This window comes from Bidens hawaiensis, unplaced genomic scaffold (assembly GCF_021521415.1).
Source record: "Bidens hawaiensis isolate Kalapana, Puna unplaced genomic scaffold, B.hawaiensis_p1.1 tig00028338_1, whole genome shotgun sequence".
Taxonomy (NCBI): Eukaryota; Viridiplantae; Streptophyta; class Magnoliopsida; order Asterales; family Asteraceae; genus Bidens; species Bidens hawaiensis.
The window spans coordinates 29,987-102,075 of record NW_027494630.1 but is presented as its reverse complement, the minus strand read 5'-3'; the positions used below and the strand labels follow the sequence as shown (position 1 = coordinate 102,075).

The 72,089-nt window shown below is 39.7% G+C and overlaps 3 protein-coding genes, 1 non-coding gene and 1 pseudogene across 4 annotated transcripts; 4 read left to right on the top strand and 1 right to left on the bottom strand.

Moving 5' to 3' along the window:
- The first annotated feature begins 27,042 nt into the window (after window positions 1-27,042).
- On the top strand, window positions 27,043-33,942 carry LOC143576902 (actin-related protein 5-like). The gene is made up of 12 exons (XM_077060890.1): window positions 27,043-27,218; window positions 27,301-27,371; window positions 28,530-28,654; window positions 28,811-28,855; window positions 28,952-29,054; window positions 29,156-29,265; window positions 29,357-29,466; window positions 29,559-29,649; window positions 30,535-30,966; window positions 31,673-31,800; window positions 31,880-32,216; window positions 33,272-33,942. Exons 1-12 carry the CDS (start codon window positions 27,118-27,120, stop codon window positions 33,776-33,778), a joined length of 2,160 nt encoding a protein of 719 aa, XP_076917005.1. The 5' UTR covers window positions 27,043-27,117; the 3' UTR covers window positions 33,779-33,942.
- Window positions 33,943-35,346: 1,404 nt separating this feature from the next.
- LOC143576901 (B-type cell cycle switch protein ccs52B-like) lies at window positions 35,347-38,345 on the top strand. Its single transcript, XM_077060889.1, has 7 exons — window positions 35,347-35,898; window positions 36,446-36,568; window positions 36,639-36,743; window positions 36,929-37,108; window positions 37,485-37,844; window positions 37,932-38,063; window positions 38,212-38,345. Exons 1-7 carry the CDS (start codon window positions 35,365-35,367, stop codon window positions 38,263-38,265), a joined length of 1,488 nt encoding a protein of 495 aa, XP_076917004.1. The 5' UTR covers window positions 35,347-35,364; the 3' UTR covers window positions 38,266-38,345.
- A 5,814-nt stretch (window positions 38,346-44,159) lies between these two features.
- LOC143576913 (aspartyl protease family protein At5g10770 pseudogene) lies at window positions 44,160-45,843 on the top strand (annotated as a pseudogene).
- Window positions 45,844-46,915: 1,072 nt separating this feature from the next.
- LOC143576921 (small nucleolar RNA snoR143) lies at window positions 46,916-47,045 on the bottom strand. The gene has a single exon (XR_013143024.1). It is a non-coding gene; the product is annotated as a small nucleolar RNA snoR143 (small nucleolar RNA).
- Window positions 47,046-51,579: 4,534 nt separating this feature from the next.
- On the top strand, window positions 51,580-55,093 carry LOC143576912 (aspartyl protease family protein At5g10770-like). The gene is made up of 2 exons (XM_077060895.1): window positions 51,580-51,813; window positions 53,683-55,093. Exons 1-2 carry the CDS (start codon window positions 51,600-51,602, stop codon window positions 54,930-54,932), a joined length of 1,464 nt encoding a protein of 487 aa, XP_076917010.1. The 5' UTR covers window positions 51,580-51,599; the 3' UTR covers window positions 54,933-55,093.
- Window positions 55,094-72,089: the final 16,996 nt, after the last annotated feature.

Below are 72,089 nucleotides of genomic sequence, written 5' to 3'. Positions count from 1 at the left end.
CGCAGACGTCTCTCTTCAAGGTGAGTCCTGCGGGTCCAACTGGGCTCTGTTGGGACCTACCTCTTCAAGTCCCCCCAGTCCAATGTTCTTCTCATGAATGTTTAATAAAGTGAGGTGAACTTTTGGACTTAAGCAAAGGGTTTTGAAAAGGGTTTAGTTTTAAGGTTATCCATGGGGATTCTTCCCGCGGAAGTCCTTATGTCACTTGCAGAAATTCCCGACTTTCCTGCTTGATCTTTGGGTATGATGCGGGTAGGTCTGTAACCTCCTCGCAAGTCAGGAGCGTTGAGTCCCACTTGTGTGGATTCTCCATGAGGTTTTGGTAGTTTTGAACATAGTGATCAATTATGTTAAAACCACCAATTCCATCCTGGAGCTTCAAACAATGTAGTTCTCGACGTTCCCGCTATGCGGGGATGTTATTCCCGTTTCCGCAAGCATTGCCCAGAAGATCCTTGGTTTCAATTCCCTGCGGAGCGCTAGGTATGTGAAGGGTTTTGCCTTGACACTGTACCCGCACTCGTCTTACGGTTACTTTACTTCCAAGGTATTCCTGGCGTCAATTCCCTACGACTGCTAAGTATGTGAAGGGTTTTGCCTTGACACTGTACCCGCACCCGTCTTATAGTTACTTGGTTGCCAAGGTATTCCTGGCGTCAATTCCCTGCGGGTGCTAAGTATGTGAAGGGTTTTGCCTTAACACTGTACCCGCACCCGTCTTATAGTTACTTGGTCGCCGAGGTATTCTTGGCGTCAATTCCCTGCGGGTGCTAAGTATGTGAAGGGTTTTGCCTTAACACTGTACCCGCACCCGTCTTATAGTTACTTGGTCGCCGAGGTAAGGGGTATTTTCCCGCTTACTTTTGAATCTTTTTGAATTTTTTGAAATTCGAAGCGTTGGTGAAAGGATAAGAACAGTCCAAACTGTTGAAACGTCGTGCGACGGTTTCTTCTGACTGTGTCAGGACGTGCAGGAAGTTATGGTTACGTGACAGCACATGGTCATTCCAGACGCTTTTTCAGGCGTGTGGGCGCGATTTTTCGGGCGCGTGGCCGCGAAATTAATGGCACGCGTCCTTTCAACAGCTGTTGCCAGCTTGCTTTTTGCCACGTGTCATAGTTTCATTGCACCTGCGATTTCTCTCTCTTCCGCATTAAATTCATCGCATTAATTGCGATTAGTATATAAAGGGGGAGAGGGTCCTTTGTAATCCACACTTTCACTTTTCTCTTCATCTTCAAAACGATTTCCGGCGAATACTCACCTTTTCAGTCGAGTATTCTCTTGAAATCGCTCTCTTTTTCATACCTGCAAGATGTCTTCTGCTTACGATCTTGAGGCTACAGCCCCGGAGGCTGGGGTATACGCCGAGAACCCGTCATCCACGTCCGACAAGGATGACAAGAGCACTGCTGGCGAGTGCCAGTGTGCTCTGCCTGTCGATCTGTATCAGTACATCGTCAGGAAGATCATGCTCGAGTCTCTCGAGCCTGAGTTTCCTGAACCTCATCAGACGGTGTATGATGCCCCTAGAGGCAAGATCGGGGTATATGTCGCATTCTTTGTCTATGGGAATCTTAGGTTCCCCTTGACGAAGTTTGTGTACCGTGTTCTGGAGAGGCACGGTGTACACCTGACCGAGGTACACCCGATGGCGATCGCGAAGATTCGCCACTTCGAGTGGGTGTGCCGGATTCTGGGCGTTGAGCCCTTCGTCGACCGCCTGATGACCTTCTACTCTTGGAGGTGCATCCAGGGGTGGTATACTCTGATAACCCGGATCAAGGGTTTGAAGATTTGCGCAACCGAGCGCAGTCTTCGTTCATGGAAGCGGGAGTTCTTTTATATCTCCGCTCGCGCCATCCTCCTTGCCATGAAGTTCAAGAATTGGCAAGCACTCCCCAGCCTTCACGCCTCCAACTACCAGGAGGCGGAATGGTTTTCAAAGATTTCCCGAGTCCAATCTCCGGTTTACCGCTTTGCGGAGTCCGGGATGGTGATGCGAGGATGAGCCGGGTGTGGAAGGATGCGGAGGCGCAAAAGATCCCGATCGTCCTTGAATACGGTTTGAACTCTGTCCCTTACGGTATGCTCTGTCTTCTTTTTGTTGATTTAGAATCTCTTCTAACTTCTTTCTTGTTTATTTCAGAGGGGAGCGACTTGCAGTCGCTCCTGTATCCGCGGGAGGCTGATAGTCCCGCTCGGATGGGGACTCGTGCTCTAGATGAGAACGAGTTGCCCATCCTTGAACAGACGGCGGATCGGTTCGTGGAGGTCTACCCGCCAGGCCACGAGATCCTGAGCGCCAGGCGGCCAGGTAAGGTGTTATTCAACCCTCGACCCCTCAATGCTGAAACCTCTGCTAGAATTCCTCTAATCTTGTGTTCTGATGAGGAATCCGCGATGGTCCTCCGTTGGTGCGGAAGAAGAAGGCTGCCGGCGGGAAGGGAAAGGCGAAGGTGGCCTCCACTGCCGATCCGGTGCCTCGGTCTGATTCAGAGACCGAGAGCGAGGAGGTGGCGGGGAACCCGGGTAGTGATAGGACCACTGATCCGGAGGCTGCGACTGTCACCTCCGGAGAGCCCAGGATGACGACGGTGAGCGGCGTAAAGAGGCCGGCTCCATCGGGTTCGTCCCCGCCTGTCCGCACTTTTAGGCTCAAGAAAACCCGTAAGTACAAACTTCCTTTATTTTTAACTTCGTAGCTTTCCATCATTAATACTTATCTTCTTTGTGCAGGCGTGGATGCTACCGCATTCCAGGGTGGAGCGGGGAGGAGTACCTCCGGACCCATGACGGTAGGCTTGGTCAGCCTACCTGAGGCGACGACCCAGGCGGCTGCGCCTGCTTCAGTTGGTTCAGTTGCTCACCCAGTTGAGCCAACTGTTCCAACTGTGATGACATCACCGCCGGCTGTCAGTGCCATATTTACTGAATCTTTCACTGAGCCGGCGGTTACATTTTCTGCGCATTCCGCAGCGGCGACCACGGTTGTGAGTTCACCTCCGGTGAGTTCACCTCCGTTGGTTTCTACCGCGACGGCCTCCATGCCTCCGACGTCGGCAGCTACAGCCGATCCTTCAGGTATGCTTGGGGCTTCTCGCCAACCTCTGCCTCCTTCCCATCTGCCTGACCTCTTGGATGGATTTCCCTTGGGTTCAGGTGATGGGTTTGGCGGCTATCGGCCTGTTGTCGACCCTACAGGTGCGTAGGGTTCTTTTGGCCTTTTATATATATATATATATATATATATATATATATATATATATATATATATCATCTTTTCCTAACTGCCTTTTTGTTTTTTGCAGTGTCGGATTCCAATGAAGTGTATGTTCCACGATGGAACATCCGCCGAGGAACAACCCTTCGCCCGCCCGTGGAGTGCGTGGAGTGGGCTCGTCACGCAGCTCCCAGCGGTGCGTTGGGGGAAGCAATGGCTAGCTACCAGGAGGGTAGGCTAACCAATGAGCTTCGGATTCTCCTGGCCCGGATGCAGCCGCGCGTCGAGCTGCTTTGTCGTGAAAACGACAAGTTAAAAGCAGCTCGTATTCAAGAAGTAGCTCAGGCACTTGCTGTCCGGGAGGAGAACGTAAGGCTCACCGCAGTGGCTGCGGAAAAGGAGAAGGCCTTCATGGCCCTTGAGGTTGAGGTTCAGGCCCGGCTCGAGGCCCGTTCCAAGGCTGCCCAAGCTGTTAACGAACAGCTTCGGCTGGCTAAGGAAACTGCAAGGAACGCAACTGAGAGGGCCACCAAGGCTGAAGCTGTTGCTGAGCCTTTACGCCTCGAGAATGAGGAACTTAAAGCCAAACTAGAGGCGCTCCAACAGGCTCATGATGCCTTGGCGATGGAAGACGCCAAGAAGCTCCAAGAGATCTTGGACCAGAGGGGGGTGCTTGATCATACTGAGCGGAAGCTAAAGGGCGTTGAAGAGGCTGCGGCTAAAGAAGTGTTGCTTGCCAACCTCAACAAAAGTGAAGCCGAACGCGCCCGTAACCAAGCTCAAGCTGCCCTCCAGGAGGCTCTGGTTGCCAAGGAATGGCTTCTTCGAGAAGCGTTGTCTCAGGTATGTTTAATTTCATTATATCTTCACGCTTTTCTTTGTAAATAGAAAAGGTTTTGATACTTGTATATATATATATTTTTTTTGTAGGTTGTGCATCGAGTCTTCACGGACACATCATACGACGATGCCATGAGCGCAGCCCTCAACGCTTCTCATGAGGATGGGGAAAAGGCCGGCTTCCTGCTTGGTCTAGGGTTCGTTGAGAAAGGCATCCCGCCTTCCAACTTCCCTTTGTATGATGTGGATACTGAAGCTGTTTATGACCAAGCAGTGAATCAGTATGCAGCCTTCCCGCATCCGGTGGTGGAGAAGGTGAACGAATCAAGGGGCTGAAGATCTCCTTCTACTCCTGGAGGTGCATCCAGGGGTGGTACACCTTGGTCAATCGGATCAAGGGGCTGAAGATCTGCGCAACCGAGCGCAGTCTTCGGTCGTGGAAGAGGGGGTTTTTTTATATCTCCGCTCGCGTCGTCCCGATAGCGATGACGTTTAAGAATGGGATAGCACTCCCCGCCCTTCACGCCCCGAACTACCAGGAAGCGGAATGGTTCGCCAAGATCTCCCAGATCCAGACTCCGGTGTACCGCTTTGCGGAGTCTGGGATGGTGATGCTTGGGATGAGCCGGGTGTGGAAGGAGGCGTCCCAGATTCCCATCGTCCTAGAATACGGTTTGAACTCTGTCCCTTACGGTATGCTTTGTCTTCTTTGTTGATTTAGGTTTTTCTTCTAACTGTTTCTTCTTTTATTTCAGAAGGGAATGACTTGCAGTCGCTCCTGCATCCGCGGGAGGCTGATGGTCCCGCTCGGATGGGTACTCTTGCTCTAGATGAGAACGAGTTGCCCATCCTAGAGCAAACGAGGGATCGGTTTGTGGAGGTCTACCCACCAGGCCACCCTATTCTGAGCGCCACGCGGCCAGGTAAGGCGTTATTCAACCCTCGACCTCTCAATGCTGAAACCTCTGCTGGAATTCCTCTAATCTTGTCATCTTCTGATGAGGAATCCGCAGATGGTCCTCCGTTGGTGCGGAAGAAGAAGGCTGCCGGCGGGAAGGGGAAGGCGAAGGTCGCCTCCACTGCCGATCCGGTGCATCGGTCTGATTCAGAGACCGAAAGCGAGGAGGTGGCGGGGAACCCTGGTGGTGCTAAGACCACTGCTCCGGAGGCTGAGACGACCGTCAACTCCGAGCAGCCCAGGACAACGACGGTGAGCGGCGTGAAGAGGCCGGCTCCATCGGGTTCGTCCCCGCCTGTTCGCACTTTTAGGCTCAAGAAAACCCGTAAGTACAAACTTTACTTTTTAACTTCATATCTTTCCGCCATTAAACTTATATCTTCTTTGTGCAGGCGTGGATGCTACTGTATTCCAGGGTGGAGCGGTGAGGAGCACCTCCGGACCCATGACGGTAGGCTTGGTCAACCTACCTGAGGTGATGACCCAGGCAGCTGCGCCTGCTTCAGTTGGTTCAGTTGCTCACCCAGTTGAGCCAACTGTTCCAACTGTGATGACATCTCCGCCGGCTGTCAGTGCCATATTTACTGAATCTTTCACTGAGCCGGCGGTGACTATTTCTGCGGTTACTTCCGCAGCGGCGACCACGGTTGTGAGTTCACCTCCGGTGAGTTCACCTCCGTTGGTTTTTACCGCGGCGGCCTCCATGCCTCCTCCGACGTCGGAAGCTACGGCCGATCCTTCAGGTATGCTTGGGGCTTCTCGCCAACCTCTGCCTCCTTCCCATCTGCCTGACCTCTTGGATGGATTTCCCTTGGGTTCAGGTGATGGGTTTGGCGGCTATCGGCCTGTTGTCGACCCTACAGGTGCGTAAGGTTCTTTTGGCCTTTATATATATATATATATCATCTTTTCCTAACTGCTTTTTTGTTTTTTGCAGTGTCGGATTCCAATGAAGTGTATGTTCCACAATGGAACATCCGCCGAGGAACAACCCTTCGCACGCCCGTGGAGTGCGTGGAGTGGGCTCGTCACGCAGCTCCCAGCGGTGCGTTGGGGGAAGCAATGGCTAGCTACCAGGAGGGTAGGCTAACCAATGAGCTTCGGATTCTCCTGGCCCGGATGCAGCCGCGCGTCGAGCTGCTTTGTCGTGAAAACGACAAGTTAAAAGCAGCTCGTATTCAAGAAGTAGCTCAGGCGCGGGCTGTCCGGGAGGAGAACAAGAGGCTTACCGCAGTGGCTGCGGAATAGGAGAAGGCCTTCAAGGCCCTCGAGGTTGAAGTTCAGGCCCGGCTCGAGGCCCGTTCCAAGGCTGCCCAAGCTGTTAACGAACAGCTTCGGCTGGCTAAGGAAACTGCACGGGACGCAACCGAGAGGGCCACCAAGGCTGAAGCTGTTGCTGAGCCTTTACGCCTCGAGAATGAGGAACTTAAAGCCAAACTAGAGGCGCTCCAACAGGCTCATGATGCCTTAGCGATGGAAGACGCCAAGAAGCTCCAAGAGATCTTGGACCAGAGGGGGGTGCTTGACCACACTGAGCGGAAGCTAAAGGGCGTTGAAGAGGCTGCGGCTAAAGAAGTGTTGCTTGCCAACCTCAACAAAAGTGAAGCCGAACGCGCCCGTAACCAAGCTCAAGCTGCCCTCCAGGAGGCTCTGGTTGCCAAGGAATGGCTTCTTCGAGAAGCGTTGTCTCAGGTATGTTTAATTTCATTATATCTTCACGCTTTTCTTTGTAAATAGAAAAGGTTTTGATACTTGTATATATATATATTTTTTTTTGTAGGTTGTGCATCGAGTCTTCACGGACACATCATACGACGATGCCATGAGCGCAGCCCTCAACGCTTCTCATGAGGATGGGGAAAAGGCCGGCTTCCTGCTTGGTCTAGGGTTCGTTGAGAAAGGCATCCCGCCTTCCAACTTCCCTTTGTATGATGTGGATACTGAAGCTGTTTATGACCAAGCAGTGAATCAGTATGCAGCCTTCCCGCATCCGGTGGTGGAGAAGGTGAACGAAGTTGCTGCTGCTGATGATGGGCTAGCTATCCTTAAAGCTTTCCTTAAACCGCCACGCTCTACTGATGGTGCTGGTCCAAGTGGAAGTGGCCCTGAAGCTTGATCCTGAAGATCCCTTCCCACTGTTAGGATAGGTTTAGCTTGTATAGATTTATATTCTTGTAGGCGGGTAGTTACCCGGCCATTCTTGTAATGAATATTATGAAATATAAATCTTTGTGCGGGTAAGACCGCTACTTTCACTGGATGACTTGCTTTATAAACGTTATATGACTTGCTCATGCATACTTTAGTTTAAATTAGCAATTTTCCAAGTGTTTAGAATAAGTTAACCTTTGAACGTGGTAGATAATAGGTTGAAGTTTTGCTTCCTCTTTCGTGATTGTGCGGGTAGGACCGTCACTTGCACTTAGTAGGATGGCTAAACTTTACCTATATCTGACCTGCGTGGAGGTTTTCCTCATCTTTTTAGAAATTTTCTAAGTGTTTAGAATAAGTTAACCTTTGAACGTGGTAGATAATAGGTTGAAGTTTTGCTTCCTCCTTCGTGATTGTGCGGGTAGGACCGTCACTTGCACTTAGTAGGATGGCTAAACTTTACCTACATCTAACCTGAGTGGAGGTTTTCCTCATCCTTCTTTTAGAAATTTTCTAAAGTATTTTTAATAAGTTAACCGTTCGACGCGCGGTTGTCAATAGGTTCGGTTTCCTCTCATGATTTGTGCGGTTAGGACCGGCACTTTCATTTAGTTGGATGACCAAAGTTTACCTATGACTGACCTGCGTGAAGGTTTGCCGTTTTTTGGGTTTATGCGGGTTTTGCCGCCTTCCCCACGCAACGACTATCCACGTAATTATGCGGTGAAAACTGGCATATCAGTGTTGAGTAAATTAACCGTTCGACGCGCGGTTGTTAATAGGTTAGTGTTCAGTTTCCTCTATAATGATTCGTGCGGATAGACCGGCACTTTCATTTAGTGGGATGACTGAACTTTACCTTTAACTGACCTGCGTGAAGGTTTGCCGTTTTTTGGGTTTATGCGGGTTTTGCCTCCTTCCCCACGCAACGACTTCTTTCACACGTGTATGCGGTGAAGACCGGCATATCCGTGTGGAAAGTTCATAAAGTATAAATGTAAAATCATCAGCGTCAATGTTCTAAGGAGAATCATTTCCATTAGAAGTGGCTCTGGGCCTTTTCTTTACAAATTTGGAATTGATCTACATGCAAACTGTGTAATTGAGCTCCCTTCCATGTTGGGATGGGAGTGCCATCGAGCCGATATGCACCTGGTTCGGGATCTCGTTGTTTACGCAGTATGTAGTCTCTAACATTGAAGCTGTAATTTTATTCGTGTTTTCCCCAACTGGGGTTCTACACGCATCAGCATGCTCAGCGTTCATTGCACCACGAGGTGCGCGAGCGTCCCATCTCTGACAAATGCTTCGACCATGTCCTTTACGTCTGTGCATTCTTCAGTGTTGTGGCCTTTTGTCCTGTGAAAGTCACAGTATTTGCTCTGATCAGCATTGTGACGATGTCTGATTATTGGAGCCTTTGGCCATGGGTGCTCCTCAGTGGCGAATATCTCGGTGACGCTTTTGGTGAGTGGCGTCCATCTGGAGTTTTGGTTCGACTGTACGTTATCCCTTCCGCCTAACCGATGTTGCAAGCCGGATGAGGTGTCAAACTTTACCCTTGACTGCCAAATGCCTAGCTTCCGCTTTTTGTTTAGTCGGGCGGTAAGGACGTTTTCTTCTCTTGTTTTCTGGGTGTAGAGGTTTGTGCTCTGGGGGAGATCTCTACCCAGTTGCTTCTCCGTTTCCGCAAAGCGTTTTGCTGCTGTCATGATGGCATCCCATGTGGATGGCATGCCATCTTTACCCGTTAAGGTGCGGATGAGCTCTGGGTCGTTCGCGCCCTGGATGAAAGCAGCGCGAACAAGATCTTCGCTGATATTACCCAGACTTAGCTTCTTTGAGTTGAAGCGAGTGATGAAGTCTGGCAAAGATTCATCTTTTTCTCAAATGCAATTGAGGATTGTCCATTGCTCCTCGGTATACTTTCTTTGTTGGCTGAAGTGTTGGCTAAACTTCTGCTGAAAGTCTTCCCAATCGTAGATGTGGTGGACCGGTAGACGATCGAACCACGTTCTAGCTGCCCCAACAAGCGTTATTTGGAACATGTAACACCACGTAGGTTCCGTCCAACTACTGACGGTTGCCCCCGCTATGAACTTGTTCAAATGATCGTCTGGATCAGATATACCATCGTAAGTGCCGATGTTGGACATCTGTTTGGCACTTTTCGGGACGATTGCTTCCGCAATGTCCCTTGCAAATTTGGACGTTCCCACCTTTGCAGCAGTTGGTATAAATGTTTTGGAGAAGTCACGTGGGTTTCCACCTGCGTTTTTTGGTTTGGAGGTTTCTCCAAAATGCCTTATCGGTTGGGAGTCCGTTTCCTTACGCTTCCCTTTCGCCCTATGACGAGGGTTTGCGTCACTATCGGATTCCTCCGAATCATCGTCCAAGTATTCTTCGAATTCCTCAGGCTGTTGGAGTGAACGTAAGCGTTCATCCAACTCAGCTTGGAATTCTTTTTGACGTGCTTCCGCCCACGCTTTGACTTCATCGAGTGTTTGGCGGGGGAGCCTCGTTCTTTGTCTCCCTAACTGGGTATCGGTGAATCCCAGTGAGCGATTATTTACTGCACTTGCCCCAGCTTGAGTAACTGGGGTAGTGTTCGTAAAATTTACTGCACTTGCCCCGGCTTGGGTAACCGGGGTAGTGTTCGTAAAAACTGTGTAGTCGCCGGTATTCCCCCCAGTAGCTGGGGTTTTGGTTACCGGAGTTTCTTTAACCATATTTCCAGAAGTTTGAAAAAAAACTGAAATGAAGTTCTAGCTTTTATGCACGGATGGCGCCAATGAAGAAACACTAATCGACCCCGGGCAGATTACGGATAATCTGGGGGTTAAATAGATGTTTCCCACGAGGGGTTAGATCCGGCAAAGATGGTTCTTCTGATAACCTACAAAACAGACACCGTGAGCTCGTCACTGAGAAGGGGGGGTTCCTCCTTGTGACCACCCTCCGGCGTGAGAATCAGTCTAGATTGCTCTTGAATATAAGTATATATTAAGAGATTGCTAGAGCAGATATCAGGTATAATATGTAAGATACAAGATAGTATATGATAAGATGAGATGATCATACCATTTGGGGTATTTATAGCCGAAGGTAGGTTTCCAAGAAGGTATAGCCGGCTGAATAGTATTCCTGTTCTACCAACTGTGGCCTACGCACGTGCCATGCTGGTAGTTGGTGGGTAGGCAACAGCTGACAGTGACCAGGCCTGCTGTGTACTATTCCTTTTCCACCAACTGCCGGCTATGCACGTGGTATGACAGGAGTTGGTGAGTAGGCAGCGGCTAATAGTGACACAGTACAAGAGCATGCTGCTCGCCATACTGTTGTCAATGAGCTGTCGTATCTTTGGTCAGATCTTTTGCCCATACCTCGTCAGGTACAGTACAAAAGATCTTCCCGTATCGTACGGACTGGCTTATTTGGGCGGGAGTATTCCCCCTCCCGCCTTTGTGCGGGATTGTTCCCGGCTTTGCTCATTCCTTCAGGTGACAACTGAATTATTGAGAGCTAAGTGCCTTGTGCGTGTAGCCTTGCTGCGCGGGTGGCCTTCCCTGATGGCTTGTATCCGCAGCTGCGGGAACAGGCGGAGTACTTCACCATTGGGAGGCATTTCCTGCGGGAACAGCTTGCGTACTGCGCGTAAGGACGTCACGTCTCTGAGCATGGTGGGTCCTGCGGATCCAGTTGGTTTCTGCGCAGACGTCTCTCTTCAAGGTGAGTCCTGCGGGTCCAACTGGACTCTGCTGGGACACACTATTATTTTTTATAAAGAAATTCATGTACGTACTAGCATGTTTTGGTTTGATTACTTTATAAACATTTTAAGATTTTTGATGTAACTCTCATATTTCATTTCCATAAGCTATAACTCAAATTTAAAATAAGGGTTATTAATTGGATTTAATATACATAACTTGCACTTTTTTGGCTGAGAACACTCACAACTAAAGAAATGTTACCCGTCATTTGCAACTTTTACCTTATTTCATTTGGCACTTGCAAACTTAATTGACCCTAACTTCGTGAATTTTCTTGCTGACATGGACAATTTTTTACAAACATGACATTGTTATGTGAAATATATACTACCCTCCCCCCCCGCCCTTTTTCAAAATTCATGCTTATGTGGTTCCCACGCAACCACAACTTGTTCTTCCATTTAAAACCCTAACAAACTTCGTTAATATCACCACCCAACCTCCGTTACTAAGGAGTGTAATTTGCAGTGGCGGATTCAGACATTCAACTCAATGGGTGGAAAATTATCAATAAAAATATAAAGCGAACTAAATTAAATATATCAAAACAAAATACATATTGCAGTCGTTCTATACATGATTTCATTGTTTGAAAACGGTCAATTATAGTTTCATTTGAAAACACTTTAAAATGTTTTTTTTTCGATGATACAATTTACATAAGCATTCATAAAGTCTTTGCCATTTCGATTACGCAAATTTGTTAGCATCTTCATCACTGAAAAAAATCTTTCACCTTTGCGATTCAAACGGGTAAAACAAATTCTCCAAACGAACTTGATATTCATGAATCGTCTGCATGTTTGTCTTCTTTGTATAACAATTAACATCTTTTTAAAGCAATCATTTAAAAAGAATGGGATTGTTTAACACTTTATTGGGCTGGAAGAAATACATAATATGAGACTAATTAAAAATACAGAAGGGGTCTTAATTAATATTTTTAATCCAAATTACCACTAAAAAACTTAATTATTACATAGGTTCACTAGATTTGAGTGGGTGACTAACCCCCACTGGGTTGGTCTTCAATCCGCCTATGGTAATTTGTGTTAATGCACCTAGTGAACGTTTACATACACGTTACACTTATGTTCGAAGTCAATTTGGATATTTATTTTTTCACAGATGTAACTTGCGTATACCAATATGAAATATATATAAATTATATACAATATTGTTAAATAAAGTTTTTTCGAATTCTCACAACTCAAATTAGTTCTAAAAGTACTAATCCTATATAATTTCAATAACTGAATTTAAATAATAACTAAATTCAAATAAGTACGTAAATCATATAATTATCCAAATCTCAATTTTAGTTTTCGACTTTCAATCAATCAATGTTAAATACATTATCAGTAAGGGTGGAAAACCCAACCCAAATGGATTGTTTTGGGTGAAGATGGATAAACTTTAAAAGTAAAATGGGTTAGGATGGATCATAAAAATTCTTCAAGTAGGTCGGGATGGGTTAAGAATATACAAATGAGTTTCATTTATAGGTTAAAATAGGTCAAAACAAAATATCCAAGTTATCCAAAATCTATCTAATTCAAAATACCCAAACTATCACGTGCGAAACAAAACTCATCCGAAACCCAAAAAACGATCAAAACGAAACAAAAACCCCGAACCGACTAAAACGAAACTGAACCGAAATAGAAAAACGACCAAAACGAAACACAAAAAACCGGAATGAAACCGAAAAACTGACCAAAACGAAACAAAAAGGCGAATGCAACAGAAAAGCAAACCAAAACTAAACAAAAACACCGAATCGACCAAAACGAAACAAAAAAACCGAAACGAAACTGAACTGGAATAGAAAAACGACCGAAACGAAACAAAAAAAAAAGCGAAATGCAACTGAAAAGCTGACCAAAACAAAACAAAAACACCGAACCGACCAAAATGAAAAAAAAAAACGAAACGAAATTGAACTGAAATATAAAAACTGTGACATCTGCCCGATCCGACCCGACCCAGGTACCCGTTTCTCTGACCCGATCCCTTTCTTTTATGATTTAATATTTATTTATACTTATATTTTACTTTTAATAATAATATATATATATTTTCCTTCCCGCCTCTCTCTCTCTTTCTTTCCGCCGTCCCATCCCTCTTCTCTCTTTCCGCCTTCTGTTCCCTCTTGTCGCTGTCCCGCCCTTAAGCCTTGTTTCCTCTTTTTCTTCTAACTCTTTGCTTGTCCTTTGGTTCCTCCCGCTTAAGGATGTCTGCAGCTCCACGCGCCAGACTCCTTACATGGAAGCCTGCGTGAAGACATCTTGTTCCTGCGATGCGTGGAGAGAACTCTTCTCGCAGCGCGCTAAGAATGTATGTTCTTCCCGCAATGCGCTAAGAATGTATGTTCTTCCCGCGATGCGCTTAGAATTCTTGTTCTTCACGCAGCACGCGAAGGATTTGTGATTCTTCCCGCAGTGCGCTAAGGATTGTTGTGCCAGCCTTCGCGCTCGCGCACTCAGCCTTCCCGCGCTTAACCCTTGTATCTTCTGTTTATTCCAGCCTGTATGCTTTGTGTTGTCTTATCTTCTGTGCTGTTGACCTAACCTATCTAATGTCTGAATAGTTACTTTCGGCGCAGCATGCGTACCAACCCCATTGGTTGGTAGAAAAAGTGACTGACATTATCTTTTGAGATCTGCTTTTGCCATGCTTGACCAGTACCTTTATCTGATCCGCCCATGCTTTTTACTGTTCGCTGACAGCTTTATCTTGCCCCCTGCAGCTGCCATATCTTTTGATATCTTTACTTTTCAGAACTTTTTACCGTTGATATCTTTTCTTTTACTTTTTGAGATCTTTTCCCCTTTTTCTAGGGTTTATGTCTCCTAGGGTTTTCCTATAAATAATAATAATATTTTCATAACACACCAACACTTAATCTCTCCTGTTCTCTTCCCCCCTTTTTGCTCTCTGCCGTTGTCCTCCTGCCATCTCCTCTCTGCCTCCGTCGTCCTCCCTGTTCTGCCCTGTTTTCCGGTAATATATTATATATAATAACTTACTTATTAATTATGCTAACTTATAATCAAGACTTAAATCAAATCATTAAAACAATAATCTTTAATTATAGGTTAACTTGTGCTTGTTTAAAGTTGGTTCTTGCTTTATCTTACACCGCATCGTTTATCAAGTGAGTTATCTCGTATCTAATCCCTTTTTTTTTATTTTAAATGCTTTGGGATGTTCATGTGTTCATACAAAACTTGAGTCTTAAACTGTTTATGAACTTTAGTCGCGCAGTATCCCATGTGTTGAGGACGTAGACTTGGCTGTTTATTTGTATGTGTGGATCATTAACCGTATTGACGGTCTATTCCGCAGTTTTCATGGTACCATTAGATGAACACGGGAGAACTATCGTTTATGATTTTCTCTTTTGTTACACTTGCACAGTTAGTCTTGTTTGTGAGCTCAATTGTGAGCACTGGCAGTCTTGTCTCTTAGAGTTGGTCCCGATCAGATTACACCCTTGTTGAAAACCAGACATACACATGTTGCGCGCAGATTTATTGTTATCTATGTATTGTACTAAACTTGATTTCTCACCAACACGAAAGTGTTTGACGTTTATTTTAACACATGTTCAGGTTTGCAGTAGCCGTTTTGGGAGCTTAAGGACACGTAGGAAGTTCTTTATTTTGGACCTAGATTAAAATGTATCAAGACAAGTTTTTGCTGTTCGAATATTTTGATTTATAATATATTGATTTAAGTTGGTTTATTTATATCTTATGTATACGTTGCGCTTGCGTGAATGAATATATTTGTTAAATATTGACACCCAATAGTGTCACGAGTAATGAAACAATATGTGGCGCCCCGATGTATAATCCGCCTTTGGTCGGGGTGTTACAGATTGGTATCAGAGCTCGTTGACTTAGGATAGGTGGTTAGACGTAACGGCCTAGAATACCTAAGAGTCCCTTCTCGCGCATAAGAGAAATCTCATGTTTGCGCGCTTATTGTTAATTACTCGTTATTTATGAATATGCTCGCGCTTGCGCAGTATATGATTTTATGTTTTATTTCGCGATATTTCGATTTTTGTTGAATTTCGATTTTTATTGATTTTACTTACATATTCGTTTGTGGGATTTGAAAATCCGAAAAGTCATGGTGATACATGAATAGTTGATTTTCAATTTCCATTTACGATTATGTTCTGAGGTTGGAGACTTGAAAAGTCATGGTGATACATGAATTGTCAACCTCCAATACTCATTTTCTTGTATATTTTATATTGAGGATTGAAAAGTCATGGTGATACATGAATCGTCAATCTCCAATACTCGTTTACTCATCATTTTAAATTGGGAATTCGGAAAGTCATGGTGATACATGAATTGTCGATTTCTGATTCGAATTTGTTACCTTTATTAAGTCTGCATTTAGGGTCATTTATTTTACTTTAACTTTTGATAGTATCTAACTCCGTGAAACCAAGCTTTTCGAGGTTAAACTTTGCGCTAAAACCAAGATATTAACTAAAATTAAAATTTTTATAGAATGCCTCCGCTATCTCGCCGATTTCAGAGAAGAGAAGCCTCGCGCATGCGTAGACAGCAACGTTCCCAGGAAATGGCCGCCGCAATAGCCCAAGCCTTGAGCCAAAACAATACCAATACCTCCAGTTATAACATTAAATCCTTCAACGCGGGTAACCCTCCAAAGTTCACAGGTCTTGAAGGAGCCACCGTGATGCTCCAGTGGCTTGAGAAAATAGAAAACACTTTCCTCCACACCCAATGCCCCTCAGACAGACGAACCCTGTATGCTTCCAGTGTCCTGGAATCTAGAGCGCTTACATGGTGGAATGGAGTAGCTCATGCGCGTGGCGCAGAGGCTGCTTCTAGCATGACATGGGAGGAATTCAAGGAAATTCTTACGCGAGAATTCTGCCCTCCCAACGAAGTTAAGCGCCTGGAGGAGGAATTCTGGAACTTGAAGCAATACAGCGGTGAAGCGCGCGAGTACGCGACGCGCTTCCACGAGCTAAGCTTACTGGTCCCTCACCTTGTTACCCCTTCCCGCCGAGCCATAGAGAAATTTCTTGGGGGTCTTCCCATGGAAATTCAAGATTCTGTATGGGCCAGAAACCCAGTAACCCTCTCTGACGCCATCGAGTTGGCCGCTGTGCTCAGCGACAACCATGTCAGAGCAGGAACCCTGTTCCTGCGGGGAACTGAGAAGACCAAACCCACCAAAACTGCCCCTGAACCCGCAGAAACCAAACCTGAACCCTCAAACCATAACCAGAAACGTAGGCGCAGACAAGCTTACGCGCTTACCAACCCGCCCATAGTCCAGCAACCCGCTTACCAGCCTCTAGCATACGCCCCTCAACCTCTGTCGGCCTACCCAACACCTCCTATAGGCCACAACTATGCCTTAACCAATCCCGCACTCCCTGCCCCGCCTCCTAAGAAACCTTACACAGGGAACCATCCCTTTTGCCCAACCTGTAGATTTCACCACCCAACCCAGACCCCGTGTCGACTTTGTACCCGATGTGGCCGTACTGGTCACATTGTAGAAAACTGTAGAGTCCCTCTCGCCAATCCAATTGCGCCAACACCACCAGTCTACCCGCAGAACCCACAACCAACCTACCAAAACCCACGACCCAGGTCGTGCTATAACTGCGGTGATCCCAGTCATTTCCGGAACGCGTGCCCGAGACTACAAGTTCATATTACACAAGCGAATCCGGTGAACCAGATTTCGAACCAAGTGACGCGTGGACGAGCTTTTAACATAACCGCGCACCAAGCGCAAGCGAATAATGACGTAGTTAATGGTACATTTTTGCTTAACGGATTTTATGCTTCTATACTTTTTGATACTGGCGCCGATCGAAGTTTTATCTCTCGCGCCTTCGAGCAGAAGCTTGCGCGACCGCGCAGCGATTTAAAAGAAGATTTTTCAGTTGAATTGGCTAATGGCGAAACTGTTTTAATAAACTCGGTAATTAAAGATTGCACGCTTAACCTTAACGAAAACGATTTTCTAATCGACCTCATCCCCATGCCTCTTGGAAGCTTTGATGTTATTATTGGTATGGACTGGCTTTCGAAGAATCGCGCCGAAGTTATTTGCGCCAAGAAATTGATTCGCATACCTCGAGAGAATGGTGATCTTCACATCTACGGCGAAAAACCCTCCAGTGGTCTTAAGCTTATGTCTTGCGCCGAAGCCCAAAGACTCATGCGGAAGAAGTGTGTTGCATTTCTAGCCCATGTGGTTAAACCTGCTGAAGAAAAGAAGCTTCGCGATATCCCTGTCGTGCGTGATTTCCCTGAAGTTTTTCCTGATGATCTTCCTGGTATCCCTCCCGCTCGTGAAGTCGAGTTTCGTATTGATCTTGTCCCTGGTGCTTCCCCCGTGGCTAAATCTCCTTATCGTCTTGCACCCGCTGAGATGCAAGAATTGGCCAGCCAACTTCAAGAGTTGACTGCTAAAGGATTTATTCGCCCTAGCTCTTCGCCCTGGGGTGCTCCGGTGTTGTTCGTTAAAAAGAAAGATGGATCGTTTCGCATGTGTATTGATTACCGCGAGTTGAACAAACTCACCATTAAAAACCGGTATCCCTTACCGCGTATTGACGACCTCTTTGATCAACTCCAAGGTGCCTCTTGTTTCTCGAAGATTGATCTCCGCTCTGGCTATCACCAGTTGCGCATCCGCGATGAAGATGTTCCGAAGACTGCTTTTCGAACTCGTTATGGCCATTTTGAATTCTTGGTCATGTCCTTCGGTTTGACCAACGCACCCGCCGTTTTCATGGATCTAATGAATCGGGTGTGTAGGCCTTTCTTGGATAAATTCGTGATTGTGTTTATCGATGATGTTCTGGTGTATTCTAAGACCAAGGCCGAACATGAGCAACATCTCCGGTTGGTGTTGCAAAAGCTTAAAGCTGAGCAACTCTATGCTAAGCTTTCCAAGTGTGAATTCTGGTCTGATGAAGTACAGTTTCTTGGTCATGTTGTAAACAAGATGGGTATTCATGTTGACCCATCCAAGATTGAAGCAATCAAGAACTGGATCACGCCATCCTCTCCTTCTGAGATCCGTTCCTTTCTGGGCTTAGCTGGTTATTACCGGCGCTTCATTTCGAACTTCTCGAAGATCGCTTTGCCTTTAACAGCTCTGACGCACAAAGGTAAGCCGTATATTTGGGGCTCGAAGCAAGAAGAAGCCTTTCTGACGCTCAAGCGTTTGTTGTGTGAAGCTCCTGTTCTTGCGCTACCTGAGGGTAATGATGATTTTGTCGTGTACTGCGATGCCTCCAACCAAGGTCTCGGTTGTGTTCTTATGCAACGAGGCAAGGTTATCGCTTACGCATCAAGGCAACTTAAGATTCATGAAAAGAATTATACAACCCACGATCTCGAACTTGGTGCAGTTGTTTTTGCCTTGAAGATCTGGAGACACTACCTTTATGGTACTAAGTGTATCCTCTACACCGACCATAAAAGCCTTCAGCATATCTTTGATCAGAAGGAACTTAACATGAGGCAACGCCGATGGAACGAACTCATCAGCGATTACGGTTGTGAGATCCGGTATCATCCTGGTAAGGCTAATGTGGTAGCCGATGCGCTCAGCCGTAAACCCAGCCAGCTTAACTGTATCTTGCCGCGCACCCAGCTTCACTTTGCGCCAATTCAAAGCAACCTTGAATCGCGCATTCGTGACGCGCAGCGCGCATCCATCAGTAATGGTAGCCTTCGCGCCGAGTTAGCGTGTGGCGCGGAAGCACACTTTGTCCCTAATCTGAGTGGAATTCTCTGCTATCTCTATCGCATCTGGATTCCCTTTGATGAGAATCTTCGCGCTGATATCCTGAGTGAAGCACACAAATCTCGGTATTCTATTCATCCTGGCACTGATAAGATGTACAAGGATTTGCGCATTACTTATTGGTGGCCCGGTATGAAGAAGGATATTGCTGTGTTCGTAGCTAAATGCCTGACTTGTTCTAAAGTAAAAGCTGAACACCAACGCCCGTCTGGTTTGCTCGAACAACCAGAAATTCCTACATGGAAATGGGAATGTGTAGCGATGGACTTTATTACCAAGTTACCTTTGACAGCAAGCAAACATGATAGCATTTGGGTAATAGTGGATCGATTGACTAAGTCTGCTCACTTTCTGCCCATTCGTGAAAACTACCGTGTTGAGCAGCTCGCGCAGCTTTATGTCAAGGAAATTGTCTGCCGCCATGGTACTCCTTTGAGCATCATATCCGATCGCGATGGCCGTTTTATATCTCGCTTTTGGAAATCTCTCCAATCTGCGCTAGGAACTCGCTTGGACATGAGTACGGCATATCATCCTCAGACTGACGGTCAGTCTGAGCGAACTATTCAAACTCTTGAGGATATGCTTCGATCTTGTGTTCTTGATTTTGGAGGTAATTGGGATTCACACCTGCCTTTGATCGAGTTCTCTTATAATAACAGCTATCATTCCAGTATCGGTATGGCCCCATTTGAAGCACTTTACGGTCGTAAGTGCCGCTCCCCGATCTGTTGGAGCGAAGTGGGTGAAACTCAAATCACAGGACCCGAACTTGTTCAAGAGACAACCGATAAAATCGCCAAGATCCGTGATCATCTGCTGACTGCCCGAAGCCGACAGAAGAGTTACGCAGATCGTAGGCGAAAGCCTCTCGAATTTCAAGTTGGTGATCTTGTTCTCCTCAAAGTGTCGCCTTGGAAAGGTGTTGTCCGCTTTGGGAAGAAGGGTAAGCTTGCTCCTCGATATGTTGGACCATTCAAGATTCTCGCGCGCGTAGGAAAAGTTGCCTACAGACTAGACCTGCCGCCCGCGCTCAGTAATGTGCATCCAACGTTCCATGTATCCAATCTCAAGAAGTGTTTAGCTGACGAGAACCTTCACATTCCACTTGATGAAGTTCAAGTCGATGAAACTATGCATTTTGTTGAGAAGCCTGTTGAGATTATGGATCGCGAGGTAAAGCAAACCAAGCGCAGTCGTATCCCTATCGTGAAAATTCGTTGGGAGTCCAAGCGCGGAGCCGAGTTTACATGGGAAAGGGAAGATCAAATGAAGATCAAGTACCCGCACCTGTTCTCTGCGCAACCTACTTCGAGATAAATTTCGGGACGAAATTTCTTAAAGTAGGGGAGACTGTGACATCTGCCCGATCCGACCCGACCCAGGTACCCGTTTCTCTGACCCGATCCCTTTCTTTTATGATTTAATATTTATTTATACTTATATTTTACTTTTAATAATAATATATATATATTTTCCTTCCCGCCTCTCTCTCTCTTTCTTTCCGCCGTCCCATCCCTCTTCTCTCTTTCCGCCTTCTGTTCCCTCTTGTCGCTGTCCCGCCCTTAAGCCTTGTTTCCTCTTTTTCTTCTAACTCTTTGCTTGTCCTTTGGTTCCTCCCGCTTAAGGATGTCTGCAGCTCCACGCGCCAGACTCCTTACATGGAAGCCTGCGTGAAGACATCTTGTTCCTGCGATGCGTGGAGAGAACTCTTCTCGCAGCGCGCTAAGAATGTATGTTCTTCCCGCAATGCGCTAAGAATGTATGTTCTTCCCGCGATGCGCTTAGAATTCTTGTTCTTCACGCAGCACGCGAAGGATTTGTGATTCTTCCCGCAGTGCGCTAAGGATTGTTGTGCCAGCCTTCGCGCTCGCGCACTCAGCCTTCCCGCGCTTAACCCTTGTATCTTCTGTTTATTCCAGCCTGTATGCTTTGTGTTGTCTTATCTTCTGTGCTGTTGACCTAACCTATCTAATGTCTGAATAGTTACTTTCGGCGCAGCATGCGTACCAACCCCATTGGTTGGTAGAAAAAGTGACTGACATTATCTTTTGAGATCTGCTTTTGCCATGCTTGACCAGTACCTTTATCTGATCCGCCCATGCTTTTTACTGTTCGCTGACAGCTTTATCTTGCCCCCTGCAGCTGCCATATCTTTTGATATCTTTACTTTTCAGAACTTTTTACCGTTGATATCTTTTCTTTTACTTTTTGAGATCTTTTCCCCTTTTTCTAGGGTTTATGTCTCCTAGGGTTTTCCTATAAATAATAATAATATTTTCATAACACACCAACACTTAATCTCTCCTGTTCTCTTCCCCCCTTTTTGCTCTCTGCCGTTGTCCTCCTGCCATCTCCTCTCTGCCTCCGTCGTCCTCCCTGTTCTGCCCTGTTTTCCGGTAATATATTATATATAATAACTTACTTATTAATTATGCTAACTTATAATCAAGACTTAAATCAAATCATTAAAACAATAATCTTTAATTATAGGTTAACTTGTGCTTGTTTAAAGTTGGTTCTTGCTTTATCTTACACCGCATCGTTTATCAAGTGAGTTATCTCGTATCTAATCCCTTTTTTTTTATTTTAAATGCTTTGGGATGTTCATGTGTTCATACAAAACTTGAGTCTTAAACTGTTTATGAACTTTAGTCGCGCAGTATCCCATGTGTTGAGGACGTAGACTTGGCTGTTTATTTGTATGTGTGGATCATTAACCGTATTGACGGTCTATTCCGCAGTTTTCATGGTACCATTAGATGAACACGGGAGAACTATCGTTTATGATTTTCTCTTTTGTTACACTTGCACAGTTAGTCTTGTTTGTGAGCTCAATTGTGAGCACTGGCAGTCTTGTCTCTTAGAGTTGGTCCCGATCAGATTACACCCTTGTTGAAAACCAGACATACACATGTTGCGCGCAGATTTATTGTTATCTATGTATTGTACTAAACTTGATTTCTCACCAACACGAAAGTGTTTGACGTTTATTTTAACACATGTTCAGGTTTGCAGTAGCCGTTTTGGGAGCTTAAGGACACGTAGGAAGTTCTTTATTTTGGACCTAGATTAAAATGTATCAAGACAAGTTTTTGCTGTTCGAATATTTTGATTTATAATATATTGATTTAAGTTGGTTTATTTATATCTTATGTATACGTTGCGCTTGCGTGAATGAATATATTTGTTAAATATTGACACCCAATAGTGTCACGAGTAATGAAACAATATGTGGCGCCCCGATGTATAATCCGCCTTTGGTCGGGGTGTTACAAAAACGACCAAAACAAAACAATAAAACCAAAACGAAACTGAACCGGAATAGAAAAACGACCAAAACGAAACAAAAAAAAACACTGAACCGACCAAAACGAAACAAAAAAACCGAAACGAAACTGAACTGAAATAGAAAAACGACCAAAACGAAACAAAAAAACCAAAACGAAACTGAACCGAAATATAAAAACGACCAAAACGAAACAAAAAAAAACGAAATGCAACTGAAAAGCTGACCAAAACAAAACAAAAACACTGAACAGACCAAAACGAAACAAAAAAACCGAAACGAAACTGAACTGAAATAGAAAAACGACCGAAATGAAACTGAACTGAAATAGAAAAACGACAAAAACGAAACAAAAAAAAACTGAATTGAAACTAAAAAACTGACCAAAAGGAAACATAAAAAAACTAAATGAAATTTAAAACCCGGATCAAAACAAATCAAAAACACCGAACCGACTAAATCGAAACAAAAAAAACTGAAACGAAACCGAGATAGCCAAAACGATACAAAAAACCGATATGACACCGAAAAACTGACCAAAACGAAACAAAGAAAAGCGAAATGCGATCAAAAAGTTTACCAAAACAAAACAAAAAAACTGAAACGTAATCGACTAAAATAAAACAAAATGAATCGGAACGAAACAAAAAAACGAAATGAAACCGGAAAAACTGAATAAAACAAAACAACACTAAAAGCGAAAAAACTGAGAAATCGAAACCGAAATCACTGAAACCGAGCAAATACTGAAAACGACTGAAATGAAAATTAAACAAAACCGAACCGAAAAAAACCCCGAAAAACTCGAACTTAAACCGGTACAAAACTTTTTTTTTAACGAACGAGGATGATGTGGGGAAACATTTTAGTTATTTTACATTTTGTATTTTTTATTTATATTTTGAGTTATTATTTTTTAAATAGTTTTTTTGAATATTTTTTTGAAAGGTTTTTAAAACCCTTTGTATGTCAACCTTAACTTGGGTCAAGATGGGTTAGCTTTACCCATCTTGACCCATATCCATCCTAATCCTCTATTTTAAAAATCCATCTTGACTCATACCCATTCTAACCCATACTCATCCTGAATCATCACCCAAATCCAACCCAACCCACTCACATTACCACCTCTAAATTTATCAGCATCCTACACGTGTTGTAAAACTCGTTTTTCTCATCTAAATTGTTTTTCAAAAACTTAATCCATTCTACCAATTTCCTTTTGACTTTGACACTTCACCTAATTTCCTTTCAACTTCAACCAAATTATTAATCAAGTGATCAACCCTAGAACATGTCCCCGCTTCACTCACTCACTCACTCACTCACTCACTCACTCACTCACATGCACTTCAGTTCATCACATGCATCTTATGAGTCACATTCCCATTATACAATCATACGACTGATATAAAACATAATATCAAATAAACTATGAATTCTAAAATTCAGTCATGAATTGGTTGATAAAGACGATTGAAATATAATTAAATAGTTAACTAAAAAGAATTTAAAAGATAAACTAAAATGAAATAAATAATTTTTAATGATTGAATGAGGGGTGGCGCGCAGCTTGTAGTTCACTTACAAGCTCTTTATTGTAGTATCATTTTGTTCAGTATATTAATGAATTTTCTAAAGCTAAAAAAATAAAAAAATGATTGAACCTTCTACAAAAACTGATTGAACCTGGAATTCAAGTTTTTCTCTTTTATTATGAAGAAAAATGTTACTTTTACTTTACCATGCCATTAAATCTGACACCTATTTTTTAAAAGTAATGATGCAAATGAACTGAGCCAAATAGGATAAATTAAAACCCGAAACATTTACCTATCCTATTTTGGGTATTAGATGGATTTGAGATATTTTTGAAATTTTTGCGAGATTCAAATGGGTTTGCGATTCGTAATACGCTCGATTACCCGATAACATAGCCTCATTTATCCAATTTTATACCCAAATAACCCGACATACAGTATATCTTAAAAATTATTAATTATGTTTTTGTTGAATTGATTTTTTGATCTAAGAATTTTGAGTATATCATATATATGAAACTTGGAGCTCTAGTTATTCATCAAAACTTGTTTATAACAATTACTAGGTTAGAACCCGTGTGATACACGGGTTGATAAAAAACAAAAGAAATAATTAGATATATATTGTACATTTTCATCAAAAATAATAGTTAACATCTCAATCCAAATAGTCTAAAATTAATAAGCGATATCGATTGCTCTAGTTTTGTTCAATAATTTATATTGCATACAGGTAAACAAACATCTCTAGATGTGTTAATTAGTTTCTAATGCTTGCAGCTAAACAATTCATATGCCACTTTATTTAAAACTAAAACTTGCAGCTTCTAATTTCTACAAAACCAAACTATACCTAATGAAAGAAACCAAGTTGAACTTCCTTTCATAACCTGAGAATTTATAAACACAAATGCATAAGATAGAGAATTTATTTTGTTCTTTTTATAAAAAGACGATAATATCTTCAGTGACAAAAAATCACATAGAATATAAACACACCTAAGCCTAAATGTTATCAAATGCATAAACTTCAAATATGTCTCTTTTTACTGTTAGTGTAAAACATCATAAAATGCATAGATTGTTGAAATAAAAGAAAACATAGTCACTAACCAATTTAACAAATGACATCAAATATGATCACCATATGGTAAATAGAGTTTATTTATAATACAAAAGGCTTTGTAAATAAATTTTGTATGCCAAAAATGACTTAACTAGAAATATTGACATTACATTTTTAAATGCAACATATCCATACTTTTTAGTAGAAAAAAACATATGTTAATTTTGTAGCAGGCAACTGTTACGTGTGATATTGAGCTTTGATCAAATTATATTCAAGGGTACATGCACCGATCAGCCGGTGTCCCGATGATTGAGTGCTATGTGCCTTATGTCCAAGGCTTGATGCAAAACTACTATCGAGCCGGGGGTCTTACCGAAAGCAGCCTCTCTATCCTTATAGGGTAGAGGTAAGGCTGTCTACATCTTACCCTCCTCAGACCCTACCATAGCTTTGTTATTGGTGAGATATACTGAGTACGATGATGATGATGATGATGATGATGATGATGATGATCAAATTATATTGCTTTACTACAATAATTTTGAAAAAATTTATATAATATCCATCGAGTCTAGAATCATTTTTTCATATAAGCAAGTGTAGAAGCATGTATCTAAAGGGTATAATGGTTATAGATAAAACCAAAGCTACAAGTAGATCTTGACTACCTAAACACAAACACCGATGTCAAAGTTGGTGTGGGTGATATGAAACTGCATTATAATGTACAGACTGAAAAGTTATCTTTCTGGGGTTCTTCTTTTTGTTATCACGAATAATTTTTCTTATACGTCGGTTTTCCTTACATATATGTAAAGGTAAAAAAGTTTAATAAGTAAGCTTACAATTTTTTGATCAGTTTTCGTTGTGTAGAAGCGAAATTCTCATTGGTGATACCTATATTAAAAAAAAACGAAATATGCTAATTGTATCAAATAAATAAACAATATGATGTAATCAATATCAATAATGAATAGTAAGAATAAGAGTTTAGAGAAATATACCATCACTACTATTAGATATAGGTATTCGCAACACATGCAGTATTGGTAGATGTAGAAGACATCATAGTGTCACCATTGAAGGACATCATCCCCTTAAAAACAATAAAAGTCCGTAAATATTCATTAAAAATTCACTAAGAATAAAATAAATTCAAACCCGATTGACGTATTTGTTTGTTGTTAAGTCAGAGGGTGTTAAGTTCCGAATTTCATCATTGGCATTCCCTGTCCGAAGTCATTTATTGGATAATCTATAAAACATCCAATCCAATATATTATTAACCAAAGAAGTGATGATATAATTATTGTACGTAAGGCTATTTGGAACCGATATTACCCGGATGAAGAAGACGTAATATGATTGGTAATTGCGTTAAATTTGTTAATGAAAACTATAAAACAAAGATGAATAAAAATCTAAAAAAAAACTATTGAGCCTATGATCATATCTCTATGGTATTTTGCTGTTTTAAGAGAGTTTTTTTTATAAAATATGCGTGTATAATATATTGGATTCACAAACATATATTTATTGTTATAAGAAATGGTTAACTTTATTGTTCTTTGATATTTAGTAACTATCAATTTAGGTTTTTTAATTTGAATTAGGGTTTCAGTTGAAATTCAAAAGTTTACAAAGATTGATCGAATACATGTAATTTGAATCAGATTTATGTATCCAATTAAATAGTTAAAAAGACTGAATTAGATTGAAGTTGTTAATAGAATTACAAAGATTGATTGACTGAATCAGATTGCATAATCAGATTCGAAGATTGAGCAATTGAACCGATTAATACAATTAGAAAAATTGATCGATTGAACATGTTAATAGAATTATAAAGATTGATCAGTTGAACCTGATTTAACCTTGATGTGAAGATGAATCGATTGAATCCGATTGAAGCTGCAAATAAGATTGAATTTGTTTAGGTGAGAAGATTGAATATATGAATCCACAAAGGTTTGATACTTACATGTTTATTTGATTGCTAGGGTTAGAAGCTGTTGAGTGCTGATAAACATATCTCTAAATATGAAACTGCGATATTGATTTTGAAATAGTCAGATATAAATGTGAATTATAATATTGAATTAAAATTAAATAAAAATGGTTAGGAATTGCCATGTGACATTTTAAAGGATTCTGGTTAAATAGAAAAAGTTTGTTGATTTGAAATCCACTCATTTATTCATAAGAGAGATATGTCGTAACAACCCCTTTTTGGATCCATAATATTGGGCCTAGCAAGCCCACATGTCAAATGACCAACTTATCACCCCGGTCTAAACTTAAACCAAACCGGCCGGTCCACTGCTAGCATCCCGTCAAAGAAGAAACTGGTGATGTACAGTTTAAACGCTTAAACTCATCAAATTAGGGCACACTTTCTTCGTCATCGTCTCGTTTCAGCACTCAAAATTGCTTGATTCCAAAATGCCGTTCATATCTAAAATACAGAGGCAGACCGATTACAATCTCATACCGCCAAGCTGCCCAATCGTAATTGATAATGGTGCCTCGTATTTCAGAATTGGGTAATAATATTATTATTATTTGGTTTAATTCGAAGCTTAATGTTATGTAATGTGATTGAATTAGTTAATTTGATTGTTGTAGGTGGGCTGGAGAGAGTGAGCCTCGTATTATATTTCGGAATATTGTGCAGAGGCCACGTCACAAAATTACTGGTATTTGTAGCTCTTAATAAGATGAATATGTTTCAAGCTGATGATATTTTAATTCTTCATATGAATGAACACCATAAGTGTATGTGTTTTTATTTCTAGGGTTGATTACAAGTGATGAATAGTTAATTAAACTTAATAGCTAGCTAAGCGGTTAATGTGGAAAAATATCGGATATCGGTCGAGGACTGATATTTGAGATATCGGTGGGATATTGGTAGTTTTAATATCATGCTGAATTTATATATATAGCACTTTAACACTAACGATTCAGTATACTCTCCTACCATTAACGAATTATCCTTTTGAAACTTGCAAAACACTAACAGTTGTAGCAAGTAGGAACTGATTAAGACTCAAAACACTAACATTAAACACTGAAAGCTGAAAATTAAAACTTAAAACACTGATATCGGAAATGTCGGTCAATAATGCCGACATTATCGGTACCGATATTCTGAATGATATTTCACATGAGGACCGATAAACGAGATACCACCGAGATTGACTGCATAGTTTAATAGGTGAAAGGTTTTTAATCGAATCACTTAATTTACCAAAGGAAGACTAGAGAAAATGTGACTGAATGGTAACCAAGTTTCAAAAGTGTTCCAATTAGGTCACTCATGCAATATTTAGCCAAATCGGGTTACTAAATCTTCAAATCGAGCCTCGCCGGATTTTTTGGTGCGTTGAGAAAACAATTGATGAGTAGATGTGGGGGACAGATTTGCAACATATGTACTTATATTAAAAAAAATAAGAAAAAACGTTAATTATATTAAGAATTAAAAATAAAAAATAAAATCCACGTCACCACTCCATATCATCATAAAAAGAAAGCTAAAAAGATTTTCCCATTGAAACAAAAAAAAATGATAAAAGAACATGTTAAAACCTATAATTTAAATAAAATATGAAAGTTGAGCGACTTAGTTGAAACAAATTTTAAACATGAGTGACCTAATTGGAACACTTTTGAAACTTGGTTAAAAACTTATACTGGAATAGAACATGGCATTGTATGTTGAATACATTGCATAATAGGAACACTAGGCTAGGGTATTATAGAATTGTTTTAGCAATGTTGATGACAATTTGGGGAAATTTCATCTGTTAGTACTTAGACCTTAGAGGCTTCTGTTCTGTATTCTTGCGCAGGTGAAACGATAACAATTGTTGGTGACCACGATCCTGCACTGTTGAAATACTTTGACTGCACTCGTTCTGGACCACGTTCAGCCTTTGATAATGACGTTGTCTTCCAGTTTGAGATAATGGAATATGTAAGCTTACAATGCGTGATAGTTTTGATTTCTCACTAGCATTATATTCATCTGTTAACATTAGACAGTATTATTTCATAATCAGACAGTATAATCTCTAATAGTTTAGTTGAGTTTATCTCATGGTAAATAACTTCTACACCCTTCACTTTGTAGATTCTTGACTTTGCATTTGATAGACTGGGTGCAGATGAAGCTCCGGTACATTATCATATCTATTTTTATTCTTGCCATCAAATCTAACATTTTTCATTTGCTGACAAATTATTCTTTTCTCTGTCATTGATGGCAGAACAGATTAATCATCCTATACTCATTACAGAATGCGCATGCAACCCGGTACATTCGCGTAGTAAAATGGCTGAACTTTTATTTGAGACATATGGAGTTCCTTCTATAGGTATAAAGTAATCTATAGATATATTCATATATAAAATATATTTATTCTATTTATTCATTTTTGTTATTATACACTATGCGTTAACCGACATCTTTTCACAGCTTTTGGTGTTGATGCTGCTTTTAGCTATAAGTACAATCAAAAACTTGGAAATTGTGATAGAAACGGTCTTGCAATTTGTTCAGGATTTACCACAAGCCATTTGATTCCAGTATGCAATTTATCCTTATTGTTTATTGTTTATATATGCCCTTTTGATTATTGCCAGTGAACAGATTACTTATTATTCTGTGTAAACTCAGTTTATTAATGGTGAGCCAGTTTATGAAGCATGCTGTCGCACCAATGTCGGTGGTTACCATGTAACCAATTACTTAAAGCAACTTCTGTCACTTAAGTATCCTCACCACATGTAAGACTAGCCTTTCTTTTCCTTATAATAATATTTTGAGCTTCTTAGTCATTCTTTCGTCATTTGACTTGTTTTAAAACTGGTCAAAACAGGCAGAGGCTTACATGGGAGAAAGTAGAGGATTTAAAGATGGAACATTGTTATATCGCTCTTGATTATGCTTCTGAAGTTAGATTATTTCAGGCATTACTCCTGTCTACCATATATTTGTATATTCTTTTACCGAGACCTGTAAATGAACCGAATGAACACGAACGAAGCATGTTCATTTTGTTTAAAAGCATGGTTATCAAATGCTCTAGGCACACTCAAGGTGCATAGGCCTAGCCTGGGGTCTAGGCGCAAGAAGCGAGGGCTTTTAATAACTATGTTTAAAAGGTAAACGAACGTGGGTTTCTTGTTCATGTTTGTTTGTTAATAGTATGAATGAACGGTTCATGAACATAAACAAACGAACATAGATGAAAAAACATAATTGGCTGAACAACAATTTAAAGTAAGCATGTCCATAAATCTGTTGGGCCTAAAATGTATTAAAACTAGACTAAATTGTAATGGGCTTATAAAATTTAACGCAAAATAAACATAAACTAACGAACATAAATGAACGTTAATGAACAGGTGTAATTGTACGTTTTTCAAAATTCGAACATAAATGAACAAACTTGAAATGTGTTCATGCTCGTTCGATTATTTCAGGCATTACTCTTATCTACCTTGTGTGTGTGTGTGTGTATATATATTCTTGTAGGGTTTGGATCTCTACAGATAAAAATTTTTAGAACTTGTAACAACCAATCATTTTATTTATTTATTTTTTATATTCATTATTATTTGTAGGAAGTTTTGTCATTTATAATATGTAATTTTGTGAATACATATATGTAATTGTTATATCACATATAGTAAATTACAAAACTACCCTCAAGGAATATTAAATATATAGAATAAGTAAAAATGATTAGTTGTTAAGAGTTCTCAAAAGTTATTAAATTATTTTGAAGCTATGGAATGATCCTGATCCTGTTTATCTGTTTAACAATTTTTAACGTAAATTTAATATTATAGAAAGGGGCAAAAGAAGCCGAAGAAAAGACGCGATGCTGGCAACTTCCGTGGACCCCACAACCAGTTGAAGAACCGCCTTCGGAAGAGGAAATTGCAAGAAAAGCAGCGTTAAAAGAAAGACAGGGTCAACGGTTGCGGGAAATGGCGGAAGCAAAAAGATCTTCAAAAATTAACGAATTAGAAAATGAATTAAAGGGTTTAGAGTTTCTTATACACCAATTGAGACAAGTTAATGGAAACAATGTTCAATCATTTTTTGCTGAAACTGGTTATGTTTCTAAGCAAGAAATTGAATCTGCGATTGTTAAAGTGACGCAATCGTTAAGGAAAGCTAAAGGGGAACAAGATGAAGTTGAAGAGAACCCCGAGGTCTCTAATTCGGAGAAGTATACGCTCATTGATGTTCCTGATAATATGCTAACGCCTGAGCAGGTGATGTTTACATAAATGTTTCTAAAGAAATTTCAAAACTTTAAAATAAATAACTTGAATATCTTTTCATAAGTTCGGTTACGGGTTTTCGGTTCGGTTTATTAGGTTAAGAGTTTTATTTGGCTATAACTGAAAACTGAATGGATTCAGAGTCGGTATGATTCAAACCGAACAGAATAACCAGGTTCAACCCTAAAATTATAGAATTCATTAACTGAGAAACCAAATCTCCTGATCGGTTTAAACTGTTTATTTGGTTAACTGAATTTAGCCTTTTTGATATTGATAACCGAACAGAGAACTGAGTTGGTTATTTGGTTACGATTACAACTTATTTGGTTCGTTTTTTTTTTCAGTTCGAGTTTTGCGGTTTTCAGTTTAATCGATTTCAAACCAAATAATGAACACCCCAAATAAACAATTCAGTTTATCAGACGCGGCTGGGTTTGAACTGACTTTCTCATGTTTTTCAAAATATGTAGTCTGTATTAAAATTGTTACATGATCAAAATGGTTCATGATTATAACAATATACATAACCACGTATTAAAAAGGTTTAAACAATCAAATTTAAGCGAATGGTTAGCTTTACATGGTTGGTTCATCTTCCAAACCAAACTGAACCATTTGAATCTCAAATCGGGCTGACTTGCTTCGGTTTGGGTGGTGCGATCGGTTTGAACGGTTATTGTTTTTTGCTTAACAGGTCAAGGAAAAGAAGAGACAACTGTTCCTTAAAACAACGTCCGAAGGACGACAAAGAGCAAAACAAAAACGTTTTGAAGAGGAATTAGAACGCGAAAGGCGTAACAAGGAAGACGAACAAAGGCGCTTGTACGTTTTCGTCTTTTCACACATGCACACATTATAATCAAAAACATATTTTAGTAACTCTTTATTTTTATTTTTGTAGAGAGAATCCGGAGCTTTACCTGGAGCAATTACGGGCCAAATACAAAGACTTATCCGAAAAAGTTGACCAACGAAAAAGACAGAAAACAAATGGCAACAATGGAAACGAAAATGTGTCGGGTGGCGTGGGCCGTGGGGAGAGACTAAACGCTGCCCAAAAGGAACGAATGCGTCTTTTAACAACCGCAGCGTTTGACCGAGGCAAAGGCGAGGATACTTTTGGAATTAAAGACGAAGATTGGCAGTTATATAAAAAAATGAGCAAAGATAATGATGACGAGGACGAGGGACCCAATGAGGACGAGGTTGAGCTGGCGCGTGTTGCTTCCAAACTCCGGGTTCGTTTTGTTTACTGCATTTTACTTCAGTTTTTGTTATCTTGGATAAAGTGACTGTTTTACCATTTTAAAGAAAACTTTGGGTTCGTTTTTTTACTCCATTTTACTTCAGCTGTTAATGATGACCGTTTTACCCTCGTCAAGGTTTAAAAAGGCGGAAACGAGCCTCAAGGCATTTTCTGTTAGACTCTCAAGGCGTAAGCCTCGAGGCGGACCGAGGCGTAAGCCTCGAAACATAATTAAAATGAATAAAAATATATATATATATAATCTATAAAAATCACACTTTTAACATTAAAAAATTATAAATTTATATATAATCTATATAAATAATGTTAATTTTTATATTTTATGTAAAAGTTTATAAGTTTACGGATCGAATATAAACTAGTGAAGATAAACGGGTTAAATGTTAAGGTACACAAACTGATTTTACACTTTTTATGTAAAAGTTTACAACTTTTAGGGAGTAAATGTAAACTTGTGTTAGATAGAAGGGTAAATATTAAAATACCGATACTTTTTTAAACCTAAAAGGCTAAAACGCTTCTTTACGCAGTTTCTACTTCTTCCTGCAGCCACTCCTCTTATTTTCCGGTAGATTTCCAGCATGATACCGGCGCCGGAATTAGCCGCCGGAGGTCGAGAAATGCCTTGTAGCTCCATTAATACCATATTCAACAAAAAAAAGTCCAAAAAATAAAAAAATTGGCATATTTTACAACTAGTGAGGCTTAAGCCTCACCGCCTCGAACCGCCTCGCAAAGGTCGAGGCTTAGGTTTCAGTATACCCTTATGAGGCTAAGCCTCTAAGGCATTTTTCTACCGGGGCTGCTGAGTCGTAAGCCTCGAGGCACGCCTCGGAACGCCTTTTTAAACCATGACCCTCGTAAAGAAAACTTTGGATCCATTTTACTTTTGTTTTGGGATCGAATGAGAGTTTTACTCTTGTAAAGAAAACATTGAGTTTGTTTTCTCTACTCCATTTTACTACATTTGCTTTGTTTTGTCTGGGATAAAAATGCAAAATAACCGTTTGACCCTTGAAATGACAGGAAATCGACCCGTCTTTCTTTCCAAAGTCAGACGCCAGCTCATCAGGAACCGAACATCCACGTTTACGTCCGTTAACGAAGGAAGATTTCCAGATATTAATCGGGGTTGAGAGATTCCGTTGCCCCGAGATTCTTTTTAACCCGAACTTAATCGGGATTGAACAGGCTGGGTTAGATGAGATGGCAGGTGTGTCAATACGTAGGCTGCGATCAAAAAGCCTAAGTTTGGAAGTGAGTGATGGTTTGACTAATTCGATTCTTATAATGGGCGGGAGCTGTTTATACCCTGGGATGAGTGAGCGGTTAGAGGCGGGTATTCGTATGATCAGGCCGTGTGGGACCGCTATACGGATTATTAAAGCATCGGATGCGGTTCTCGATGCGTGGCTTGGGGCGGCTTTGTTTGCATCAACTGTGCATTTTCAAAGACAGGTTTTTAATAGGACTGATTATTATGAGAAAGGCGAAGATTGGCTTCGTCGGTACCAGTTGAAGTATACATTTTAGTTATGTTGGTGGCTTCAATTGTTGGTAGTGCTTATGATGTTTGTTGGACAGCATTCTAGGCCGTTGGTGTCTTGGTGATTTAGACTCTTTGAATTAAGTCTGAGTGAGACCTATTTAATGAACCAATATCAATAGATAATGTACAATTACTTTATTACATAAAATCTGGAACTAAATCTTACATGCATTTAACGGAAAATGTTACTTCTACTTTACTTTTTCATTTCGTGAAGTTGCTTAATATACAAACGTCCTTCTGCTTGATAGCTAGCTAGTAATAGATATGAAAGGTCGGTTTCAAGAACCAAAAAAGGGTTTGCAACTCAACCTGAAACCCGTTTTGTACTAGGAACCTGTTTGGGACTGTTTAAGACCGTGGCGTTGGGATGGGTTGGAACAGTTTATCGTAGAAAATGGTTTGAAACCGAATTTGATTTGAAAGTTGGTTAATAAAACAATATAAAAACCGTATCAAGCCTTCAGAATATTGGTATTTTGATCTATTCACAACACTCAAAAAACGATGATTAAAAAGCCAAAGATTGAATAAATATAAAAAAATAATATGCATTTAAAAAATAATAAATTATGAACTTTATGTAATGTATTTAGTTTTTATATATATATTTCAAAAATAGTATATATCCGAACCAGTTTCAACCTCGTCCGGTTTTCACCTCTACAAAATGGTTCTAAACCGAACACTTTTGAGTTGATGATTTGACAGTCGATAAATCGATCTAACCCGATCTAACACAAAAACCAATTTTGCACATACATCACTAACAAAGAATTTACATTTAGATTATATTTACAAGGCTTGTACTTGCCATCTACAACACGTTATCAAATCGTAAATATAAACCGACACCATCATAATTTCATAGTATCCAAATGGGCAAGACTACCTAATGATAACTAATAACTTATTCCCATAATTAAGTTTACATGATTCTCCTTATCAAATACCAAATTAATCTTCGCACATACTTTTTTTAACGACCAACAAAACATTTTACAACTATAGTAAAACCAACAGCTCACAAGATGCAAAACATATACTAGCTACACCCGCCAAAATTACAACCCAATTTCACACCTAGTGGATAGAGTCATAAATCTAACCCCCACCACCCTGTTACAAATATAAACCGAGATTAAAAATACGTCACTTCTTTCACGTCTGCGATTTTAATCTCACTTGTCGTATCTTTCAACTGTACCGGCCTTCACTCAAATACCAGAGACTTTCTCACCTTCGAAAAGCAAACATTTTCAGATACTAACCACACATAATAATAATAAACAATAATTATAAGTATAAGTAAAGTTTAATATAATATGGTGAAATACATAACCAATCTCCAACGGCTACTTCTCGCTTCAGACGCTCTCAAACCCAAAGTTTCTCTTACACACTTTACCGTTACAACATTCATACCAAAATTTGACCGTTAAAACCCCAAACAAAAACCTCAAACTCTCCATCATTTCAAACATTATTATTCCTAACACACCAAAAGGGTTTCTTGTTCGATTATCAATCAAATCCATCATACCCGAAACCCTCGATTCATTTCCCGACAATGGATTCGACCCAAAGACGAAAGAGCGGGATCAATCTCCCCGCGGGGATGTCCGAATCCTCCCTCCGTCTCAACACGGGTGGTTCCGGATCCCCGATCCCTCTAATCCGCACCCTCTCATCTCCGTCTCCTCGATCAATGTCCCCCCGAACCATCTCCAACTTATCCGCCTCCCCTTCATCGAAATCCACCGGAGCCTGCAGCGATCGGTTTATTCCCTGCAGATCGTCTTCTCGCCTGCACACGTTCGGGCTGTTGGATAAGGCGTCCCCGGTTAAAGAAGGCGGTGGAGCGAATAACGAGGCGTATACGAGGTTGTTAAGGTGTGAATTATTTGGGTTTTCTTCTCCTGCAGGTGGGAGTAAAGGGTCTCCGATGAGTAGTCCGAATAGGAATATGTTGCGGTTCAAGACGGATAGTTCAGGTCAAGGTTCACCTTATTCGGGTTCAATTTTGGGGCAGGATAATGGGTTTGGGTCAGAGTCTGTGACTCCTCCAAAGCCCCCAAGAAAGGTCCCAAAAGCCCCACACAAGGTAAAACATTTAAGGTTTAAAGATTATATAATAAACCCTAATTTTGACTTTCGTTGACTTGAAAAGATTTGGTCAATTTATAGTTGAAGTTTGAGTTTGTGAATGTTTCCAATAAGGGTTTGCTTTGTAGTTGCATAGGGTGCACAAACGAGCCAAAACGTCGCTAAAAGCTCGAATTGATACAGGCTTAAATGACTCCTAGCCTGAACAAGGCTATTATTTATATTTTTTTTTGTATTTAGTATATATTAATATATTATTAATATTTAAAATTATGATAAAAAAATAACTAAATAATATATATTATATATAATTGTAAATATGTATAAATACTTTAATAGATAAATAATAAACGGCCTAGCCCGAGTCAGACTCGAGCTTGAAAAATTACTCACGAGCCTAGCTCGAGTTCTCGTAAGATAAAAGAGCCCCGGCCCTAAATGGGCTCGTGCTCGACTCGTTTACAATGTTTACTCCCATTTGCAGCATCATACATTTATATATGAATCTTCTAATTGTCATGTTTGGATTTTGGTTAAATGATTAGGTTTTGGATGCACCATCACTTCAAGATGACTTCTACTTGAACCTTGTAGACTGGTCATCACAAAATGTGCTTGCGGTTGGACTCGGAAGCTGCGTTTATTTATGGACTGCAAGTACTAGCAAAGTAAGATTTCATTAAACCGTTTGTTTTAACATTTAAACATTATTTTTGACTGTCCCATGATGTTTTTCAGGTAACTAAGTTGTGTGATTTGGGGCCGAACGATGGCGTGTGCTCGGTTCAATGGACCCGCGAAGGGTCTTACATATCGGTTGGTACGAGTCTTGGAAAAGTTCAGGTACCATTTTTAAGTTCAGCATCATACAATTTTTAATATTTTTTTTTCAAATACCATTTTCATGTTTTCTTTTATCATTTTCTTGAATTTACACGTATTAATCAAGAATTTTTTTTTGAACTAGCATTTTCATGTTTTTTGTTCATTTTCTTGAAATTACAAGTATTAATGGTCGTTGATGATAGGTGTGGGATGGGACCCAATGCAAGAAGGTTCGGACCATGGGCGGACACCAAACTAGAACAGGTGTGTTGGCGTGGAGCTCGCGGATATTGTCTTCTGGAAGCAGAGATTGGAACATATTGCAGCATGATCTTCGTGTACCTAGTGATTATATTAGCAAGCTTGTCGGCCATAAGTCAGAGGTAAACATGAAATCTAGTATATAAGTTATGGAAATTGTCTCGCTCGTTGTTGGCTCGTTTAAATTAAAGCCCAAATTAGAAAATATATAAAGTATAACCCAAATTTTAATATATACAAATTATAAAGTCTTTCGTTTATAAATTGTCTATTATGTGTTTGTTAAGTAATTTTGTCTAAAAACAAACAAGCTGGTTTGACGACCGGCTCGACTCATTTACAACCCTATATAAATGCGGGATGCGGGATTTATGCATCAAATATATCTTTTTATAGTTATAAATCAAATGCAATAAACGAGGTCCGTAAGATAAAAATGTGAGCTTTATGATCTCTTGTACGAAATCTTTAAACTTCTTTTCGGTTATTATTTTTTAGGTTTGTGGTCTTAAATGGTCACATGATGATAGAGAGCTAGCATCCGGTGGAAACGACAACCAGCTTCTAGTTTGGAACCAGCATTCTGCACAACCGCTTCTGAAACTGACCGAGCACACAGCTGCGGTCAAGGCGATTGCATGGTCCCCCCACCAAAGCAACCTTCTGGTCTCTGGCGGTGGCACTGCTGACCGCTGCATTCGGTTCTGGAACACTGCCAATGGGAACCAACTGAACCATGTTGACACAGGAAGCCAGGTGTGTAATCTTGCGTGGAGCAAGAATGTGAACGAGTTGGTTAGCACTCATGGGTACTCCCAGAATCAAATTATGGTTTGGAAGTATCCGACATTGTCTAAGGTAAACATATATCATTTGTTATTAATATTGTTTTTGAGGTTATTACTTTTGTGTGTTTTATGGTTAATATTGTTTTGTTGTAAACAGGTTGCGACTCTGACCGGACACACCATGAGAGTATTGTATTTAGCAATGTCACCGGATGGTCAGACGATAGTGACGGGTGCAGGGGATGAAACTTTAAGATTTTGGAATGTTTTCCCGTCTGTGAAATCTCCGGTACGTATTTGATTAATTACTAAACGCATTGTCTTTGATGCGCGTTAATTACAAATACAACACATTTTAGACTTTTTAGTTGCAATCATTTAAAAGAGAGTTGAAGCCGTATCTTTGACCCGCTACGTTAATATTGTTACACTTTCAGGCAGCTGTAAGGGACTCGGGGTTGTGGTCATTGGGAAGAACCCAAATCAGATGATGCAGAAGAAGAAGACTTTTGTTAAAGGAAGAAAATGAAGAGTGGATATGATGTAAATCGAGATACTGGATATATTATTTGCTTTTTAGATACAGAAAAAGATGAACATACATTATTGTTTTTTTAAGATACAGAAGATGAACATATATGATTTGTTAAGGTTTCCATTGGTTTTCTTGGGATGTATTTTTTGGTTAATGATTTTTGCACTTTATGTGTTGTCTAAGTACATTTTCGCCACTTTTTTGGATGTATCCGAAAACAATGAATAATCCAGGACCGTTTTTTATTGGGTCACTAAGTTTGTTATTTGTGTGTATCAGGTTGCCATAATCACCTTTTTTTCCTTTATTACCACCATAGTTAATCCCGATCTTCATCGTTTGCCTAAGCGAATTTATAACCATAACCGAATCGGCAAATCTGCCTAAGCGAATTTATACAGGAACTCAACAGATGTTCCTTGGTTCATGTAACATGTTATTAGACTTCATGGCAAGAATTTGATTGTGTGGGTTCTTGCTAGTTTATTATGTTCACAAATTTAAAAAAAATAGTTTGAAGCAAAATTCCATAGCTTAATTTAAAAAAGATGGGGATTATTTATTTATTATTATTATTATTATATAAAATAGTGAACTTGCCAAATTGTCAGGGAACAGTTACAAAATAATCAATTATACTTACATAAACATGTGTAGACTTTAAACATGAATGAAGATTGAAAGAGTGAACTTTCTAGCTAATGAAAACACCCTTACATGATCAAAGTGATGCAAATAGTTAAATTCAAACTAGAGTTGAATAGATTGTCAATAATTAACTGTAGAAATAATGAAGCTATTACTAGGTGAATTGTCAATTAATTGTACTTAAAAAAATGCAAGCATTCAAGCTAGAGTTGAATAGACTTATTAAATATTACTGACTTCTTAAAACATCAAAAGTGATCGCGTGGCCTAATGGATAAGTCGCTCGCCTCCGGAGCGGGAGATTGTGGGTACGAGTCCCACTGTGATTGTTTTTATTTTTTATTCTTCGTTTCACTTGTATTTTGCATTGTATTGTTACGAACTAAAAAGTAAAATTGTTAATTAATTCATCCCTAATGATGGTGGATAAAATTATGAAACAAACCATGTAAATTATCTCTACTACATTTAGAATTGATAGCAAACCTATTTTCTAACTTTTTTATAAAAAAAACCTACATTATAAATTACACATGCCTAATAGTCCCATTCTAAAATTTTATTATTACAACTAAAACTATTCTATCTATTACAATACGTTGCAATTTGCCATCTTTCTATTTTCTTATTAGATTCCTAATTTTTATTCCTATTTACATCCTAACATATTTTATTATTATTACTACTGAAACTGCTTTCACAATAATAAAATTAAATTAAACCATAGACAACACAAAAATAGGACTGCCGAATAACCATATCCAAACATGATATAAATCGTGTAAAAGTAAACAATTATTAAATTATAAACTATCTAATATTTTGGCGCCTTTTCAAACCACCTTAAAAAACCAAACAAGCCACTCCATCAACCGTTACGTCGTTTCTCAAAGATAACCACCTTATAACCGTCAAATAACGCACTAATCCAAACCTATAAATACATCCCCAAATCCCAACGTGAATTCTTACCATGACGAAAAAGTTTTAAATGCACATGCACAACGGATGATGGCCAGGGATGGAACAATAGGAGCGTTGGTTGTATCAGTTGATCAGATGAGTCTGCAACGATCGGAGGATGACAAAATGCGTACATTGAAGAGAATGTATACATGCGTACATTGAAGATGCATGTATACATTCTCTTCAATGTATGCATGATTACCCTACGACGTGTATATACCATGATTTACTTTAACACATGTCTACCAATTCTAAGTGTTAGATAGAAGATAACTAGCAAATGGAGAACCGAATGTACCCATGGGAGATATCATGAGTGAAAGTAACCACCGATGACACAGAAACCAAGTATTATAAGCGTGGGGTATGTGTATGTTGCGTATGTATTGTGAGTCTCTGACCAAAAATTGAATAATTTGGAAGAAGAAAATAGAATCGTAGGAAAGGAGCGACAAAATAAAGCAGACGACAAGAATTATTATTTTTTATTTCCGTATGGATATTAATGTATTTTCACCAAACCAACCTTACACGGCTACACCTATCTCGCTCTTCCTTTTAATTTTTAATAATTTTGATTTATTTTTGTTAAAAGTTTATTAACGGAAAATATTCACCAACCTAGATGATGTGAATCGTTAGATCATGCCATCACATCAACATTTGTGCTAAACACCTTTGGCTTTGGTGTTGAGTAAATTAATTTGGTTTAGTTTCTTTTTTTCTCTATGCTAAATTTAAATAATTTTTTGTTTAGTAAAGGACATGAAAATGGATACAACAAAGGTAGTCATTATCTTTATTATATATTTTGAACGGTTTTGAATGTGTCGAAAAAACACTATCGACACGCATGAGTAACAATACTATTGTATATTTTGAACCGCACCGGGTAACTGGGTAACAATGCAATTATATATTTTGAACAATTTTGAATAAGCCAAAAATAGCACCGCTGCAACGCGCGGGTAAAATGCTAGTTGATGTTTAATTTGGATTTTATTTTGACATAAGTACATGACGTGTTCAAAAATACCATTTTGCCCGTGATACAAAACCACTTTTAATTTGATGTTTAATTTGGACGGTATTTTGTTAAAATTGTACATTTTGTAGTTGGGGTCTATTTACTGAAAAGTTATACTATCTGTTTTTCAATATGTCATTTGTTTTCAATATGTCTTTAGAAACATTAAATTGTAATGTTAACTTTAAATTTTGATTACTGTTTGTATGTTTGTTTATCTTTTTACATAATTTTGATTGATAATTTCTTGATGTTAAAAAATAATTTATCATTTTTTTTCTAAATTAACTTTCGTCATGATCACTTAAATAATTTGTTTAATTTTGCCATAATTGATATTCGATTATAGAAAATGTTAAAACTAAAATTTAATATTTAATTAAACAAACTCCCGCAGCATCGCGCGGATAATAATGCTAATTTAACCAATTTACATATCTAGACACATACATTCGAAAATTGAAATAATGTAACCTTAATACGAATTGTTTAACCAATTTACAAAACACATCAAACAAGCTAACGGACAATACTTATGCTGTAATCATGTTACCGGTTAGTGGCATATATATATATATATATATATATATATATATATATATATATATATATATATATATATATATATATATATGTTAAACGAGTTTGTGGGTCGGCATATTTATAATACAAGTTATATGTAACAATGCATAACCTAAATTGCAATGTTTCAGGTTCTTAGAAATTGCCAACCGCTGCCGAAACCCTATATTGAAGATGACCTATTGACCTTCGATATCAAATTGAAATCAAACCACTTTAGAGGGTTTAAATTGTATGTAATGTATATATATGGCAAACCAGAATAAATTATTGTGCGACGACTTCCAATTCCCACATCGAAGACCATTAACAAAGGTGCGTTTAGTGCCATGACTGACTAAAAGTAGAAATCCAAAACGTCCAAATTAAACAAAATTCTAGTCTTCCACTAAGGGGGTTATTTTACCTTTTTAAAAGTTTTTCACAAGTTAATAAATTACAACTCACACATAATACTAAACATTTTTCACCTTTTCAAATTAATAAGTCTTAATGTTTAAAATAAGCAATCCCAAATACCCTCACCGTACATTATAGTCGAGGCAGTCATGGCGTTTCGCTAATGTTGTTAACACATTTTTATATTTTTATTATTATATTTTCTCTCTCATTCACTTAAAACCGCTTTCAGAAAATATTAAAAAATTATACGGTGTGAAAATTGTCCAAATTTAAATCTCTCATATAATATTTTATCTCTACTCTACGCACAACCACTCAAAACCATACCATATAATTTACAAATCCTCCCACACATTTTTAGGATACGGACTTAGAATATTATATATATATATATCCATAGAAAAGGGTTCAAATAAGAATAAAGAGTTTCCTAGAAATGGTAAGAACCAATCAATTTTTGACATTTGACATTACAAATGATGATTTGACATTACAAATGATGATGAAAGAATAATTCTAGGAAACTATGTCGGTTATTGATGATTTTAAATCTCAACCATTGATTAACATGATCCAGTGGCTATGATTTATTCTTAGTATTTCTAGAAAACTATCTTTTTTTATTTTAACCTACCCCTATATCCCTATATATATATATATATATATATATATATATATATATATATATCCTAGTTTTTATCCCCCGTATTACGGGGGTTGTTTTATCTTATTTGTTTATAATATTTATTTATTTTTAAAATTTTTATTTTATTTATTGTATGAATGTTAATAATATACTTATGGTTTGATGATAAATTGTTTCATAAATAAATGAGATGTTATAACCCGGTTTAAAAGCTATATGGGTTTGATGAGACTCAAGACCCATTTATTTTTTTTATTATAAAACTGGTTTTTTAATTATAAATAATATATAACTTTTTTTAAATAAATTAGATATTAATTTTGGGTATATCCCTAATTTATAGGATTTTTAAATCAAATATTAATTGAGATTAGTTTTTAATTTAATGAGATGTTATAACCCGTTTAAGAAATATTTGGGTTTGATAAGACTCATACCCGTGAATTTGGGTCAAATGCATGAGAAGCCTCCATTTAAAAATCAAGCAAATCTGGTGACTCAAAAAACGGGGGGGGGGGGGGGGGGGAGCGACCACATCGCGACACATAGGATTTTTGGGTTTTCTTATATATATATATATATATATATATATATATATATATATATATAAACGAACCCCCTGCCTCTATATTCTCTCAAGCTAACAGATTGTTTTATTTGTAAATTGGGGTTTCTCATGCATTTGAACCGACTTGACGGGTATAGGTCTCGCCAAACCCTGATAGCCCTTAAATGGGTTATAACATCTCATTAAATGAAAAATTATTCTCACCAAATATTTGATATGAAAATCTTATAAAATAGAGATATACTAAAAATTTAGTATCCGATATTTTTTTAAAGAGATATTATTTATAATTAATAAACAATTTTATAGTAAAAAAATAAGTGAGTCATAGGTCTCACCAAACTCAAATAACTTTTAAACCGGGTTATAACATCTCATTATTTATGAAACCATTTCATCATCACATCCTAAATATATTTAAATATTACAAACGAATAATATAAAACAAACTTATAATACGGGGGCTCTTATTTTAGAGATGAGAATTGTTTGGTGGATTGATTGTGAATGCTTAAAGTGGCCTATCAAATCTGATTTTTTGTTCTTGTTTTTTTTTTCTTATATTCCACTTTCTACTATATTTATCAGTTTTATATTTAATTATGAAAACGATTTTACATTGAAAAAACAAATATTTTTTCGTATATTATTTGAAGATAAGAGGTCTACTCTTACCACTATAAATAATGGGGATGTGAAGGCGCATGACAATTAAGCATATCATTGAGAAAATTGAAATGTCGTCACCAAGTTCTCTCATCTTACTTCTTTGTTCTCTTTCACTTTACTTATTTTTGGTAACAGCTAGAAAAGAGTTTGTTGTCGAACTAAGTGATGAAGACCATTATCATACCCTCCGGCTAAGCTCTTTATTTCCATCTTCTATTTGTAACGTCTCCAATAAAGGTTGGTTTTTCTTTTAAATTATAACTTGTAACATAGCCTAAATGGTTATACAAAACGTACGCAAAAAAACTTTAGCTTAGCTACGTACAACAAGGGGTTGAGTAAGTATTTGTCTTTTCAAGTGATAACAGTTTCAAAGAAGTGTGATTTAGGAGTCTTACTTAAAGAGTGTATGAACCGTCGTTATATTTGCCGTGGTTAAACTTTATATTAATTTAAATGTATACAAATAATTATATTTCAAAATTACCTTAGTTGACTAGATTTTGCTCTTTATCAATTCTCAAACTTGCTTAGCTTACTCTCATTCAACTTAAATGACCAGATCGGCCATGGGGCTAATCGAGCTCGAGCTCAACTTAACCATAGATCAGAGGAGATATAATTTCTTTAATGTGACATACAATTTTATGAAACTATGCAATGTAATTCTTTCCAAACATTTTCTAAATAAACACTAGGTGACAAGAAAAGGGGATCACTGGAAGTAGTTCACAAACATGGACCATGTTCTAAGTTCAATAAAGACATGGTGAAACCCTTGACCGTGGAAGAAACACTAACCCAAGATCAATCAAGGGTTAACTCACTCAGGGCTAGGCTAACAACCAACACAAGCAAACAAGAAACACTAGACTCCAAGACCACTCTCCCTGCAAAATCCGGTAGCACACTCGGATCCGGTAACTACATTGTGACTGTTGGATTAGGAACCCCGAAAAAAGTTCTTACACTCATTTTCGACACCGGGAGCGACCTAACCTGGATCCAGTGCCAGCCATGCGCGGGAGAATGCTATAACCAACAGGAACCAATATTTGATCCCTCCATGTCAACCACATACACCAACATTTCATGCACCTCAACTGAGTGCTCGGGGCTTGCTTCCGCAACAAGGAATAGACCCAGATGCATCTCATCCACGTGCGTGTACAGTATTGGATATGGTGATGGGTCATTCACGATTGGGTTCTTTGGAAAAGAGAAACTTACATTATCGTCAAAAGACATAGTTGATAATTTCTATTTTGGGTGTGGTCAAGACAACGAAGGACTTTTTAAAGGCTTCGCTGGGCTGCTAGGACTCGGTCAAGACAAGTTGTCCATCGTGTCGCAAGCCGCTAACAAATATGGGAAAGTTTTCTCATATTGTCTTCCTTCACAGTCTAGCTCAATCGGTTACTTAACATTTGGAAAGAGTAGAACTTCTAGTAATGTTAAGTACACACCATTCACCACAATAGCCGGCTCGTTATATGGTCTTGAGCTTGCGGCCTTGTATGTTGGAGGAACCAAGCTAACAATAAGTCCAAATGTGTTTAAGACATCGGGTATGGTCATAGACTCGGGAACCGTGGTCACTAGGCTCCCTTATACGGCCTATACAGCTCTAAAGGACGCGTTTAGAGCAAAAATGGCGGAATATCCGTTGACTACACCAAGAAGCTTATTTGATACATGTTATGATCTAAGCAATTATCAGTCAATTAAGGTCCCAAAAATTAGTGTTCTTTGGGGTAAAAACACATATGTGGATGTTCCACTTTCAGGGATATTTATTGCATTTGATATTAGTCAAGTGTGCTTAGCTTTTGCGGGTAATGATGATGATAATGCTATTGGTATATGGGGGAATACTCAACAAAAGACAGTGGCTGTTGTGTATGATGTGGGTTCTAGAAAGATAGGGTTTGCATCAAGAGCATGTGCTTGAACACAAATAAATTACAATGGCACATCGTGTACGACACTACGCTTTGTTGATTATTACCATATTGTATCAAAATAAAGTTTGTCTTCCAATGTTATCATCTTGTTTTTGGTTAACGGTTCGAGAATGTGTGACAGGATGTATAAATTTTCTTTTTTTGGTTTAAGATTATATGCCAGACGTATAATTTGCAAGATCAAGTTGTCACATTACACATCTTTAGCAGGCGCTATTTCTGAATCGAGTTGTCCGTGGAAAAAATACCAGTCTAGTCGGATCTAGACACTTAATTATTCAAGTTGCACACACATAAAAATCAAAACTATTACCTTTATGAAAAAAAAAGAATACATTAAAATTCAAAGTTTATATTAAATTACAAATGATGTTAATAATACAGAGACAAGAGTAACTATAACTTCATTCAAAACAAGTGATCGATATATATGGTCCGATCTCACATTGGCGGTTGTACAATCTTCTGAAATATGCTTAAGCAAAACAAGATGTATAGATGTTCTGTCATTGTCTTTTTCAGTGCTTTAGTTAAAGCATAAGCAAACCAAGTTGCATAAATGTTCTGTCTTGGTCATGGTCATTAAAAACAACGGTTGTCTTGTTGAAGTGCAAATCATCCGTATTAGCTGGATTAAAATCGCAAGGAATATTAAATGTTTATAAGCAAGTCCATCAAAGTCGCTTAGTCACAATTCGTACAACTTTTGATTGCCCTGTATAAGGTGAGGGTTGAGACACACCTGGATCAGTTTCATCGTCTTTCATATATTGTTTGCAAAAACCATAATCTTTAATCTAAATCAATTAAAGAAACTCTTGTCGGATATTGTCCAAAAAAAAGGTCAGAATATGGTGCTCATGGGAGGAGGTTTAACAAAACATGTACCAATTACACCAAATCTAAAACAGAAATATTAACCTGATTTCAGTTTTCATACCAAAACTCATTGCTACTATCAACATTTCACCTAACATTATAAACTTTTAACCAAGCCATATTGCTCAACCATTTTCCTTAGTCTAACTAAAAACAGTGAAATTCTAAATCAAAATACCCTTCTCAATCAAATTTTACATTAATCTAAACAAAACAATTAAATCAGCAAATTGATAAAAATATTAAAACAAAAACTGATGTGAGATGGAATTTAGTAGACAAACAGATGGGTAAAAATGTTCATCTGTGGAAACCATCTCTACGGTTGTCTGGCCGCTGCTTAATTCTCAACACAAATCAATGTATTAAAAATCAGGCTTTTAATATACGCATCGTTGTGTATAAACAGAGAATCACAAATGAAACAAATCATCCATCTCTGTTTACATTCAAATGCAATTACAATAATATAAAACAAATTATCTAAACAGGCTCATATCAAGTGTAGATTTAGAGATCTCTGTCATCGCAAAACATTACAGGAGAAAACAAATTCGATGAGGTTAATATGCCATTAGAGCCATCGCTTGTACAAGAGAGGCGGCAATAAGCTCATTGAATTTGTTTTGGAATGTGAATAATGTGTTGCTAGAGTCCTCTCTCTTTATAATCACAGCCGCATATGTTTTATATACCATGTACAGATGCTATATGCGAGTTAGGGTTTTCAAGGGAGTGAAACGAAACGGGGTCGTTTTGGGGTTTATAGTGAACGGGAATTATAATATTTTAAAGGAAAAATGAAATATTTTTACTCCTATATATTTTATTAGTTAGTTATTCTAACGAATGTAATGAAAACTGATATATCGCGAATTGTTTTTTTTGTTTTTTTTTTTCAGTTCTCGTACCAGAAAGAACATGACGGAAACCAACCGGATTCCCGTAGTATCGCCACCTCAACGACCGAATCGATAACGGTTGGGTTTTACCAGCGCTCAAGTTTTACTGATCGACGCCATCCCGTTGATCCACCTCAATTTTTATAATTTTTTTTGTTTTATATTTGCTTTTAAAACTGGTACAATAACGCACGTCACTGAAACTAACTGAATATGTGTCGACTTACCGGCTCAAAGCTTCAGTGTTACCATCGTCTGAGTTTTTAGCGTTCTGCCTGGCGCGTGACGGCGGGTAAAAAACTAGTAGAAGTATAAAAGAGGGGAAAGGCTTAACGAAGAGTTAGGTGAATTCTTCTTTCAAATATTGTTTCTTATTAAGTTATTATGATAAGTTGATAACAAAGTTACTAATCTCGAGTTCGTGTTATTTCGAACAACTAAACCGAAACTCAACGTCGTTTTTGTTAATTGGTTGTTTTAAAACGAAATCGAGGTTGGGAGACTGTGTCTTTGATAAATATTGTTGGGAGAATAAATGTGTGTTTTGTTTGATGATAGTGAATTTGGAGTTAGAGAAACCGGATTTAGCGTTCACGAGTGAAATCGTTACCATACATGCATTTGATGCGGACTTCAATTCTTTATGAACACAAAGTTCACGATGATGCTGAGATTGGTATTCAGGAGTGGTGAATTTAATGGAAAACGTCTGATTAAGCAACTTAAGAATCATGAAATGTTGAGTGGATCTTGAAGCTTGCTAATCATACACACAAACAACACACACACATTTAAATATATTATTTTCAATTTTCTTTGTTTTTACTGGATCACTAATTACCGAAGGATATCTCCCCTTGGTGGTATGTTGTTTGTGATACTTATTTATGATATGTTGATCACCCTATTAAACCCATGTATCAAAACACATCAAACAAGTCGATGTGTAATAATGGAAAAAAATGTTAACTATTCTTGAATCTTGATATTCTTTCACTTTGTATCCAACGATATATTTGTGCTTATTTGTGTATTTTTGCATTTGGGCTTCTTTGGTGATAAATGGGAGCAATTGATGCAAGTAAAAGGATATGGGCTTGTTTATTGGCTGAAAATTTGCTTTGTACAATTGTACTTATATCACTGCATTAGTGCATGCATTTGAATAATTGGAAGACAGGCTATTAACCCGTTAACCTATTCATTCAACATCTGATCATTTTCACATACACATTATGGCAGGATATCAATCGGTAACGAGTAGGAATTGAAATGATAAATAAAAACGGACAGATCAACGGCTCGTTTTTATACAGATACCCCACCCAAATAAACCGTTAGGCTGCAATAACCAACCGGAGATACAGATTCACCATCACGGCTAAGAAATCGTGTCTAAGATCACCGCTCGAGATACGAAAATTGAGCTAGCAAAGACAAATAAACTTAAACTCAAAATCCATTTAAGATAAAATTAACCAAACAAACTTTATCATAATCATTAATCATACATGGCCGCCTTTCATTACTACATTGTACAATACATATAGGAAATAAAGAAAAAGTAAACTAACTGAAACATAGCCCCATGAAATAAGCTAGTAAGAAACAAAATGGAAACATAAATTAACTAAAATAATAAACTAAAAATACGTGACATCATAAAATAAAACATAAACAAATGTTGCATGGGCAGAAGACGTGGCTATGACCAGGTCACTGCGGATCGTCGGGTAGGAGTAAACAAATGAGCCGACTCGCCAGCTTGTTCTTCAGTTGCGGATCTTCGGTCACAGGTAGTCCATTTTAGCAATTTACCATCTGGTTGCTGGTTTTTAGAGTTGCCGAGCTGACCCGATTCTTCATTTTTAACGTCTAACAATTTTAGAGAAACTTGCATGGTTACGGTTGAACCAATGCAACGATGAATTTGTTGTGAACCGAGTTGTCATCGTTTCTTAATAAGATAAACAAGGGTCCATCTTTTGCCACGGTTATCTTTAACGCTTGGGATCCGTTGGCTCGGGAGGTATCTATCACATTAGCTTATTCTATGAACGTACAATCTTCTTCAATGTATCAAGGGTTCGATCGCCCAACAACAAATCTGATTATTCTTTGTGTCCTTCAATTGTCATCTTTGGTGTGATGCGTAACATTCATCCGATGCTCATCGTCTTTGATCATAGCATAATTGTTTTAGAGTTTCCATATTTTCTCTTATCCGGTACTATCTATTGTTTTTATATCCCATGGCTTCATTGTTTGTTTGTTCAAATCTACTTATCATAATGTTCAACTGATTGCTTGCATTGTTATAAAACTGTTAGTTTGTGAGTTATAGGGTATGGTTATATAGGCCCGGCCCAAGGGGAGGGCGATGTACCTAGGCATACTCTCCCGAGAGGTTATGAAATTCACAATTAGTGTTCTTTTTTTATATATAGAAATTTATTTGTGCTTTATATGAGTTATTATAGAAACATCTTTATTATTATTTGTTTGTTTTAAGCTTTTGAAATGTAATATTTTTAGTAAACTGTCAAATTATCTATTAAATAACTGAAAACGTAATTTTAGGGGCCCGTTCTTTTACTCATTCTAGGCCCCAAAATTTTAAGAAATTACCAGAGACGGCTCTTATATTTTTGTGTTTAAGTTTAATAAAGGTTTTTGTCACCGTTTTATCTCTCTCCACGTTATTGTATATCTCTGTTTATGACATTTGTAAGTGTGTTAACGGGTTAGTGGCATGTAACACATGTAGTTTAAAAGGCTTGTGGGACAACCTAATTATTTAACGATCAGAACCTAATTATTTATTTTCGTTTCTTGCCACTTTATAGGGTTTTTCAAAAGTATCATCTACTATAATTTGAAAATAAATTTAAATGTGTAATCCTTTATAATATTATATATCAAACCATCATAAATTAATGCATGGGCAAAGACTTCCAAATTACCCCAATTCTCACGTCAGACCGCTAACAATGGTGGACTAATTAATTTAATGCCATGACTGTACTATAAGTGAAGACCCAACAAGCGATATAGACGCAAGATTACCAGAAATCACAAGATATTCAAATTAAGGAACAAATGTCTAACAAATAAAATAAAAGTCTAGTCTTACGTCGACAATTTCATTTGTTACATGCTCTAGTCACCGATAAGACAACCATGTTTGATTGTCCAAACTTTTAAACATAATGTTGTTTGAAGGATTGAAATGGTGAAATTACAAGAAGTAATTAGATGTTTTCAACAATGACGAGAAAATCATATACCATAAAATGAATACATAGTCGACGAAAATGGCCATTTGAGGATGTTGAGAGAATATCAAGTGAAGTGATGAATGAGCATTAATCAAACTAGTTATCAACAATTATCAATCAAATTAGTGATTGAAATGCAACCAACCGGGGACAGAGTCATCCCGTTTCTCCCATATACCACGTTAGCTTTTTCCATGTTTTTCCGGTTTTTCCTATATTTTCTCAAACATGATAGTGTCATCCGACTTTTTCCTATTTTTTCCCAAAGGCCAAAATCATCAAAATGGAATTTGATGGTAATTTTATACTTCAAATCACAAGTCAGTCATAGTTTTTTATGCTTCTTATTTACAATATCTTTTTTCGAAGTGCATTGTAATTAAAATAGAGGGTTTTGAGTTATATTTAACATATAATATATTAAAAACTATTCAATATTATTTTTGTGTATGTTTACTTTTTGGTGAGTTATATCAATTCGTCCTTAGTATTCTCAGCCAGAAGCGGTGGCTCCAGGGAGTTCCAGTCTCCCACTTTGCGTGCTCTAATACCGTGGATGCCATAACTTGACATGCTAGACCAATGTGCCTGAATAAAATCTGATTCTCTCTTCTTGTTTTTTATCATCTATTTTCTATTATATTTATTAATTTAATATTTTATAATAATGTATTCTATGAAAATTATGTTACCTTAAGAAACATATTTTTTTTTCCTAACTTATTTGAAAATTCAAGGTCTTAGTTACCTCTATAAATAATGGAATATGTGAAGGTGCAAAAGAGAAGCATCATTGAGAAAGTAGAAATGTCGTCTCCAAACTCTCTTGTCTTGCTTCTTTGTTCTCTTTCTCTTTATTTAGTTTTGGTTGCAGCTAGAAAAGAGTTTGTGGTCGACACAAGTGAAGACAATTATCATACCCTCCGGCTAACCTCTTTGTTTCCATCTTCGACTTGTAACCCATCCAATAAAGGTATGCAATCTCTCTATAGTTCGTACCCATTTTATGTGTGTTTTGCGTGTTTGTGCATGTGTATATAATCCAGATAAGCATGTGAAAACATCAAATTACATGGTGAACATACATAACGTCATAGTTAGTTAGTTACAGTATAATAAAAAAATCCTTTATTTATAAAGTGATTTTTTTTTTGTAGCAAGTAACCTCTTTTACTTATTTAAATTATGACCTGCAAGTTGCAACATAGACTAAATAGTTACGGAGTATTATATAAGTAGTACAAAAAGGACTTTGGTCATTCGGTAACACGATGTTAGATAAGTACTTATTTTTTTTCAAATGGTGAAGATTTAAGTCTCAAGATTGTAAAAAAATGTGATTTAGGAGTTTTATTTGAATACGAATATTTCTATTTCAATTATTCTACGGTAGTTCACTAAATTTTCGAACATTATTTCCTCGAATAACTTTTTGAATGATAAAATAGTGAGTTGTTTAATAACTTTTGGAGTATCAATTGTAACATTTATGTATGATAAAAATCACTCGCTACATAAAATATATACCATTAAAGCCTGACTAGTGACTAATAACTTCATATCTAAAAGTTAAAATTTGAAGTTGCTACATTTTTAAATGTCTTAACATGTATCGATTTTAATATCACGTAGCAAAAGTGTCACATCACTATTAATGTAAGTGATGCATCACTTTTGTAACATTGATGGACAACCTTTATAGCACTTAAACGACTTCTATCATTTTTGTGAACAATTTTATGTGAATGATGGAAACACAACTTTATGTGAACGATCGACATTTAACACTATATAATTTATTTTAGTGTGGAGCCATTTCTTTGACTGTAGGTAAAACCCTGTTTGTGACTTCTAGCTTCGCTAGTCCGCCTTTAAAAAAGTTGATTTTCAAAGAAATTAAATAAAAGGTTAACAATTTTTATATTTTTATTGAATACTTTATACATATACACACAAACAAATACATCGTATATGCATACTTGTATATGGTTGTAAATTCTCGACTATGTGTCGATTGATCTTTGATAATCGCTAGTTAGTTGTATTGACCAAAATATGTATGAATATAAAAAGATATTCCAAAGATACTATTGTACATGTGAATATAGGAAGTTTTGGAAAACGTTACTCTCTTTCAAAATCTCTTTCAAGCCAAGAATAAAATTGGACCCATAGCAACCACCACTAGGAGAGTAGGACATTATAAAAATAATGGTTGTAAACATGTAATACATAACAATTATTATAAACGACATTGGCTAATAGATGATGACTGATGAGACTTTTTATATTATTACATGATTATCAATGCTTACATGTGAGAATTGTGGTTAAATAACACTTCAAATTTAAAAATATACATTTTTAATTTTTCATTTTCTAATTATGTTAACATATATAGAATAACTATTTTGTGCTTGTCTTCAAAACAAAAGATACTTTCTTATAGTTGATTTAGTATATTAAAATTTATGATTTCTAACATAAATCTATAAAACTAGTTATAACCTATATAAATAGAAGAGTTAGATTATTAGTATACAAGAAGCCGAATTAGAGTTTGAAAAACTATAGTTCCTGACTTGCTTAGCTTAGACTCTTATCTAACTTAAATGACCCAATCAACCACTAGATTAATCAAGGTCGAGCTCGACACTTAAATGACCCAATAGATAATGGGCTTAATCGAGCTCGGGATTGACTCAACTATCCATCATAGGAGATACAATTTCTCTAGCTAAACTGGTATATAGTGTTATGTTTTAACTTATTAACTATGCAATATGCAATTTAATATTCTTTCCAAACTTTTTCCAAATAAAACTATAATTCTATTAACTAGATGGCAAGAAAAGAGGATCACTGGAAGTAGTTCACAAACATGGACCATGCTCCAAGTTCAGTAAAGACATTGTGAAACCCTTGACCATTGAAGAAATCATAACCCAAGATCAATTAAGAGTTAGCTCACTCCGGGCTAGGTTAACAACCAACACAAGCAAACAAGACATGCTAGACTCCAAGACCACTCTCCCTGCAAAATCCGGTAGCACAATCGGATCCGGTAACTACATTGTGACTGTTGGATTCGGCACCCCGAAAAAAGACCTTACCCTCATTTTCGACACCGGGAGCGACCTAACCTGGATCCAGTGCCAGCCATGCGCGGGAGAATGCTATAACCAACAGGAACCAATATTTGATCCCTCCATGTCAACCACATACACCAACATTTCATGCACCTCAACTGAGTGCTCAGCGCTCCTTTCCGCAACAGGGTTTGAGCCCCGCTGCTTCACATCCACATGCGTATACACTATCAAATACGGCGATGGATCATTCACGGCTGGGTTCTTTGGAAAAGAGAAACTTACAATATCTTCAAAAGACGTAGTTAATAATTTTTACTTTGGGTGTGGTCAAGACAACGAAGGACTTTTTAGAGGCTTCGCGGGGCTGCTTGGACTCGGACAAGACAAGTTGTCCATCGTCTCGCAAGCTGCTAACAAATACGGGAATGTTTTCTCGTATTGTCTTCCTTCGTCTAGCTCAACCGGTTACTTAACATTTGGAAATAATGGAACTTCTAGTAAAGTTAAGTACACACCATTTACCACACTAGGCGGCTCGTTATATGGTCTTGAGCTTGTGGACCTGTATGTTGGCGGAACCAAACTAACAATAAGTCCAACGGTGTTTAAGACATCGGGCATGATTATAGACTCAGGAACCGTGATCACCAGGCTCCCTCCTACGGCCTACTCAGCTCTAAGGGAGGCATTCATGGCGCAAATGACAGATTACCCTACGACTACAGGAACAGACTTATTTGATACATGTTATGATCTAAGCAATTTTCAATCAATTAAGGTCCCAACAATTGGTGTTCTTTGGGGTGCAGACACACATGTGGATGTTCCACTTTCAGGGATATTTATTGTATATGATAAAAGTCAAGTGTGCTTAGCTTTCGCGGGTAATGATAATGATAATGCAATTGGTATATGGGGGAACACTCAACAAAAGACAATGGATGTTGTGTATGATTTGGGTGCCAAAAAGATAGGGTTTGCATCAGGAGGATGTGCGTGAACACAAATGAATTACAATGGCACAAGGTGTTTGTTTGACCATAGGCTTTGTTGATTATCACTATATTATATCATAGTAAGTTTGTATTCCAAAGCCCTTATGTATCGTTTAATCAAATTGTCTAATATATTCAGTTTGTTTGTGTTTTGTTTCGTCATTTATTTGTTTTTATGATCTATAGATTAAATTTGATGCTATAAATGTTTGATTTTAGGTTTTATAGTTTTGAAATACCCCCGAACATGTATATCTAATATTTGTATTGAGGCTACAAGAATTTGAATATTTAAATGGCTAGATATGTATGCAAACTAACTCTTCAAGATATTTAAATCCAAGATTCCATGGTTTAATAAAATATTTTTATCAAATAACTCTTTAAAAGTTTCCAACCTTATCTGATGCAAACTAACTCTTTTAAGGATTGGGATCACAATATGTTATTAGGCCTATATAACCTTTAAGCTACTAAAATCAATAGAAGGAAACCGTATCTGCTATCATATTGTTAAACCACCACCACCTCGTCACCGTTATGCCCCCACCGCAACCACCGACGTAAGCAACAAAGTAGAAGTAACATCACGCTCTCCACGACAGGTAATCCGCCGCTGCTCTATCTTGTGACGCCGCCACCGCTATCGGTTGCTGCCGGAGACAACTATCACCGGCCCGCACGCGTTCTTGCCTCAGTCCTCCGATTCGTTTCGCTAACCCATTGAAGTGAGTTTTAATAATCTGTTTTGTGTGTTTGTGTTATATAAGTACACCACTTTGTTTGGCTCCGGCGACTAATACTCACTAACGTGAAGCTTTGTTTTACAAGGAAATAATCACGTAAATAGTTTCAATATTAAGAGTCGGTTCGTTTGGCTTGTATTGTGCATACATCCATGAATAAAGTTAAGAATAATTAAGTTTTATGGTTCGAGTTATGTCATTATATACGTACAGTTTCAAATCCTGAGATGTGTTATTAAATTAATATTATGAATGTTTATTAAAATAGAATGAACTATATTTAAAATCAAAATTGGAAAAAATTGAGGAAGAACATGATGGTTAGTTTTATATACAGTGTTGTGTAGTATATTAGACCACAAATTATATACCATCATCAATGCATACGCGTGTGTATACTAATGTCTCATTAAAATTTAGAATACTTTTATAAAGACTTCAAAAGTTAAGTAACGAGTTCTAAAAGTCCCGTCGCCGGAAAACCAACGTCATAAATCTGACTAACTCGGTTAAGTCTCATGAAGTTGATTCGAAATAAATTAATATGTAGGTGTACGTTAGGACGACTTAAAGGCTACTCGACTTTACTTGCTTTGTTTCGCTTATTTGAATAAGGTACGGTTTCTGTTTTTGTTACTTTTAGTATTACTAATAGTCCGTTACTTTGTTGTACGGTTTCTGGTTTCTTTCACTCGTAGTATTTAATTATAGTCCGTTACTTTGTAGTACGGATTTTCGTTACGCGTCAGTTATATTTTGAGTTTAGTTATTTATATAATATGTTTTCGTAGCATGCAATACATTATTTATTTTTTACTCTTTATTGCATGTTCCGGTTTTAAATATGTTTCGTTATATGAAATTAGCTTTTGTACTCTGTCACCCGAGCATGTCTGAAATGTCGTATGGGCGTCAACGGCATGCCCTTATCGTGACAGTGCGTAATAAAAGTTCACGGCGTCTCTAGCTTGTGCTTTCGTATCACTTTGGCCCCTGGAGGCGGATAGATCGATCTTAGCTCTTAGTTTGCGTTTGTTGTGTGGAGATGGAATAATGGGTGTACGCCACACTCACCGTCTCATAGGTGCACAGACTAGCTAGCTGTGTACCAGTCTGTTCTGTTTTGGCTCGTGGGTGTTTCCGTTTCACGTGACTTTGAGTTTTTTTTATGTGTAGTCACATGGTTTGATGTGTGTATATGTTATAATATGTTTCTGATATGTTTCCGTATGCGTTTGATTATGTTCTGGCCAAGTGTCGGATCATACCTCCGAATTTTATTAAGTATATGTTTCGATAAAAAGGTTGGTTTCGAGTTTGAATTGAAGTCCGTATATTTATTTTCTTACATCTGTCCTTACCTATACTATTGTTCTTTCTGTTACTGGGCAATTTTTGGCTTAACCGTATTTTTTGTTTTGTTTTTCTTATTTTGTTTTCAGGTAATCCGGGACTCGGGGATATTAGTGATGAGAGAGAATAATGAAGTTTAAGCTTTTAAAAATTAATTCATTTTGGTTTAATAATGTGACTTAGGTTGATTTGATATCTGTAATAGTGACACGTTAGCCCGTTCCTGGTTGAGGTGTTACACCCGTGTAGGCCTAGCTTATTCTTAACTAAAATAGGTATTTTTGAAAAGTATTTACAAAGATGGGTATTTTAAAAAATTCGCGGTCAGGTTGAAATGAAAAGACCCTTATTCCTATGAAACGATTTCACCCTAAAAAACAAATATATATATTCTAAAATCTTTGAAAAATTCGCGGTTTTTCTACTATAAATAATAGGACGTGAAGGTGCAAAAGAGTAACATGTAGAAATGTCGTCACCCACATCTCTTATCTTGCTTCTTTGTTCTCTTTCTCTTTACATATTTTTGGTTGCAGCTAGAAAAGAATTTGTGGTCAAAACAAGTGAAGACAATTATCATACCCTCCGTCTAACCTCTTTGTTTCCATCTTCAATTTGTAACCTGAAGAGGTAGGTCCCAGCAGAGCCAGTTGGACCCGTAAGACTCACCTTGAACAGGGACGTCTGCGCAACGACCAACTGCTTCCGCAGGACCCACCATGCTCAGAGAAGACCTTACGCGCAGTACGCCAGCTGTACCCGCAGGGAAAGCCTCCCAATGGTGAAGTACCCCGCTTGTTCCCGCAGTTGCGGATACAACCCATCAGGGAAGGCTACCCGCACTGATAGCAAGGCTACACGCACAAGGCACTAACTCTTGCTACTTCAGTAGTCACCTGAAGGAATGAGCAAGGCGGGAATACTCCCGCCCAAATGAGCCAGTCCGTATGCTTCTGGAAGATCTTTTGTACTATACCTACCAAGGTATGGGCAAAACAGACGATCTGACCAGAACAGCCCATGAACCAATCACAGGGTGACAGCTCACCGACAACAGTACGAGGAGGAGCACCCTCTAGTACTGTTTGTCACTATTAGCCGCTGCCTACTCACCAACCTTTACTATGGGACGTGCGCAGCCTACAGTTGGTAGAACAGTGCATAGCCGGCAGTAAAGGAACAGTATACAGCCGACCCTGTCACTGTCGGCCGCAGCCTATCCACCAACCAGCATGGCTTGTGCTTAGCCCACTGTTGGTAGAACAGGAATACAATTCAGCCGGCTGTACCTTCTAGGAAACCTACATTCGGCTATAAATACTCCAACACCTTGGAATGGTAAGGACATCATCTGATATCTCATTATCTTATCTTCTCTAGCAATCTCTTAATATACACTTATATTCAGAGCAATCTAGTCTGATTCTCACGCCGGAGGGTGGTCACAAGGAGGAACCCCCCCCTTCTCAGTGACGAGCTTACGGTGTCTGTTTTGCAGGTCACCTGAAGAACAACCTTCTTTGCTGGACCTCATCCTCGTGGGAAACATTACTTAACCCCCAGATTATCCGTAATCTGCCCGGGGTCGATTAGTGTTTCTTCATTGGCGCCATCCGTGCATAAAAGCTAGAACTAATTCTTAGTTTTTTCAAAATTTCTGAAGAAATGGTTAACGTTACTCCGGTCCCAAGGCCAGTAAGTGACCAAGAAACCCCGGTGACCACAACCCCAGCAACTAGGGGGAACACCGGCGGTTATACAAATTTTACGAACACTACCCCGGTTACCCAAGCCGGGACAAGTGCAGTAAACAATATTTCACTGGGGTTCACTGATGCCCAGTTGGAGAAACGGACGAGGGTCCCTTGCCAAACACTCGATCAAGTTAAGGCGTGGGCCGAAGCACGGCAGAAAGAGTTCCAAGCTGAGTTGAATGAACGCTTGCGTTCACTTCAACAGGCTGACGAATTCGGCAGTACTCGCCAACATCTCAACATGAACAGTGAGTGCGAGTACTCGGACGATGAGCGGGAAGAATCCGATACCGACGCAAACCCTCGCTATAAGGCAAAAGGGAAGCGTAAGGAAACGGACTTCCAACCGACAAGGAATTTTGGAGAAACCTTTAAACCAACGAACGCGGGGAGAAACCCACGTGACTTCTCCAAAACCTTTAGACCAACTGCTGCAAATGCAGGAAAGTCCAAGTTTGCAAGGGACATTGCGGAAGCAATCGCCCCGAGAAGTGCCAAACAAATGTCCAACATCGGCACTTATGATGGTCTATCCGACCCAGACGACCACTTGAACAGATTCATTGCGGGGACAACCGTCAGTAACTGGACGGAACCCACGTGGTGTTATATGTTCCAGATGACTCTGGTTGGAGCGGCCAGGGCATGGTTCGATCGTTTACCGGTCCACTACATCTATGATTGGGCGGACTTTCAGAACAAGTTCAGCCAACACTTCAGCCAACAGAGGAAATATACTGAAGAACAGTGGACGATCCTCAACTGCGTTAGAGAGGAGGATGAATCTTTACTAGACTTCATCACTCGCTTCAACTCCAAAAAGTTGAGTCTGGGCAACATAAGTGAAGATCTTGTTCGCGCCGCTTTCATCCAGGGCGCCGAATACCCAGAGCTTATCCGCACATTGACGGGTAAGGACGGCATGCCATCCACATGGGATGCCATCATGACGGCGGCCAAGCGCTTTGCCGAGACGGAGAAGCAACTGGGAAGGGATCTCCCCCAGAGTACACACCTCTACACGCAAAGGACTAGAGAAAACAATGTTCGGATCGCCCGGCAGAACAAAAAGAGGAAGCTAGGTATTTGGCAGTCAAGGGTAAACTTTGACACCTCATCCAGCTTTCGCCCTCTTGTTGGCGGAAGGGATAACACACACCCTTCAAGCCGAAAACACCGGTGGACGCCACTCACCAAAAGCGTCACGGAGATATTTGCCACCGAAAAACTACCATGGCCAAAAGCTCCAATGATCCGGCAGCGACCTAATGCGGATCAAAGCAAATCCTGTGACTTCCACGGGACAAAAGGTCATAGTACGGAGGAGTGTACATCCTTGAAGGATATTGTTGAAACATTCGTCAAGGATGGAAGACTTGCAGACCTTGTGGCATCAATCAAGAAGGGAGGAAGGAATGATAACCAGTACAGAGGCAACGGACGAAAGCCCGTTGACATCAGCATCAACATGGTTCATGGTAACATCAGAAGAAAAAGGCGAGCGACGGAACCATGCGCGTGGAAGGAAGCTGAGGTGCGCTTCCCGCGAGTGCCAGGAGGACCCAGCAAAGAAGGCCCTATCGTCATTAAAAGCCAGCTGGGGCACTACGTCACTTCTCGCACTCTTGCTGACAACGGCGCCTCGTCAACGGTGATGTACAGGCAGTTCTTCGACAAGCTAGATGACGAAGACAAGGAACGCCTGGAAACGATCTACGCCTCGATGGAAGGGTTCGATGGCAGCACAAACACCCCCCTGGGTATCCTATCTTTCCCCGTCACTCTTACCGACGGGAATCACTCACGCACAGAAGACGTGGATTTTGTCGTGATGAGGAAGCCACATCACACATACGACATTCTCTTCGGAAGAGACGGGATGGCAAGATTCAACGCCGTGGTATCTTCAGTCCACGGCATGATGGGATGGCCAACAGCTGAGGGTGTAGCGATGATCACCGGCATTCCCCAGGTATGCATCGCATCTGTCTCATCTAAACCCAAACCAAAGATGGCTAAACCAACCATCACCGAACCGGAAAGATGGGCCTTCAACGGCAAATACCCTGACCAGGCCGTTACCATTGGCCCAACAGTTGTTGATCCCACACGCACCTTACTCAAACGCTTACTACAGAAAAACGCTGACATCTTCGCGTGGACACCAGCTGACATGACTGGTGTACCCCGAAGTAAGGCAGAGCATAAGCTCAAGTGCAATCCGGCTGTTACGCCAGTCGTACAAAAGCGCAGAGTAATGGGGCCAGAACAAACTAACGCGTGTAGAACCCAAGTCAAGGAACTCCTTGACGCAGGCATCGTACGCGTTAGCAGATATCAAACATGGGTTGCAAATCCCGTTATGGTACCGAAGAATAACAAACAATGGCGCATGTGCATAGATTTCAAGGACTTAAACAAAGCATGCCCCAAAGATTGTTATCCGTTACCCGAAATTGATCTTAAGGTGGATTCGTTAGCACCGTTTCGCCTTAAATGCTTCCTGGATGCGTATAAGGGGTACCATCAAATCCACATGGCCGTTGATGATCAGGACAAAACCGCTTTTCGGATGCCCGATGGCACATTTTGTTACCAAATGATGCCATTTGGACTTAAGAATGCCGGGTCCACATACCAACGCCTGATGGACAACCAGTTTCATGCCCAAATTGGGAGGAACTTGGAAGTCTACATGGATGACTTGGTCATCAAAAGCCCTGACGCAGAAGCGATGTTGAAAGACATCGAAGAAACTTTCAACACGCTTAGGAAGATAAACATGAAACTCAACCCGAGCAAGTGTGCCTTTGGAATGGAAGAAGGGAAGTTCTTGGGGGTCATCGTCACTAAAGATGGCTTCAGAGCGAACCCTGAAAAGGTCGAAGCCATTATCAAAATGGAATCACCTACTACCATCAAACAGGCTCAGACACTGAATGGACGACTAGTGGCACTTAATCGCTTTTTGGCAAACCACGCGGATAAGTCGTTTCCTTTCGTGTCAACGTTGAGAAACTGTTTAAAGAAAACGCACTTCCGCTGGACACCAGAAGCGGAAGCAGCTTTTCAGGAGATTCGGTCACGCTTGATCGAACTCCCAACGCTCACAGCACCAAAAGCGGGAGAGGAGTTAATCCTATACCTTTCCGCAACAGATAGAGCAACCGGGGCTGTCCTGCTAGTTGAACGCATCCAGATGCCAATCTATTATGTCAGCCGTATCCTAACAGACGTAGAAACCCGGTACTCTACCCTCGAAAAATTAGTCTTAGCACTTATACACGCTTCACGCAGGTTAAGACGATATTTCCAGGGTCACCCAATCACCATTCTCTCCAACTTCAAACTTGCAAACGTTCTACGCAAACCCGAGTTATCGGGACGCCTAGCCAAATGGGCAATTGAGTTGGGGGAATACGCGATAAAGTATAAGCCAAGACCAGCCATAAAAGGCCAGGTTTTGGCCGACTTTATTGCGGAAGTGCCTGCATCGCGGGAAAAAGAGTGCCAGGAAGAGGCTCAACCCTCTCCAGCACAGGACATCAATGATGTCTGGCGACTATACACTGATGGAGCAGCCAGTAACGAGGGTTCAGGCGCAGGGCTGAAACTAACCAACCCAGCAGGCCAAGAATACACTTACGCTATTCGACTGGATTTTCCAAGTACGAATAACGAAGCCGAGTATGAAGCATTCTTGGCCGGGCTGAGAATTGCGCGTAAGATGGGAGTGAAACACTTGGAAGCCCACGTGGATTCCATGTTAGTAGCCAATCAAATCAACGGGACGTACACGGCCGTGAACGACACAATGGCCCTGTACCTCGCACAAGCAAAAACCCTTATGCGCGATTTTAACGATTGCAAAGTCGTACACGTCAAGCGTAGTGAAAACAAATCTGCGGATGCGTTAAGCAAGCTTGCATCATTAGCCTTCACCCACTTGGGAAATGACATCCGCATTGAACTCCTCGAGGCACCTTCGGTCCCGCACAAGGAAATTTGTGTCATCCAAACCGGCACAGAAACGTGGATGACACCAATAATAAAATACCTTGCGGCAGGTACACTACCAGAGTCAAAAACACAGGCAAGAAAACTACGCTGTAAAGCACTGAATTATCAACTCATCGATGACATCCTTTACAGACGTAACTTTCTTGGCCCACTCTTAAGATGCGTGGACAACCAAGATGCTGACTACCTCCTAAGGGAAGTACACGAAGGCATCTGTGGAGTACACGCAGGTCCACGCGCTGTTGTAGCTAAGCTAAACAACGCGGGATACTTTTGGCCGGGGATGCATACGGATGCGCTGGCATACATCAGAAAATGCAGGTCTTGTCAGCTCTACGCACCCAACACGCACCGCCCGAAGAATGAACTAGTTCCAGTCACCTCTTCATGGCCATTTCAGAAGTGGGCCATCGATGTGACAGGCCCATTTCCTACAGCAGCAGGAAATGTTCAGTTCCTAGTGGTAGCCATCGACTACTTCACCAAGTGGATAGAAGCAAAACCCTTAGCCCAAACAACCGCGAAACATATCAAAAAATTTATTTGGGAATTTATTATTTGTCGTTTTGGACTTCCATAGAATTTGGTGAGCGATAACGGCACCAACTTTGCTGACAAGAAGCTACAAAAGTGGCTGGAAGAACTTCAAATCACCCACACTTTTACCTCAGTGGCGCACCCGCAGGGTAATGGTGAGGTAGAAAGAGCAAATAAGAGCATCGTCGAAGGAATAAAGAAAAGACTCTTGGAACACATATCCGGCTGGGTGGACGAGCTTCCGCACGTCCTTTGGGCAAACAGAACGCTGAAAAAGGCCAGTACGGGAGAAACCCCGTTCAGTCTCACTTATGGCACTGAAGCCATGGTCCCGGTCGAAATTGGTTTACCCTCACCAAGGGTCTTGATTCAGCCAGAAGACAATGATGCGGAAAGACGGTTAGACCTTATGCTAACCGAGGAACGCAGAGACTTAGCCGCAGTGCGTGAAGAGAACTACAAGCGACAAATGCAAAAGTACTACAACACGCGGGTAAAACTCTGCAACTTCAATGTAGGAGACTACATACTGCGTAACAACGAGGCTTCGAACCAACAACGCCCAGGAAAACTGGCCCCGGTCTGGGAGGGGCCATACATCATCAAAGAAGTTCCGGGAAAGGGCGCGTACCGGCTCGAAAGGCTCGATGGCACTCCCATCCCAAGAACATGGAATGGAGCTCAATTACGCAAATGTTACATGTAGATCAATTCCAAACTTGTAAAGAAAAGGCCTAGAGCCACTTCTAGTGGAAATGATTCTCCTTTCACAATGTGTTGATAGCCTTACCTGTATACTTATGAACTTCCCACACTGATGTGCCGGTATTCACCGCAAAAATATGGGAAGAAGTAAGTCGTTGCGTGTGGAAGGCGGCAAAACCCGCATAAACACAACGGTAAAAATTTCAAAAGTTTAAGGAAAACCTCCACGCAGGTCAGATGTAGGTAAACTTAAGCCATCCTACTAAGTGCAAGTGACGGTCTTACCCGCACAATCACGAAAAAGGAGGCAAAACTTCAACCTATTATCTACCACGTTCAAAGGTTAACTTATTCTAAACACTTAGAAAATTTCAAAGGAAAAGATGAGGAAAACTTCCACGCAGGTCAGATATAAGTAAAGTTAAGCCATCCTACTAAGTGTAAGTGACGGCCATACCCGCACAATCATGAAAGAGGAAGCGAAACAAACTTATAATTTGCCACGTTAAAAAGTTAACTTATCTAAGTACTAAAGAAATTGCTAAGTCAAATCAAAACATGCGTAAAATAAACAAGGCAAGGAATTAACACAATCTTTATTCCATCAAATTCAAATATTACAAAGATTGCTGGGTGCATACCCGCATACAAAAGAAGGTATACAAAAATAAAAATCTACTCTAATGGTGGAAAGGGATCTTCAGGATCAAGCTTCAGGACCACTTCCACTTGGACCCGCACCATCAGTAGAGCGTGGTGGTTCAAGGAAAGCTTTAAGGATAGCTAGCCCATCATCAGCAGCAGCGACTTCGTTTACCTTCTCCACCACCGGATGTGGGAAGGCGGCATACTGATTCACTGCTTGGTCATAAACAGCTTCAGTATCCACATCATACAAAGGGAAGTTGGAAGGCGGGATGCCTTTCTCAACAAACCCTAGACCAAGCAGGAAGCCGACCTTTTCCCCATCCTCATGAGAAGCGTTGAGGGCTGCGCTCATAGCATCGTCATAAGACGTATCCGTGAAGACCCGATGCACAACCTACAAAAAGAAAAAATACAAGTATCAAAACCTTTTCTATTCACAAAGAAGCGTAAAGACATTATGAAGTTAAGCTTACCTGAGACAACGCTTCTCGAAGAAGCCATTCCTTGGCAACCAGAGCTTCTTGGAGGGCGGCTTGAGCTTGGTTACGGGCGCGTTCGGCTTCACTTTTGTTGAGGTTGGCAAGCAACACTTCTTTAGCCGCAGCCTCTTCAACGCCCTTTAGCTTCCGCTCAGTCTGGTCAAGCACCCCCCTCTGGTCCAGGATCTCTTGGAGCTTCTTCGCGTCTTCCATCGCCAAGGCATCATGAGCCTGTTGGAGCGCCTCTAGTTTAGCTTTAAGTTCCTCATTCTCGAGGCGTAGAGGCTCAGCAACAGCTTCAGCCTTGGTGGCCCTTTCAGTTGCGTTCCGAGCAGTTTCCTTAGCCAGCCGAAGCTGTTCGTTAACAGCTTGGGCAGCCTTGGAACGGGCCTCGAGACGGGCCTGAACTTCAACTTCAAGGGCCTTGAACGCCTTCTCCTTCTCCGCAGCAGCCGCGGAGAGCTTCCTATTCTCCTCCCGGACAGCCCGCGCCTGAGCTACTTCTTGGATACGAGCTGCTTTTAACTTGTCGTTTTCACGACAAAGCAGCTCGACGCGCAGCTGCATCCGGGCCAGGAGAACCCGAAGCTCATTGGTTAGCCTACCCTCCTGGTAGCTAGCCATGGCTTCCCCCAACGCACCACTGGGAGCTGCGTGACGAGCCCACTCCACGCACTCCACAGGTGTGCGAAGGGTTGTTCCTCGGCGGATGTTCCATCGTGGATATATACACTTCATTGGAATCCGACACTGCAAAAAACAAAAAGCAGTTAGGAAAAGATGATATAAAAAAAAAAAAAAAAAAAAAGAGGCCAAAAGAACCCTACGCACCTGTAGGGTCAACAACAGGCCGATAGCCGCCAAACCCATCACCTGAACCCAAGGGAAATCCGTCCAAGAGGTCAGGTAGATGGGAAGGAGGCAGAGGTTGGCGAGAAGCCCCATGCATACCTGAAGGATCGGCCGTCGTTGCCGATGACGGAGGAGGCATGGTGAAGGCCGCCGCGGTGGTAGAAACCAACGGAGGTGAACTCACCGTAGGTGAACTCACAACCGTGGTCGCCGCTGCAGAGTCCGCAGAAAAAGTAACCGCCGGCTCAGTGAAAGATGCGGTAAATATGGCACTGACAGCCGGCGGTGATGTCATCGCAGTTGGAACAGTTGGCTCAACTGGGTGAGCAACTGAACCAACGGAAGCAGGCGCAACCGCCTGGGTCGTCGCCTCAGGTAGGCTGACCAAGCCTACCGTCATGGGTCCGGAGGTACTCCTCCCCGCTCCACCCTGGAATGCGGTAGCATCGACCCCTGCACAAAGAAGATAAGTATTAATGATGGAATGCTATGAAGTTAAGAATAAAGTTTGTACTTACGGGTTTTCTTGAGCCTAAAAGTGCGGACAGGCGGGGATGAACCCGATGGAGCCGGCCTCTTCACGCCGCTCACCGTTGTCATCCTGGGCTCTCCGGAGGTGACAGTCGTCGCAGCCTCCGGAGCAGTGGTCTTATCACCACCGGGGTTCCCCGCCACCTCCTCGCTCTCGGTCTCTGAATCAGACCGAGGCACCGGATCGGCAGTGGAGGCCACCTTCGCCTTCCCCTTCCCGCCGGCAGCCTTCTTCTTCCGCACCAACGGAGGACCATCTGCGGATTCCTCATCAGAACACAAGATTAGAGGAATTCCAGCAGAGGTTTCAGCATTGAGGGGTCGAGGGTTGAATAACGCCTTACCTGGCCGCCTGGCGCTCAGGATCTCGTGGCCTGGCGGGTAGACCTCCATGAACCGATCCGCCGTCTGTTCAAGGATGGGCAACTCGTCCTCATCTAGAGCACGAGTACCCATCCGAGCGGGAGTATCAGCCTCCCGCGGATACAGGAGAGACTGCAAGTCGTTCCCCTCTGAAATAAAAAAAAAACAGTTAGAAGACAAACCTATATAAACAAAGAAGACAGAGTGTACCGTAAGGGACAGAGTTCAAACCGTATTCAAGGACGATCGGGATCTTTTGCGCATCCGCATCCTTCCACACCCGGCTCATCCCGAGCATCACCATCCCGGACTCCGCAAAGCGGTAAACCGGAGATTAGACTCGGGATATCTTTGAGAACCATTCCGCCTCCTGGTAGTTGGAGGCGTGAAGGCTGGGGAGTGCTTGCCCATTCTTGAACTTCATGGCAAGGGGATGGCGCGAGCGGAGATAAAAAAGAACTCCCGCTTCCATGAACGAAGACTGCGCTCGGTTGCGCAAATCTTCAAACCCTTGATCCGGGTTATCAGAGTATACCACCCCTGGATGCACCTCCAAGAGTAGAAGGTCATCAGGCGGTCGACGAAGGGCTCAACGCCCAGAATCCGGCACACCCACTCGAAGTGGCGAATCTTCGCGATCGCCATCGGGTGCACCTCGGTCAGGTGTACACCGTGCCTCTCCAGGACACGGTACACAAACTTTGTCAAAGGGAACCTAAGATTCCCAAAGACAAAGAATGCGGCATATACCCCGATCTTGCCTCTGGGGGCATCATACACCGTCTGATGAGGTTCAGGAAACTCAGGCTCGAGAGACTCGAGCATGAACTTCCTGACGATGTACTGATATAGATCGACAGGCAGAGCACACTGGCACTCGCCAACAGTACTCTTGTCATCCTTGTCGGAAGTGGATGACGGGTGTTCGGCGTACACCCCAGCCTCCTGGGCTGTAGCCTCAAGATCGTGAGCAGAAGACATCTTGCAGGTATGAAAAAGAGAACGATTTCAAGAGAATGCTCGACTGAAAAGGTGAGTATTCGCCGGAAATCGTTTTGAAGATGAAGAGAAAAGTGAAAGTGTGGATTACAAAGGACCCTCTCCCCCTTTATATACTAATCGCAATTAATGCGATGAATTTAATGCGGAAGAGAGAGAAATCGCAGGTGCAATGAAACTATGACACGTGGCAAAAAGTAAGCTGGCAACAGCTGTTGAAAGGACGCGTGCCAGTAATTTCGCGGCCACGCGCCCGAAAATTCGCGCCCACGCGCCTGAAAAAGCGCCTGGAATGAACGTATACTGTCACGTCGCCATAACTTCCTGCACGTCCTGACACTGTCAGAAGAAACCGTCGGACGACGTTTCAATAGTTTGGACTGTTCTTATCCTTTCACCAACTCTTCGAATTTCAAAATTTCAAAAAGATTCAAAAGCGGGAAAATACCCCTTACCTTGGCAACCAAGTAACTATAAGACAGGTGCGAGTAAAGTGTTAAGGCAAAACCCTTCACATACTTAGCACCCGCAGGGAATTGACGCCAAGAATACCTTGGAAGTAAAGTAACCGTAAGACGAGTGCGGGTACAGTGTCAAGGCAAAACCCTTCACATACTTAGCGCTCCGCAGGGAATTCAAACCAAGAAGGATCTTCTGGGCCATGCTTGCGGAAACGGGAATAACATCCCCGCATGACGGGAACGTCGAGAACTATATTGTTTGAAACTCCAAGATGGAATTGGTGGTTTTAACATAATTGATCACTATGTTGAAAACTACCAAAACCCCATGGAGAATCCACACAAGTGGGACTCAACGCTCCTGACTTGCGAGGAGGTTACAGACCTACCCGCTTCATACCCAAAGATCAAGCAGAAAAGTCGGGAATTTCTGCGTGACATTAGGAAAACCGCGGGAAGAATCCCCACGGAAAACCTTAAAACTAAAAACCCTTTTCAAAACCCCTTGCTAGTCTCTTATCTTGCTTCTTTGTTCTCTTTCTCTTTACATATTTTTGGTTGCAACTAGAAAAGAATTTGTGGTCGAAACAAGTGAAGACAATTATCATACCCTCCGTCTAACCTCTTTGTTTCCATCTTCAATTTGTAACCCATCCAATAAAGGTTGGTTTTTTCATTTGCAATCTCTCTGTATTTCTTGTCCATAAGTGTGTGTGTTTGTGCATATGTATCTATCAAGATAAATATGTGAAAACATCAAATTACATGGTGAATATACATAATGTGATTAACGTCATAGTTAGTTAGTTAGTTAGTTAATTAGTTACAGTGAATTAAATAATTCCTTTATTTATAAATCGATTTATTGTAGTGACTAACCTCTTGTTTTATTTTAACTGGGACCTGCAAGCTGCAGCATAGACAATATAGTTATTATATGTGATGATGTATAAAAAGAACTTTGGTCTACCAATAACAAAGTTTTGGATAAATATTTGTCTTTTCAAACGTAAGTCTCGTGAAAGTGTGTAACTTTGGCGTTCTGTATTTGATGTGGTAAACTTTATGTTAACTTCTATGTATACAAATATCTTTATTTCAAAATATTATTTCATGGTTCACCAATATTTCGCACTTTATTTCATTGAATAACTTGTTGGTTGATCAAATAGTGGATCTATAATATATATAAACGAAAACATAAAAATCCTATGTGTCGCGATGTGGTTGCTTCCCTTTTTTTTGGAGTCACCAGATTTGCTTGATTTTTAAATGAAGGCTTCTCATGCATTTGACCATAATTCATGGGTGTGGGTCTTACCAAACCCAGATATACCTTAAACGGGTTATAACATGTCATTAAATTTATCTTATTTATTTTAAAAAAGATATATATATATATATATATTATTTAAATTAAAAAACCAATTTTATAGTAAAAAAATAAACAGGTCTTGGGTCTCATCAAACCATAAATATATTATTAATTTTCATAAATAATATTTATAATTAAAAAACAATTTTATAGTATAAAAAGTAAACGGGTTTTGGGTGTCATCAAAACCATATAGCTTTTAAACCGGGTTTTAACATCTCTTTATTTGTGAAACAATTTATTATCAAACCATAAGTATATTATTAACTTTCATACAATAAAAAAAATATAAATTCAAAAAATAAATAAATATTAGAACAAACAATATAAAACAACTCTCGTAATACGGGGGATAAAAACTAGTTATATATAAATTTGTAAGGCGTTATATAGGCAAACTTTTATCGGTTGTAACAAACTTATATATGATAAAAATCATTCGCTACATAATTGTGAATAAATTTCATTGTTACGTAATATATGCAGTGTCAAAAGAATTATGCTGTATTAAATTTATAATCAATAATAGTTTAGCATTAAAAGCCTCATAATTTTTTTAATCTGTTAATAGATACCACTAATGCCTGACTAAATAATACCATATCTAAAAGCTAAAATTTTAAATTTAAATGTCTTTTAACATCCATCGGTTTGAATATCACGTAACAAAAGTATCGCATCACTACCATTTTTTGTAGCATTGATGCACCGCTTTTATAGCATAATGAATGACTTTTATCATCTATATGCTAGAAAGATTGGTCCAATTTCTCTTTTTAAATTGTTTTGAAGTTGTTTTATGGTGAATGATAAATCCATAATATGTAATATGGATATGGTATACGTCAGCCACAATAACATTATCTCATGAGTGATGAGTATATTTACAATGGTAGTATTGTTCAACAATATATATATATATATATATATATATATATATATATATATATAACGCAATGTGAATATAAAAGGATATTCCAGAGTTACTAAGTACATGTGAATATAGAAAGTTTTTGGAAACGTTAGTCACCTTCAAAATCCCTTTCATGAAATTGGACCCTCAACAGCCACCACTAGCAGAGTAGGACGAGGATTATCTTCATGGATGTGAGAATTTCCACACCAATGTGCACAAATTACTCAGTCCACACACTTCAATTAGCCAATAATTTAAAAACAATAATAACTGTAATACATAACAATTATTATGATTGATAATGACTATCAATAACTGATTTAGAATAAAATTAGGGGAAACCTAGACATAAAATGAAAATGAAAAAAAAATGCATTAAAAATATACTTTGTCAAGAAAAGTTGAGTGATAACACAGGCTACTTCTCAATCTATGTTAGATTCATCTCTAATGATTGGTGACTATAAGACCATACATATTGCTAACGAAGCACATATGGGCATATTCTTATGCGTGGCGTCCCAGTCAGCAATTACTAGTTTTCCAAAAAGTGACGTAACCTCTTAGCAATCATTACCTTTTTCTCATTCTCTCTCACAAATGCTCGTTATGTACACAACTTGGCACACCAAAACGAGGCTCACACCTTGGGGTGGGGGGGGGGTGTTGGACTCGTTTTCCTTCCAAAACGTGACCACAGGGTGTCGTCTAAGATGTGAGGTTAATAGTTAATATCAAATTTAGAAATATACATTTTCAATTTATTGAGTTAGCATACATAGAATGACAATTTTTTAACCTGAAAATTGAAAAGAAAAAGGCTCTAAACCGACTTTGTAGGGGTAGGATGCTTATTCAAATTACCCGCGATGACTATGTTTCAAATCATTCGATCGGTATCTGTTTAGTTTATTACAGTACCAACTTAATTCTTTACGGTATCAACACTAAAAGAATACAAAAGAAAAGTAATTAAAAAAGAAAAGAAAAAAATGATAAAAGAGGGGAAAACAAGAGTAAAAAAAGAATTTAAAGAAGGAAACTAATAAAAAAACAACAAATATAAACACAATTCTGGTCACAAATTTGTAAGTATACTTAGGGGTGTTCAAGAAATCCGAAATTCGAAAAAAACCGAAATCCGAACCGAAACCGAAAAACCGATCCAAATTCTTATTCGGATATTCGGATCGGATCTATCCGAATAACTAATTCGGATTCGGATATGGAATTTTAAAAAATTCGGATTGTTCGGATTATTCGGATATCTGTTTAATCCGAATAAAAAACATGTTTTTAGTGGTATTTTCCGGTTTGGTATATTTATTAGACTATTATTTGAAGTTTAAACTTTAAATTGTGTTAAGAGTAATTTGTATTTTTTGATTTGTATGTTTATTGTGATTCAAAACTATTAAATGTT

What these genes read in the sequence shown, in the direction of transcription:
- LOC143576902 (XM_077060890.1), top strand. Translation starts at nt 27,118, where the DNA reads ATGCCGTTCATATCTAAAATACAGAGGCAGACCGATTACAATCTCATA. An exon ending in CCACAAGCCATTTGATTCCA is followed by an intron (nt 29,266 to 29,356) that starts GTATGCAATTTA and finishes GTGTAAACTCAG; the next exon opens with TTTATTAATGGTGAGCCAGT. An exon ending in CTGAAGTTAGATTATTTCAG is followed by an intron (nt 29,650 to 30,534) that starts GCATTACTCCTG and finishes TTAATATTATAG; the next exon opens with AAAGGGGCAAAAGAAGCCGA.
- LOC143576901 (XM_077060889.1), top strand. Translation starts at nt 35,365, where the DNA reads ATGGATTCGACCCAAAGACGAAAGAGCGGGATCAATCTCCCCGCGGGG. An exon ending in TCCCAAAAGCCCCACACAAG is followed by an intron (nt 35,899 to 36,445) that starts GTAAAACATTTA and finishes TTAAATGATTAG; the next exon opens with GTTTTGGATGCACCATCACT. An exon ending in TTGTCGGCCATAAGTCAGAG is followed by an intron (nt 37,109 to 37,484) that starts GTAAACATGAAA and finishes ATTATTTTTTAG; the next exon opens with GTTTGTGGTCTTAAATGGTC.
- LOC143576912 (XM_077060895.1), top strand. Translation starts at nt 51,600, where the DNA reads ATGGAATATGTGAAGGTGCAAAAGAGAAGCATCATTGAGAAAGTAGAA. An exon ending in TTGTAACCCATCCAATAAAG is followed by an intron (nt 51,814 to 53,682) that starts GTATGCAATCTC and finishes TCTATTAACTAG; the next exon opens with ATGGCAAGAAAAGAGGATCA.